Source organism: Coregonus lavaretus, assembly GCF_964263955.1.
Source record: "Coregonus lavaretus genome assembly, chromosome: 37".
Taxonomy (NCBI): domain Eukaryota; kingdom Metazoa; phylum Chordata; class Actinopteri; order Salmoniformes; family Salmonidae; genus Coregonus; species Coregonus lavaretus.
Genome location: NC_140024.1, coordinates 15,358,416 through 15,420,361, shown reverse-complemented (window position 1 = coordinate 15,420,361; position 61,946 = coordinate 15,358,416). Strand labels below are relative to the sequence as shown.

The 61,946-nt window shown below is 44.0% G+C and overlaps 5 protein-coding genes across 5 annotated transcripts in view; 1 reads left to right on the top strand and 4 right to left on the bottom strand.

Annotated features, from left to right (window-relative positions):
• The first annotated feature begins 7,841 nt into the window (after positions 1 to 7,841).
• Positions 7,842 to 12,179, top strand: LOC311111131 (lysosomal protective protein-like). The gene is made up of 11 exons (XM_084153819.1): positions 7,842 to 8,165; positions 8,853 to 8,964; positions 9,109 to 9,246; positions 9,472 to 9,630; positions 9,950 to 10,041; positions 10,202 to 10,286; positions 10,411 to 10,560; positions 10,744 to 10,898; positions 11,025 to 11,187; positions 11,314 to 11,403; positions 11,548 to 12,179. Exons 1-11 carry the CDS (start codon positions 7,990 to 7,992, stop codon positions 11,629 to 11,631), a joined length of 1,404 nt encoding a protein of 467 aa, XP_084009945.1. The 5' UTR covers positions 7,842 to 7,989; the 3' UTR covers positions 11,632 to 12,179.
• A 1,225-nt stretch (positions 12,180 to 13,404) lies between these two features.
• On the bottom strand, positions 13,405 to 21,967 carry LOC311111238 (sodium-coupled neutral amino acid transporter 7-like). Its single transcript, XM_084153952.1, has 12 exons — positions 21,884 to 21,967; positions 17,359 to 17,862; positions 17,165 to 17,218; positions 16,919 to 17,063; positions 16,090 to 16,234; positions 15,819 to 15,917; positions 15,570 to 15,627; positions 15,341 to 15,455; positions 15,068 to 15,215; positions 14,779 to 14,978; positions 14,650 to 14,701; positions 13,405 to 14,551 (listed from the first exon to the last, which is right to left on the bottom strand). The coding sequence occupies exons 2-12, from the start codon at positions 17,611 to 17,613 to the stop codon at positions 14,434 to 14,436; spliced, it is 1,389 nt and encodes a 462-aa protein (XP_084010078.1). The 5' UTR covers positions 17,614 to 17,862; positions 21,884 to 21,967; the 3' UTR covers positions 13,405 to 14,433.
• A 1,962-nt stretch (positions 21,968 to 23,929) lies between these two features.
• LOC311111786 (aspartate aminotransferase, mitochondrial-like) lies at positions 23,930 to 30,531 on the bottom strand. Its single transcript, XM_084154617.1, has 10 exons — positions 30,400 to 30,531; positions 27,281 to 27,437; positions 26,490 to 26,618; positions 26,333 to 26,392; positions 25,924 to 26,085; positions 25,627 to 25,731; positions 25,242 to 25,392; positions 24,955 to 25,120; positions 24,605 to 24,755; positions 23,930 to 24,442 (listed from the first exon to the last, which is right to left on the bottom strand). Exons 1-10 carry the CDS (start codon positions 30,480 to 30,482, stop codon positions 24,320 to 24,322), a joined length of 1,287 nt encoding a protein of 428 aa, XP_084010743.1. The 5' UTR covers positions 30,483 to 30,531; the 3' UTR covers positions 23,930 to 24,319.
• A 12,292-nt stretch (positions 30,532 to 42,823) lies between these two features.
• Positions 42,824 to 55,860, bottom strand: LOC311111359 (calretinin-like; the record flags this gene model as incomplete). Its single annotated transcript, XM_084154077.1, has 11 exons — positions 42,824 to 42,940; positions 45,022 to 45,093; positions 46,721 to 46,774; positions 47,358 to 47,397; positions 47,501 to 47,556; positions 47,655 to 47,732; positions 47,907 to 47,963; positions 48,811 to 48,891; positions 49,108 to 49,197; positions 49,476 to 49,552; positions 55,767 to 55,860. 11 exons carry the CDS (start codon positions 55,858 to 55,860, stop codon positions 42,824 to 42,826), a joined length of 816 nt encoding a protein of 271 aa, XP_084010203.1.
• A 3,601-nt stretch (positions 55,861 to 59,461) lies between these two features.
• Positions 59,462 to 61,946, bottom strand: part of LOC311111358 (purine nucleoside phosphorylase-like) — a gene marked incomplete at both ends in the record, with an annotated part of 8,532 nt that continues 6,047 nt past the window's right edge. Inside the window, 2 exons of the mRNA XM_084154076.1 lie at positions 59,462 to 59,658; positions 60,891 to 61,081. Coding sequence (XP_084010202.1) covers positions 59,462 to 59,658; positions 60,891 to 61,081 — 388 coding nt within the window. The remainder of the gene's footprint in view (positions 59,659 to 60,890; positions 61,082 to 61,946) is intronic.

Genomic DNA, 61,946 nt, shown 5'->3' with positions numbered 1-61,946 from the left:
TACAAGTAAGTACCCCTCAAGATACACTTAATTTGAACTGGCTAAATCCTGTGTAACACCTACTAATTACATTGTATTTAGGGAAACATGATGTACTATGCTTGAAATAGTGTGTTTATCCTCAGCTGGGATGACCAAGTTAACCCAGATGGTACACTTTATTTTGGTGGCAAGTGCTAGCAATAACATTGAGTGGAGATTTATTTTCAACAGTGCACATTCATGGGTAAGTATACTGAACAAAAACATAAACACAACATGTAACAATTTCAAAGATTTTACTGAGTTACAGTTCATAGAAGGAAATCAGTCAATTGAAATAAATTCATTAGGCCCTAATCTATGGATTTCACATGACTGGGCAGGGATGCAGCCACTTGGCAGCCAGGCCCACCCACTGGGGAGCCAGGCCCAGCCAATCAGAATGAGTTTTTCCCCACAATAGGGCTTTATTACAGACAGAAATACTCCTCAGCACCACCCCCCTCAGACGAGGTGAAGAAGCCGTGTGTGGAGGTCCTGGGCTGGCGTGGTTACATGTGGTCTGCGGTTGTAAAACTGGTTGAACATACTGCCCAACTCTCTAAAACGCAGTTGAAGGCAGCTTATGGTAGAGAAATTAACATTCAATTCTCTGGCAACAGCTCTGGTGGACATTTCTGCAGTCAGCATGCCAATCCCTCAAAACCTGAGACATCTGTGGCATTGTGTTGCGTGACAAAACTGCACATTTTAAAGTGTCCTTTATTGTCCCTAGCACAAGGTGCACCTGTGTAATGATCATTCTGTTTAATCAGCTTCTTGATATGGATTATCTTGGCTAATGAGAAATTATCACTAACAGGGATGTAAACAAATGTGTGCACAACATTTGAGAGAAATACGCTTTTTTGTGTGTATGGAACATTTCTGGATTATTTTTTTTCAGCTCATGAAACATGGGACCAACACTTTACATGTTGTGTTTATATATTTGTTCAGTGTAATTAGAGCCTATTGAACATAATCTCTCGGACACCCAGCGCATCCACGAGGGGTCACAACCTTTGTGACAGATGAAGCAGATGAAGCTGAGAAAAAACAAAACACTAAGTTTGTGAATTTAGTGGAAACCTGCCTATTTGTAACAAGCATTGTAACAAGCATTCATTGTTACACCTTTGAAATTACAGACCGCAATTACTACCAGTTGTTATTAAACTAACTATTGGTTGTTACAGTTAACTACAATACTTGTTACAGTGTAATTACACATGTAATTACACTGTAATAAGGACCCCTTAAAATGAAGTGTTACTGATTTAACCACAAAGACCAGGGAGGTTTTCCAATGGTTTGCAAAGAAGGGTACCTTTTCAGATTCAGATTCAGAAAACTTTAATGTCCTCAGAGAGGCAATTCATTTTGCAGCAGTCATAAAACACATCACATATTATTATTTTTTATAGTGAAGGACGTTTACAAGCAAGTATAGGCTGGGTAAGTGCAATTTCATAATAAAAATGTCAAAATGGGCTACATGTTAAAGTGCAAGTGCTAAAGTGCAATTAGTCCAACATTTTGTTAAATTACAGAATTGCACTCGGAATAAAAGAGTACTTGGCACTATTTTTTTTACCTTAGGTAGTCTGTACCTGCGGCCAGAGGGAAGGAGCTGGAATTCGGGGTGGAGTGGGAAGAGTCAACCGCTATTTTATTCGCCTTCTGGAGGTAGAAAGATGACAGTTCTTGCTGTTGCTGCCCCATGATTTTTCTGCAAATCCTGACTATCTTGGCCAATCTATTTTTCTGTGCAACCTTGATATTCCCAACCCAGCAGGTCAAGCAGTAGGACAGAATGCTCTCAATTAATGATTTATAAAAGAGAACCATGATGGTTAGTTCAACATTTAAAAAGTGCAGTTTCCGGGCCTCCCGAGTGTTGCAGTGATCTAAGGCACTGCATCGCTAGAGATCCTGGTTCGAGTCCAGGCTCTGTCGCAGGTGGCACCCTGGAAACTGGCTCCGGCAGCTGTCTGTATACAATATGTATAGTACCGGTGAAAGAACACTGCCCTGTGGGGTTCCCACTGAAGCAGTGCGCACCTCAGAGAGTGCCAACTCGTACCTGCTGAGACCTATCAGTTAGGAAGTTGGTGATCCCCATGTGATAAGCATAGCATCAAGTCCGAAATCTCCTCTCAGTTTGTCCGCGAGGGTAAACGGATTGGTTGTGTTAAATGCAGTGGAGAAATCTGCGAACATGATACGCACATGGGTTTTGCTGCCCTCCAAATACATGTACACCAGATTTAAGAGTGAGAGGATGGCATCATCTGTTCCTCTCTCCGACCGGTATGCAAACTGGAGGGGGTCAAGGAGGTGTTGGTGGATGGGTAAAGAAAAAAGCAGACATTGAATATCCCTTTGAGCATGGTGCAGTTATTAATTACACTTTGGATGGTGTATGAATACACCCAGTCACTACAAAGATTCCCAACTCAGTTGCTGGAGAGGAAGGTAACTGCTCAGGGATTTCACCATGAGGCCAATGGTGATTTTAAAACAGTTACAGAGTTTAATGGCTGTGATAGGAGAAAACTGATGGATCAACAACATTGTAGTTGCTCCACAATACTAACATAAATAACAGAGTGAAAATAAGGCCGTATCCGGCACGCCGAAGCACTTCAATCCGGCCCGCGAGACATTTTTTAAAATGTATTAAATATTATTATATTTCGGTTACGATTTTTGCCCTAAAATTACTCATTCCATGATATACAAACAACCTATAGATGGCGCTGTAGCCTGGCAGCGCGCTCTGTATTTGGGCCTACAGTCAGATTCAGAATGTGCTCAGTCATCATAGGCACGTCATTGCTTGATGACTTTTGACGTGAAAATGAGTGCTACAAAAATGAGAAAAATGGACTCTGAATGTCGTGTGTTAAAAGAAGAATGGACAGCAAAATAATTGTTTACTAATATTGCTCTGATATGCTTTCTCTCCTCTCTCTCCAGATAAAATCTTGCGACTTGTGACTGCCGGCCGCCCAACAACCTGCCCGCTTGAACCTATCCCCTCCTCTCTTCTCCAGACCATCTCCGGTGACCTTCTCCCTTACCTCACCTCGCTTATCAACTCATCCTTGACCGCTGGCTATGTCCCTTCCGTCTTCAAGAGAGCGAGAGTTGCACCCCTTCTCAAAAAACCGACACTCGATCCCTCTGATGTCAACAACTACAGACCAGTATCCCTTCTTTCTTTTCTCTCCAAAACTATTGAGCGTGCCGTCTTTAGCCAACTCTCTTGCTATCTCTCTCAGAACGACCTTCTTGATCCAAACCAGTCAGGTTTCAAGACTGGTCATTCAACTGAGACTGCTCTTCTATGTGTCACGGACGCTCTCCGCACTGCTAAAGCTAACTCTCTCTCCTCTGCTCTTGTCCTTCTAGACCTGTCTGCTGCCTTTGATACTGTGAACCATCAGATCCTCCTCTCCACCCTCTCCGAGCTGGGCATCTCCGGCGCGGCTCACTCTTGGTTTGCGTCCTACCTGACCGGTCGCTCCTACCAAGTGGCGTGGCTAGAAGCTGTCTCCGCACCACGTGCTCTCACCACTGGTGTCCCCCAGGGCTCAGTTCTAGGCCCTCTCCTATTCTCGCTATACACCAAGTCACTTTGCTCTGTCATATCCTCACATGGCCTCTCCTATCATTGCTACGCAGACGACACACAACTAATCTTCTCCTTTCCCCCTTCTGATAAACAGGTGGCGAATCGCATCTCTGCATGTCTGGCAGACATATCAGTATGGATGACGGATCACCACCTCAAGCTGAACCTTGGCAAGACGGAGCTGCTCTTCCTCCCGGGGAAGGACTGCCCGTTCCATGATCTCGCCATCACAGTTGACAACTCCATTGTGTCCTCCTCCCAGAGTGCGAAGAGCCTTGGTGTGACCCTGGACAACACCCTGTCGTTCTCCGCTAACATCAAGGCGGTGACCCGATCCTGTAGGTTCATGCTCTACAACATTCGGAGAGTACGACCCTGCCTTACACAGGAAGCGGCACAGGTCCTAATCCAGGCACTTGTCATCTCCCATCTGGATTACTGCAACTCGCTGTTGGCTGGACTCCCTGCCTGTGCCATTAAACCCCTACAACTCATCCAGAATGCCGCAGCCTGTCTGGTGTTCAACCTTCCCAAGTTCTCTCACGTCACCCCGCTCCTCCGCACACTCCACTGGCTTCCAGTTGAAGCTCGCATCTGCTACAAGACCATGGTGCTTGCCTACGGAGCTGTGAGGGGAACGGCACCTCCGTACCTTCAGGCTCTGATCAGTCCCTACACCCAAACGAGGGCATTGCGTTCATCCACCTCTGGCCTGCTGGCTCCACTACCTCTGCGGAAGCACAGTTCCCGCTCAGCCCAGTCAAAACTGTTCGCTGCTCTGGCACCCCAATGGTGGAACAAGCTCCCTCACAACGCCAGGACAGCGGAGTCACTCACCACCTTCCGGAGACATTTGAAACCCCACCTCTTTAAGGAATACCTGGGATAGGATAAAGTAATCCTTCTACCCCATCCCCCCCCCCCCCCCCCCAAAAAAAATCCCACTGGCTATAAGGTGAATGCACCAATTTGTAAGTCGCTCTGGATAAGAGCGTCTGCTAAATGACGTAAATGTAAATGTAAGAAATTGTTGCTGTTTTTAAGGAATATAATCTCAATCCAAATTTTTCAAGCAAGCATGCTAAAAGTGTGTTAACGCTGGAAAATGTCAAAGTGGTTGTAAAACTTGTCAACTTTATACGGGCAAGGGGGCTTAACCATTGTCAGTTAATTCAGCTGCTCAATGACACAGAGGCAGAGCACCAGGACTTGTTGTACCATTCAAATGTTGTACATCAAAGATGACACCAGACTTTGATGCCCTTGCCAAGAGAGGTGACCAGACCCATTGTTCACATTAAGACTCGAATAACCGTGACTGGAGTAGGCAAGGATTATGCTTTTTCATAGTGATGGTTATGCAAGAATGTATATACTGTATTCTAGTCATGGCTCATCCTATATATCTACTGCTGTACACATATTTTCTATTCATATACTGTCCATATTGTCTATACACACTATATATATATATATATATATATATATATATATATATATATATATATATATATATATATATATATATTCTGGACTGTGATATTGCTCTTTCTGATATTTCTTAATTTCTTGTTTTTATTATTACTTTTTTGGTTATTGTATTATTTCTATATATTACTGCACTGTTGAAGCTAGAAACATTACCCTTTCGCTGCACCTGCGATAACATCTGCAAATCTATGTACACGACCAATAAACTTTTATTTGATTTTGCCTTCTATGGAGTTTCCTAGCCACTGTTCTTCTGCATCTGTACTGCTTGCTCTGTGGGGTTTTAGGCTGGGTTTCTGTAAAGCAATTTGTGACAACTGTTGCTGTAAAAAAGCTGGTCTGAGGATGGAGTTGTCCCAGATTTCAGCCTCTTCTTTGGCAGGACAGTTTCAAAAGCCCTACCGCTTTGCAGTGCGCCTGACGAGCAGCGAGTGAGGGTGAACTACCCACAGTCTCCACATGGGAGCACTAGTTCTGCCAGAGATAGGGAGATCTTACTCTGTTATTCATTCACCTTCAGCGGTTACTAGTTCATACAAAATAAAACTAGAGCAGTAATTTAACAATGTTTCGCCCAATATTTAATGCCTTATCATCTGTGTTAGCTTCTGTAAGGATCAGATATGGGAATGATCATTCAACAAGTAGATGATTCAGTATGCTTTACCATGTATTTTGTAATACATTCCATTGTTAAAACCATTCGATTGGTGTTTCTATTACAGATAAATCATTCTATATTCTTTCAAAGTGTTTGTAAGGAAAATAACAATTGTTAAAAAAGTGATTTTGATTCACATTTTTGACTGTTGATTTTATTTCCTCCGATCCCCCTGCATCTATAACTCTTGTTTGAGGACAGGTGTCTCCGCCCCAGACAAAAAAAGTATATAAATCTTTATATGAGCTTACTCAAAAGTCTTGCAGACTGACGTTCAGTGTAGAGATAGGGTGCACACGCAAAAGTTTGTTCTTTACATTTATTCAATTCAATATATTTCTGGCCTGTTTAACAAATAGAGACACATCAGACAGACACAGGTGGAATTGAAACATTTAAGAGAATGGATTGAAAGGCAATTTAACAAGAAACTCATAAACTCATAAACATCTCCACTCATAAAACGTTATATGTGTCCTTATCAGAGAAGAGTGACTTGTCCTCCGATATAAGCAGCAGTAATCATGTCTGGATCTTTTCTGGATTTCAGTCTCAGCCAGCAAGAAACGCTAGCCACATGGTGTAATGAAAGCTGGAGGAGGCCCTGTCTAAGCAGCTGGCTAGGAGGCCTCAGATGGCTTGTCCTCTTCTGACTGTGATGATTTTACTATTATTAAAGGGTGTGTAGAAAAGGACTGTGAAATCTTGGTGGCAAAGACATACCCCTTTACACCTTTTCCCTTTGTATCAATGAGACACTGATTGGAGTCACCTGAGAGGGAAAAGAGAGAGACGCAGGGCACTATTCAATTACATATAAGTACATGATCTGTGTTACTATTCTGTCAGATACTGATACATACACACATACTCAAACATGGACACAGTAACACAGGGGGGAAGATGGTGGGATGGGGGTTAGTAGGGGTCACTGTGTCTCAGTTCTCCGCAGGCTACAGAACAAGCAGAGCCTGGGAGAGAGAGAGAGATTCTGTAGCACTACAGCGTAACCCCAGTTGTCACACACAGACCCAGGGGCTTAATAATAGTGCACACGCACACTTTAATAACACCAGAAAACACACACTGAGGTATAACATTCAATAGTCAATGGACCATATTTAAACTTGTTCAATTTAGGTCTTAGGCTATGTATTGTTAGTGCTTGACTTGGACTGAAATAGGTGCTGGTAATCATTTTGGGTGCCGGTACTGTTTATATTTAGGTGCAAGAGCTCCACAATACTTTTAAGAATAATATTCTATAAGAGGTGCAGGAGCTCAAGCAGTAGAACATTTGAGGTTCCAGTACTCAGCTCCGGTGAGCTCCTGTCTAAGTCAAGCACTGTGTATTGTCTAACTGTTGATGTAAAAGGTATAACATGCAATAGTCAATGTATAACATGCAATAATCAATGGACCATATTTAAACTTGGTCCATTGACTATTGCATGTTGCCCTAGGCCTAGGCTATGTATTGTCTAACTCTTGATAGCTTACCATGCAAACATATGCATAATGTATATGCATAGCATCACTTTAATCATGCATTTTCCAGGGGTATTTTTCCAGAGACCCTTATAAAAACGCATGACTGATACTCACTTGTCTTGTTTGTTTTTACTCTTTTACTGGCCTATTGAAAACGATCAGGTCGACTACAGGCTACCATTTTCTCTGACACTCATCCACCAATGCACATTGCCACCTAATTATACCACCCTCACATTCTTCATTGTCATGTTACATCAAACGTTGATATGTTAAATGTTACGCCATGATGGAACAATGTTGGCAAATGTAGCCAATTCTTGGTAGGCCTAGTTGTCATATTTTTCAGAGCTCGCCATAGTTGTTTTGCTGCCCGCTGCCATTTCGACTGATTAACATATTGAGTAATTAAAACATCGAAATGCCCGTCCTTGATATAACTGAGACACCGGCAGACGGCAGTCATTATTAAAGCAAAAATGTAGCCAATCAAATGAAACGCAATCGGGTGATGAATTTGAAAACAAAAGATCGATCACGTGACCAGAGGTACAGCTAGTAGTCATATGACCTGTAGTGCTTCTATATACAGGCCATAGACACAGCAATTGTTACGCACACAGGACTTCGACACAAGCGTTTGAGGCGAACATCGTTGGTGCATTAGGCTGGTTTCGTCCTCGACATGACTAGCATGTCTTTTGTTAGTTTGGTGGTGTGTTTCCTTGCTGTTTCGTGTCTTACATGGGCAGACTACGCCCCTGACGAGGTAACCGAACTACCGGGAATGTCGTTTAAACCAAACTACCGGCAATGGTCGGGCTATTTGAAAGCCAGCCCTGGAAAGTTTCTCCATTACTGGTGAGTATCAGTAATGCCATACTAACTAACAACTTATAGTGTTTGTTCTGGTTGGGGATGCTTTCAGAAACTCCAGCTCGTGCACAACATCAGTTTGCTACAATATGTATCAGTGGGAATCGGTTTATTCCAAATGTGTGAAATAATAAATTAATCAACGCATGGCATAAATAACCGTATTATCTTTTTAAAAAGTCATCAAATAAACTTACAAGAGTGACTATTGCTCAATAGTAAATTAATACATACAGTAGTTATTACAGAGACAACTGAAGATTGTTTAACAAAATACAACTTCAAATAGAAAGTCAGACAGGCAGAAGTGGAAACACTTCTGAAGCTGGACTAGATTATTGTTTATACTTTCTCTTTTACTACTTCCTCCAGCATCGGTAAAGCATGGTGTTGTAGCTTGTACTTTCATTGAGACGTTTAAGAGCTAGAACACCCTTTGCCATAAGCTATGAGAAGTTAATGAATGACAAAATAACACATGACAAACTTTTATTCTAGTGTTCTACAGGCCACACACATACTGTACACACACGTCCACGTAAGCACACATTAAAGTAATCAGCAGACACTGTTGTACCTGGGGTCTAGAATTAAGTGCGGAGTGCACCAAGTGTGTCTTCGGGTGCTCCCTATCTCCCGTTAACCTGGCCCTCTACCTCCCTGCTCCCCCAGGTTTGTGACCTCACAGAGGGACCCACTGAAGGACCCTGTTGTGCTGTGGCTGAACGGAGGGCCAGGCTGCAGCTCGCTGGACGGCTTTCTGTCAGAGAATGGCCCCTTCCATGTGAGTTCTCCCACACCTTACCTTTTCAGCATGAGCTTAGCAGGACCTGTGATTTCAGTTTGTGCCTGTGTGTCCCAGTGTAATCTTATTGTATGCAGCAATTCTGAGTCACACAGAATAACAACATAATTTTGTCTCCCTCAGGTGAATGATGATGGGGCCACTCTGTATGAGAATAAGTTCAGCTGGAACAGGATCGCCAACGTTCTATACCTAGAGTCCCCTGCAGGTGTGGGATACTCCTACTCTGACAACCAAAAGTACAAAACTGATGACGACCAGGTGAGCTCATCAAGGTCTCATTCGGGAGAGTGAAATGCATTGAATAAATCGGACATGATTATATACCTCTTGTCATAGAAATACAGTGTGTATAACAGACATGCCTATCTGAACTTTCCAGTGTTGTGCTCCACTGACAGTGGCTCAGAAATAAATAATGCAGTTCACGCTTCCTAATTGAATACTAAAGTAATAGTAACTGATTTATCTCCCCCTTACTATTAGGTGGCTGATGACAACTACCTAGCTCTGCAGAGTTTCTTTGCCAAGTTTCCAAACTTCACACAGAATGAGTTCTTCATCATCGGTGAGAGTTATGGTGGGATCTATGCCCCGACACTCAGCCAGCGTGTAGCCACAGGGACCGCAAAGATTAACTTCAAGGTGAGTTGATTCACACACCGACTTAATTGTTTTGAGTGGATTCCCCTCTTACACTCTAAAAAATAAATGCATTGTTGGTTAAGGGCTGTAAGTAAGCATTTCACGGTAATGTCTACACCTGTTGTATTCGGCGCATGTGGCAAATCAAATTTGATTTGATTTGAAAATCAGAAGACTGAGCATAAAAGTTGAAAGCAATGTGATGGAATTCTATCCAATCACCTGTCAATGATTATGAAGAAAAGGAGGCAAGGAGAGGATGCCATGAATCTAATATGTATCTGCCAGTTATAAAGAACTCATTTAATGTGTTTGTCAGGGCTTTGCAGTGGGTAATGGCCTCAGTAGCTTTGCCCTGAATGACCAGTCTCTGATCTACTTTGGTTACTACCATGGCCTCTTTGGAGAACAGTAAGAAACACACAACACATTCACTCATGTGGGACTGTGTTGCTATGTTTACATTACTAGAGATAATTCCTTTCAAAAGCCCCACAACATATGTATAGGCTTGTCTGATGCTTCTGTTACAAGACATTGCAATGTGTTTAAGTAAACTATCCTCTTGCAGACTGTGGACAGATCTGAACACAAACTGCTGCGATAAGGGAACCTGTAACTTCTTCAACAACAGCAAGGAGGCCTGCAAGACACTGGTACACATGGACACACTTTTACAAACAGATAAGAAGTATTATACATCAAATACAGAAATTGGGCTACTATTACATGCGCAGGTTTAACATAGAAATGTGTACTTGTCCTTTCTTGCTCTCTCAGTTGAGCCAGGCCTTTAGTATTGTGTATGATTCTGGGCTGAATGAGTATGCACTTTACCTGGACTGTGAGGGTGGCGTTAGGGCCAGAGCCTATGAGAGGAGCATGAGCCACCTCTTCAGGAACTACAGGAAGCACTGGGACACCTTCCAGGTAAGTGCGCCCCCCCCCCCCCCCCCCCCCCCCATGGAGGAATACAGTGTTCAAGTCCATCCTGGCATTAGATATTGATAGTCTTGTGTTCAGAAGGGTTGTTCCAGTTATTCTCTAATTATGTTTGAAGTGGTTATGATGGAAGATATTGGTGTGTTATGTAAGTACTTTGTGTCGCTGTAGCTGCTGAAGGTGCCGTCCATCGCTGGCCAAACTCCTTCGGTGGGTGAGGTCCCTCCTTGCATTAACAGCACAGCTCAGATGAACTGGCTCAACCGGGGTGATGTGAGGAAAGCCCTACACATCCCTGATACACTTCCGCCCTGGGACATCTGCAGGTATATTACACAAGTACCCACACATCCCTAACACTCAGGAAGTCTAAATTCAGCAAAGGAACACCTAAAACCTGACAACAGTAAACTACCTACAAAATGACATCTTTACCATAACTCTCTATGTAGTGACGTGGTGGGAGGACAGTACACCAACATCTACCCGACAGTGAAGGATGTGTATCTGAAGCTGCTGTCTCTGGGGGTGCGGGCGCTGGTCTATAACGGAGACACTGACATGGCCTGCAACTTCCTGGGAGACAAGTGGTTTGTGGAGCAGCTCAACCAGAAGGTAAGGCTCTTGAAGACTGGTATTTGGGTCATGTGGCATAGAGATTTGTATGCTGGGTTGCAGGGTATTTGACATGTTTGTAACTCACAGGGCATGCATTGTGAAGACTTTTTCTTTCATTTCCAGACAACCACCAAGTACCAGAGCTGGATATCTGATGACCAGATTGCCGGCTTCTACGAGCAGTATGGAAACATCACCTTCCTGACTGTGAAGGTAAGCACTACTTAGTTAGCATATTGGCATTGATTCACTGTCTTCAGACTCATTAACACACCACAGACACATTGTATATGTTCATAAAGATTAGTGGATGCAACAGGGGAGGCTGCTGCGTTCTAATCCCATCCTCTGTTTCAGGGCGCTGGTCACATGGTGCCGCAGTGGGCTCCAGGCCCCGCCTTAGACATGTTCCAGTCCTTCCTGTCCAACAAACCCTACTGAGCATTCTCCTGGGGCTGCTTCCAGTGTCAGTAATGGAACTTATTAGTTGGTCAGGATGATGGCCCATTTTTCTCAGGGAGGGTTGGGTGGAAAAGGGGATCTGTTCAATGTTTTTGTATTGTTATCAAATGACATGTTTCTGTTGCACTCCAAGTAAGCTCAGTAGATCAAAGCAAGTGCACACACTTATCAGTGTTGGGGACTAAGCCATTTCTTAATTTCAGTAAATGTATCATTTTACTTTTCTTGAAGCAAACTACATATTAATAGCCTTACAGAAATGTTTTGATGTGATCCACCTCAATCTTCCTTTAGTGATGCTGTGCAATCACTCTGGTTGGCTTTAACTGATTAGCAGCTTATTAGTCTCATCAGAACTGTCATTTGCCTTTTGTGAATTTCCTCATGCAGTTTTTTAAATCAGGGGTTTTCAGTTGTCACTACTTGGGGGAGCTGAAATGCTGTGGAACTCAAATAGCCAAAAGGCCAATCAGCACTTTAAAATAATCTAACATTCTTTGTCTTTCAAATAAATGCTTTTTATGAAACCATTTGTATCTCATTTAATTTTAAGAGCATTTTTTAAAACATGGTTAATTAACAGAACGTGTAAACACATCCAAGTAATCTTAAGTGACTTGTTAAGTTGCGTCAAATCTGGTATAGGAACAAAAAGAGGTCAATACACGTCTTCTAAAATAGACTAGTATTTTAATTAATGCAAACACTTGAATTGGTAAATATGATGTTCGTATATATGGGCCCACTGGAAAAACCACGCAGGGCAGTCAGAGAACTGAGCCATTGTTATAAGTTCTTCTTTAAATACTCTGACAGAGATAGTTCCTGCTCCAAGCAGGCCTATCAGAGTAGAGACTGAGCGTGGTTTAGACTTACTCAGCCTATCGTTGGCGCACAGGCTGGTCCCAGACCCTTGGCGCTTCACTGTTGCCAGGCATTAGTTATCTCCACAACTTGTCTCGAGTCAGCAACCTCAGACAGTCTGTTTCTCTCCACTGTAGCAGAACACATGTCCTTGAGCGGTTTAACAAAGAGGCAGTGTGTATGTGAGTCACAAGTCTTATCTCATCCTACCCCCTAACGGTTCCCCACATTAATCACAGCTTGTTATATTAAACAATCTATATCAGTACAGTACAAACCTATTATGTTTAATCATTAATGCTTTCTTATTTCCAGGGATGGTGATTGAGCACCAAAAATCCCATTCTCAGCCACCATCCAGAAGATGCAGTACACAACAGGCCAGTCAGTCAGCAAATTTAATTGGACAGGCGTTTTCAAACGGGTACTGCAGGGGTCCGCAATTACTTTTTTTGGGAGGAAAAATATTGGTATTTTAAATAGATGTAATACTGTTTGAGAACTAACAATCAAATAAAAGATAGACAGGGTTTAAAAAAAGGCATTCGGGGCACATACCCATTGATTTGTTTGAGCAGAGGAACAAAGCATTAGTCATGGCAAAATTGTCTCGGCTCCATGTCACTGTAGAATTGCTGGAAATTGGCTAGAAAAATGCTAAATTTTCTCCCAGCTCAATTGATTTTTTTTTATTTTTTAATTGCTGATTTTTTTCACAGCAACATTCTCTACACCACCAATATACCTTTCTAGCTAATAGACTGGTCAAACTGTCTACCAAATCTATTCATTTTTAAATGATTATTTTTACTTGCCATAATCATTCACCTGATAAGACTAGATGTTTTACTAACACGAGGGTTTAGGACAAAACTATGACAATCTGAATTCAATGACAAAACCATCATGTTTATTAAAATGTAGATTGATAACAGGAGAAGTCAGGATTACGACTGCTTATTGTTCAACCAGATGACTAAATTGGTTCAGTTCAGAAAAAAACGATTTCCCTTGGCTCCAATTATGGAATACAAATCATAAAACAATAAAAAGTAAATGCATTTCAAGCATTTCCAATCTCATTCAAGTAATTCTAAAACAGTCATTTCTGCCCTGAGGAACAATCCCTTTGAACATGATAGCTTTTTGTCCCTTAAAGCTAGGCCCAATACAATCGTTTAACTTCAGGAATCAGCTTAAGACCCCAGACTTCTGAAATCTCAAAGGCATTCAAAATCGCTTAAAATTATAATACACTTGCCACATTACAGGTTTAAGAACTACAATTTCAGGATACGTCTTCAAACCACTTGATCATTGGAATTGTAAAAGTAATACAAAAATGGATGGAAATGTTTGGCCACATTCTTAAAACAGTATGTTCATTACTCCTCAGTAACAACACCTATCAGAGAGAGGTACCCAGGGGGAGAGGTACCCTCTCCCACTGCCCAGTTTCTTGAGGGATGGGATGCCACCTGTAGTGCAGTTGTGCATGCTGGGCCAGCAGGGAAAAGCATAGGGAGGGGCTGAGAATGTCAAGACGGATTTGGTACTGCTGCCCACAATGGGGCAAAACACAGGACTATTCCCACAATATAATTAAATAAAAACAGCAACATAAAATTGGCATAATCTTTTCAAAAGACAAGATAGGTCCCTTGTCAGTGGTTGCTCTCAGGACTCTCATCCAATCCTAGAGCATCGCTCCATGGGTGACGAGTGCTATGGAGCGGTTTCATCGTCAGGGAGACAACGAGACGTGCGGCATGCAGGAGAGGTCACAGGAGGGAGTGTGTTTGCATGTGTGTTGGATCCTCCACATCCTGATATAAGTCAATAAAGTTCAGAATAGCAGCATAGACCTGCATCCTCCTCCTCCTCCTCATCCAGCAAAGAGTCTTGCTGGTCAGAATTCTATTGGCTGTCCGGATAGTGGATGATGTCTTGATAGATGGCATTGGCGGTGGTCTGGCCAAAGATGAAAGCGCCGATGGTTACCATGATGACACCGTAGACCACCATCCCATGCCAGCTATGGAGAGAGGAGATCAGCGTTCACTAACAGTCACATCAGGAGATTTCTTCATTTACATTTCTTCAATTATGTACAGGTAGTGAGTCTCGTCTTACCTAGCAGATCGGACCTCTGTTTCTGAGAGCTTTGCCTGAATCAGACACAGACCTGCAGGGGAGAGCAGACAGGCATTATGCTTATTGCTGATATAAACACATTGTAAAACACACACACACTGGTCATACCTGGGAAGACAAAGATGAAGCAGGCTGCCAGTCCTCCGATGAGGGAGATGACTCGGCCAATGTCGGGGATGAAGAGCGCAAGGACGAGTGTGATCGTGAACCACACAAGCGTCTGCAACACCCTGCGTCTCCGCTCACGCCTCACACACAACTCCACCTGCTCGCCGCGGAAACGGAGCCATAGCCCCTCAAGCACCGCCCTGAAGAAACAAGTTACACAACAATGTAGCATTGAAATGGCATGGGTGGCACACTTTGTGCTTTGTAGGGTAAGGTTAAAGTGTCTCACCGGCCACAGAAGTGTAGAATGGGATAGGAGGTGATAACACAGATTACGATGAAGGCTCTTGCGATTGCCATGGCGATGTCATTAGGAGGATATGACATCAGCACATCCTGACTGACGTTAGACCCAAATGACAGAAAGCCACAGACACCTGAGACAGGGAGTATGCACCATTAACACATCAACAAATCACACAAGAAATGAGCCATGCCATACAACAAAACCCAATGCATTCAGAACTGACTGTAGACCCACACACTTGACGAACACACACACCTGTGCCAGTGTAGACGAAGAGGCAGATGATCATGCCGACGGTGACCACACCTCCCCAGGGCTTGATCTCACTCCTTCTCATGCTATTAAACACTGGCACACTGCTCACATGACACTGAGAGATAGAGAAAGTGAGAGAGATTGTGTGAGGATATTAGTAATTTCAAGCATTTTTCAATCAAGTAATAGAAATAGCCATATGCACACACTCACAAACACAGACAGATACCTGGAAGCCAAAGCAAATGGTGGGCATGGCGTTCAACACTGCACTCCAGGAGGACGGGCTGTAACAGACATACTGGCTGATCAACACAAACAAAGCATGATGGGAACTGTAGTTTGATGTAGACTGTGCTTTAATGAAAGGCGAGTGGGCTGAAATGCAGTTTCTGAACTCTATGTCCCGTCTGGCACCATGGGTGTAGGGAACGGGTCTGAATGAGTGGGAATTGTATATGTAGTTCAGTTAGCTTACCTGGTTGGAATGTAGCCGGGGGTCATCTCTTTATCAGGCCAGATGTATTTCAGGATTACCACAATGGTGACATACCAGGTGCCAACAACACTCAGGGCACTAAAAACAGGAGAACAGCACTATCACAGACTGACCTGTATTCATACAGCCTACTGATAATAAGCAGGCTTCAAATTCTAATTCAATCATCAGTTGTAGACTAAAGGGTGGTGTGGAAAAGTGTACTTGGTAAATTTGTAAACGTGTATTTGTTGGATGCAGCAAGGCATACCTGGCGTATTTCTGGAAGCCAATCTCTTTGGGGATGGAGAGAGGCAGAATGACCAGGATGGCAGTCACACAAATGGTGAACTTACGGTCAATGTACCAGTGACCACCGACCACACCATCTGGCAAATGAGCTATTGCAGCTATCACTACAGAAAGAGAGAGATAGTGAGTAGAGGAAGTGAGAGAGATAGAGGAAAGGCAGAAGAGCAAACAGAACATTCCATTGACTAACGTCTTATTTAAAGTAGAATTGTTGTAGTGCAGGCTATCTGATAGCAGGGTCATAGTCCATCTGAGGCTGACCTAAGGTGGCTTTCCAACCGGTCAGCACTTAAAGCCTTAATGGCCATTTCATTATGACGGCACATCTAAACAGCTGAGCTAGAGAGGATCTCATTCCAAACTCCCTTGGTTCTTATCCACAGTGATAATAACCCTTTCTGATTACACTAATACAACACATCAACAAACACACAGATAGTGTGATGGTGCAACAGATGAAGTTAACCTTTTTTGAAGGTACAAAGGAAATGGAAAACAACTGGTGAAAAAGGCTAGCCAATGCTACAATCTGCAACTTTGAGTGAAATGACCTTCTGTTTCGTCAACTGTGTGTGTGTGTGTGTGTGTGTGTGTCATTCTGTTACCAAACTTTGCATCTGCACTGCTCTTCAAGTAAATGCATCCATAAGTGTCCAGATATCTGTGTCCTTTTGAATTGTTTGAATTCTTCGACTGTAATTCGATTTGTGGATTCAAATAAAGTACTTAAAAATGTGTGTGTGTGTGTGTGTACACATGTTCATGATCTATGTGTGAGAAACACTCACAGCGGTCCAGCTGGTCTCCAATGACAATAAAGAAGGCAATGCAGGTGCCAAAGGTGTAGACGGCAATGGCCACCTCACAGATTACCCCTGTGACCTTCCCACACGATGCCCGCACCACCTCCTGATAGGTGCCCTCATTACTGACCTAGGCAAAGAGCACAGGGTCACTAGGAAGAGTACTGCTGGATAAGAATGTCTTAAATTGTCAATTGTGTGTTCGTAAGGGGGGGGGGGTAACTTACTAACCTGGGAGCAGTATGCCAGGATCACCAGACCGCTGATTATGAAAATCAGCATGGCCTACAACACACAAAAACAGGACGTTTTATCAAATACATCCCTGTATAATATATATATGCAGTATTTCTCACTTCTGCTCCTGGAGTGCCACAGTGTGCAGGCTTCGGTCTCAAAAGTGTGTGTGTGTCTGTAGCACTCACCATCTGTAGCACCACCCCTGCAATCACGCCTCCAGCCATGTTGAAGGCGGCGGGAAAGTTGAGTAGTCCTGCCCCCAGCGCAGCATTCACCACAATGAAGACAGCGGCTGTGGCCGACACCCCTCCACTCCTCTCCCTGTCTGACACAGGGGGCCGAACGGACTCCACACTGGGGCTCTGCAGTAACCAAGCTCTCTCACCAGCATCTTCACTCCCAGCCTCGGCCCAGTCCCCCGCCTCACTGTTAATCGCCATGGGACACCACCCGGCTGGCACAACCCCAAAAACCCTACCTAAAACACCCCCAAATTCACCCTACTCTGTTGAACACAGACTTCAACACTAAAGAGCTGAGTTGAGGGTATTCATAGTTTGGGTTGAGGGGTCAGTCTGAAGGTTGAAGGTTTGTTGTGGCTCTTGTGACATTCAGGACACAGATGACTGCTTGTCAGTTTATCCTCAAAGTGGATGTAGTGTTACCCAGCAGTCAACCCTTTCTTCAATCTGCAACAAGACAAACACACATTACAGCGTTGGCCTTCTGGACACCTTATCTCAGCTCTCTCTAAGTGCTTACTACCTAGGTATGAAATTGTTATTTTCAAATACAATCTCTTTTTGGGCCTAGTTGTGGTCAATTTGCGGTGTTCAAAATTATTATAATTATGTTCCGGCCCCCCGAACATTCGCTCCGACAAAAATCGCCCCTCGGCTGAATCTAGTTGCCTAACCCTGCATTACAGCATCCCTCTGAAACACATTCTAAAGAGACATGTGGTCATTAGTTTTAGATAGGTCTGATCCCAAGAGATGTTCACTTCATATCCCTGAGAAGCATTAAAGAGTAGGATCACAGTACAGTGGACTTCAGTGATCAGGGTCACTGTTCTCATGATGACACGGTGTCTCACAGTAGATAACTGTTGTAAACCTCACTGTCAGGCGTGTGACCTACACACTAAACAGGCTAATTATTGTGCTTGTCAGAGGCTATGCATTTTTGTAGGCATTCAGGTAGGTAAGCTATGTCATGAACATGTTGATTGTAAGTCATAAATGATAATAGGCTATATTGAAATACAAGGTGGATAACAACTTAATATCACTTAATTTAGTCAAAGGGAAATAGACTACATACTTTTCTTACCTCAATTATTTTGTCGTCATTTTAGTAGTGTTCACAAGTTGCTAGGCAGAGGTGGTAAGACCATAAACATCTTACCTACGTACTAAAAGAGGTGGTAAGACCATAAACATCTTACCTACGTACTAAAAGAGGTGGTAAGACCATAAACATCTTACCTACGTACTAAAAGAGGTGGTAAGACCATAAACATCTTACCTACGTACTAAAAGAGGTGGTAAGACCATAAACATCTTACCTACGTACTAAAAGAGGTGGTAAGACCATAAACATCTTACCTACGTACTAAAAGAGGTGGTAAGACCATAAACATCTTACCTACGTACTAAAAGAGGTGGTAAGACCATAAACATCTTACCTACGTACTAAAAGAGGTGGTAAGACCATAAACATCTTACCTACGTACTATAGACCATAAACATCTTACCTACGTACTATAGACCATAAACATCTTACCTACGTACTAAAAGAGGTGGTAAGACCATAAACATCTTACCTACGTACTAAAAGAGGTGGTAAGACCATAAACATCTTACCTACGTACTAAAAGAGGTGGTAAGACCATAAACATCTTACCTACGTACTAAAAGAGGTGGTAAGACCATAAACATCTTACCTACGTACTATAGACCATAAACATCTTACCTACGTACTATAGACCATAAACATCTTACCTACGTACTAAAAGAGGTGGTAAGACCATAAACATCTTACCTACGTACTAAAAGAGGTGGTAAGACCATAAACATCTTACCTACGTACTAAAAGAGGTGGTAAGACCATAAACATCTTACCTACGTACTAAAAGAGGTGGTAAGACCATAAACATCTTACCTACGTACTAAAAGAGGTGGTAAGACCATAAACATCTTACCTACGTACTAAAAGAGGTGGTAAGACCATAAACATCTTACCTACGTACTAAAAGAGGTGGTAAGACCATAAACATCTTACCTACGTACTAAAAGAGGTGGTAAGACCATAAACATCTTACCTACGTACTAAAAGAGGTGGTAAGACCATAAACATCTTACCTACGTACTAAAAGAGGTGGTAAGACCATAAACATCTTACCTACGTACTAAAAGAGGTGGTAAGACCATAAACATCTTACCTACGTACTAAAAGAGGTGGTAAGACCATAAACATCTTACCTACGTACTAAAAGAGGTGGTAAGACCATAAACATCTTACCTACGTACTAAAAGAGGTGGTAAGACCATAAACATCTTACCTACGTACTAAAAGAGGTGGTAAGGCCATAAACATCTTACCTACGTACTAAAAGAGGTGGTAAGACCATAAACATCTTACCTACGTACTAAAAGAGGTGGTAAGACCATAAACATCTTACCTACGTACTAAAAGAGGTGGTAAGACCATAAACATCTTACCTACGTACTAAAAGAGGTGGTAAGACCATAAACATCTTACCTACGTACTAAAAGAGGTGGTAAGACCATAAACATCTTACCTACGTACTAAAAGAGGTGGTAAGACCATAAACATCTTACCTACGTACTAAAAGATGACAAGTGTCTGCAACTAGTCAGCCTCAACCCGCTTTAGATTTTTCTGGAAGTTGAGGTGATTTAATGTCTTGAACATTTTCAAAGCCCCTTAACGGAAAATATACCCCCAGCAGGACTTTCTTTCAGCCCTATTTTAAAAAGGGATACTTTACCTACATTTATTATGATTTTTTATCAAATCCTTAAAGGTGCAATATGCAGAAATCGCACCACCATTTTCTGGTTGCAAAAATTCTAATTGTTCACCTAATTTCAGTTTATATGACAAAACAAGCCCTCAGTGTAGAGAATCATTGTACCATCTAAACTGCTGTGAAATATATTTTAGGTTGTTTGAAGCTGGTGTACAAAACTGAAAGTAAAAGACGCAAAAACGATACTTAAGAACGGGAAGAATAGAAACCGCTCCTGTCTCAGCCTCCAGTATTTATGCTGCAGTAGTTTATGTGTCGGGGGGCTGGGGTTAGTTGGTTATACCTGGAGTACTTCTCCTGTCTTATCCAGTGTCCTGTGTGAATTTAAGTATGCTCTCTCTAATTCTCTCGTTCTCTCTTTCTCTCTGAGAACCTGAGCCCTAGGACCATACGTCAGGACTACCGGGCATGATGACACCTTGCTGTCCCCAGTCCGCCTGGCCTTGCTGCTATTCCAGTTTCAACTGTTCTGCCTGCGGTTACGAAACCCCTACCTGTCCCAGACCTGCTGTTTTCAACTCTTAATGATCGGCTATGAAAAGCCAACTGAGAGACCTGAGCCCTAGGACCATACGTCGGGACTACCGGCCGTGGTGACTCCTTGCTGTCCCCAGTCCGCCTGGCCTTGCTGCTATTCCAGTTTCAACTGTTCTGCCTGCGGTTATGGAACCCCTACCTGTCCCAGACCTGCTGTTTTCAACTCTTAATGATCGGCTATGAAAAGCCAACTGAGATTTATTCCTGATTATTATTTGACCATGCTTGTCACTTATGAACATTTTTGAACATCTTGGCATGGTTCTGTTATAATCTTCACCCGGCACAGCCAGAAGAGGACTGGCCACCCCTCATAGCCTGGTTCCTCTCTAGGTTTCTTCCTAGGTTTTCGCCTTTCTAGGGAGTTTTTCCTAGCCACCGTGCTTCTACACCTGCATTACTAGCTGTTTGGGGTTTTAGGCTGGGTTTCTGTACAGCACTTCGAGATATTAGCTGATGTAAGAAGGGCTATATAAAATAAAATTGATTGATTGATTGAAATATCGCACATATAACATATCCCGCTTCTAAGACTTGCTTTCAATGAGAATGACCGATCTATGACTCACATTTCTATGTGAATTTGGTCAGGTCACCCAAAAAGTTACATGTTACAGCTTTAATAATTTTAATCTCTCAATGTTAATCTCAAAGTACACCGATTGATGCATTTAGCTATTGAAATTACATTTCTTCTTCCAGGGGAGGATGCCCACGGACCCCCCTACTAGTGTTCCCCTTCTGGATTTGGGCTAAGCCCCCAATGTCCTCAAATCATAGAAACGCCACTGGAGCTACCTAAACAATAACAAAGCAAAGAAACATTCATAAAATACAGAAATTTGGTAGCTTTACTAATAGTCAACTTTGCATATAAAGCAGCTGAATCTTAGATTCAGATCTAGCTACAGGCCTAGAAAATCACAAATCACGACAATGATCCTGATTGGTGATGTTATTATAACAAAGTGGACACCGGCACCGCATCATCGTCAGCTGTTGCTAGCTGGCTGATAGTTTTCGAAAGCTGCTACCGACCTCCCTATCTACATATTCTTTAACCAGCTCAGTTAAAAATATGAAAATACATATAATATATTCAAATACTCGATAAATACCTCTCTATTGTCTCTCCGATGCTTGTGTTTTTCTGCAACAACCGCACGCGCAGTGAAATTCCTGCTGAACAAGCAAGGATGGCATGTGACTTGATTGGGATGTGATCATGTGACGATGTAAAATGACATCATTAAAAACGAAGTGCATGGTGGGAATTATAGTTTACTGCCACGAGAACAAAGCAAAATCATGCCAGAGGGTTTTCGCAGGGTAGATACTGCAGCACAGGAGGCTGCTAAGGGGAGGATGGCTCATAATAATGGCCTGAACAGAGCGAATAGAATGGCATCAAACATATGGAAACCATGTGTTTGATGTATTTGATACCATTCCACCTATTCCGCTCCAGCCATTGTCACGAGCCCGTCCTCCCCAATTAATGTGCCACCAACCTCCTGTGTACTGCAGATACATCTTCAAAAAATGAGAGTATTTTGTGTCTAAAAAAACAATGATTTAAGTAGTAAAATCATGTCCTACACTGTAGTCCAGTGGTTCCCAACCAGGGGTACTAGGACCCCTGGGGGTACTTGAGAAGATTCATGAGACCATAGGCCTACTGGTAAAATGCACATGAGGGGGTACTTCAGGGGTACTCTGGCCAGAGCAAAATTCAGTTGGTGGTACAGTAACTGAAAAAGGTTGGGAACCACTGCCGTAGTCCAACGGTATCAGTTCAGTTTCTTACATTTGGCTTGACAATATTCATTTCAGAAAGAACTACAAAATAAGCCCAGTTCTCATTTCAATGACAGATATTTTATTAATTGTTCAGAGAAAGACATGACTGATGCTCCATATAGTTCTTTTTTATTTTGCGCTAACCCTAACATTGTGAGAGAGCAGCTTATCCTTTATGAGTAGACAGCAGAAAGGTGCATTTCCCTGCACAATCTGTCTTGTTACAATCAGAAAGACACACACAGAGAAAATGTTTGAAGGCTGATCCATGGAGCAAAACACTGTCTGTACAACTTTTTATATGTATTAATAGAAGTTCTATAACCTCTTGGTTCTGAAACGGATGGGATAGGAGTCGCCCAATGATCTAAATAACACACTTGTGAAATGCCTTCTCTTGTGGAAATACAAGAGCACCGTCATAGGAGTCTATCCTTTTAAATCTGCAATTTGTAACTTTTTGGACAAAATTCACATAGAAATGTGAGTTATAGATCAGTCATTGTAAGTAAGTCTAAGAAGCAGTAGATCTGTTCTATGTGCGCTATGTCTATGCTTCTCATTTTAAAGTTTCATTTTTGCATTTTACTTTCGATTCTGTACACCAGCTTTAAACACAACATTTTTGGTTATTTAAGATATATTTCACAGCAGTTTAGATGGTACAAGGATTCTCTACACATTACTTGTTTTGTCACAAACTGAAATTAGGCGAACTATTAGAATTTTAGCAACCAGGAAATGGCGGAGCGATTTCGGTATATTGCACCTTTAAAACCTCATAAACCAAGTTCTTGGGAGGTGAGAGAGACATTCAGTGGGCATTTAAGACTGGCTGGCTGACTGACTGCTCCCTCATCAACACTTAGCAGAAATGCAGTAGACCCTGCTCTTAGTGCAAAAAGCACAAAACATGTACAGCAATTGTTATTTTTTTTTATTTATTTTTTTTACAAACAAATACTGAATATGGAAGACAAGATAATGCAAGTGGCAATGCAAGAGACAGAGGCTGAGTGAAAGGACTGATTGATCATACATTATTGTCCATTTCTAAAGCATATTAAAATATCAATGACCGTATCTCATCTAAAAGTAGTGCCAGACAATCTTACAACTAACTGCTATCTGGAAATGCTGAGTTTTCTGCTACTCTACTGGTGTTGAGGAAAAGTTGAACTTTCACATCCTACAGAAATATGCAATGACAGAGTTCACAATTCATACACACACACATGCAAAGAGACACAGACAAACACACACTACAGCACCCAAGTGTTGGTAAACTCATCTGTAGCCTGACAGCAATTTGGACCACAGCAGGCAGAGCAGGTTTAAAAAGAGAATATACATCTATGCTAATATGACATTATTAAGCCATTTATTCAGTTAATTCATATTAAACTTTGACATACAATAAATAAGCGTAGAAGAGAGACATCAGACATCAGCTCATTAGTGAAATGTAGGGCAGATCATTGGGCCATCACTAAACAACCTTTGACATGGTGGCCTCGTTGGAGAGGTCACAGGGAACTAACCGTTAAACAACATCCCTACCCCGAGGAGGGTTGAGGTCAAAGTTGAACTTGACGATGAACAATTGACAGTCTTAAAGAATGTCCAGCTCCTCTGTAAGGGCTGGGCGGGGAGTAAAATGACACCAAATGCTCTTTATTTAGGTTGTGACGTAGTTTTTTATTCGTTGTGTCCAGCGCCACCGTGCCCCACCGTTTCTCCCAGCATGCTCCTTTTTACTTAGTGACGGCGTGGATTCCGTGCGCCAGGTATCCCACGTTGCCGGAGGTGACGCCTGCCATGGAGATTCTACCATCCTTGGTCATGTACACTGAAAACTCCTTAGTCAGACGCTCAACCTGGGGGAGACACACAAACACCTGGCGTCAACACAATATATCATACTAGAACTGAATTCCAACTGATGAATATGACCAATAGGAATATAATAATGTTGTCTTATAAGGTTGTAAGGTACAGGTGTGGATATAACGAGTGGGTGTGGTCGTTTGTGTTTGTACCTGTTCAGGCTTGAGGCCTGTGAAGCAGAACATGCCGATTTGGTCGATGACGTGCTGCCAGTTGTGAGTGGAGCCCTCGCTCTTCAGGTTGGCCGCCAGCTGCTCCCTCATCTTGATGATGCGGTTGGCCATGCCGTGGACCTCCTCCAACCTGTGTAGAGAGAGAGGTTAATCAGGGGGGTTGATGAAGAAACAGAATGGAAGTTGTGTGTAGAGACAGGAGACCACTCCAAAAGAGAACTCGGATACCTTCCTAGGCAGTCAGCTAGATTATGAAATCACAGCATCAGCGAAATGGGCAAACAATACATGTTTTGGGGTGCTGTGTGTTTGTGTGTATGTACACTTACCATATTTTATAAAGGTCTGGTGTGTTGAGAATAGTGGCAGCGATTCTGGCTCCATTCATTGGAGGGTTGGAGTAGATTGGCCGGATCAGAATCTTCAGCTGAGACTCCACCCTCTTTGCTTCTTCTGCATCGTTACACACCACAGTGAATCCTCCCACTCGCTCACCTGTCAAAACACACACACACACACAGGTAAGATACCACACCGGTGGGAGAATCTTTTAACCATTCTCCTATTTCAATACCATAGTTTGTGAGTGAGATTTTGTCTGTATAATGAGACTGACCATAGAGGCCCATGTTCTTGGCGAAGGACTGAGACAGGACAATGTTGTGGCCCTGCTCGATGAAGTGACGAACAGCCCAGGCATCACGATCAATATCTCCACTGGCAAAGCCCTGGTAGGCCATGTCAAAGAACACCAACAGGTCCCTTTTCTGAAGGAGGAGGAGAGGCAGAACAGGGGAAGAGGTATTACTAGGACCATGTGTGTGTAAATAGTTATCTGGCACAGTAAAAAATGTCAGTCTTTACACAAAACACCAGTAGGCACTGGGCAGAAAAGTTATTCAGCGATAGAGATCCCAATAGTGACAGAGACTTTAGCCAGTTGGGGCCTTTACAGATAAATCACCATTGAGGTATTTCATTTCTATGGTAAGCACACTCACCTTCACCAGGTCAGAGATCTCCTTCCACTGCTCAGGCTTGGGGTCCACACCGGTGGGGTTATGGGCACAGGCATGCAGCATGATCACACTCTTCTCTGGCATTTTCTGTATCAGAGGGAAGACAGTGTTACCCAACATTCAAATCAGATTCTCATGATGAAAATAGACCACCACACCTTAACCTTATTAAGTCAACATTCAACAATATAAAAACAGATCTCAGAAGACTTGTTAATGGTCCTCCATGTCAGTGTGGAATCATACAACCGCACCTCCCCTTTCTCATCCGTCTCTCACCGAGATGTCGTCGAGCGCCCCGTTGAAGTCGAAGCCGCAGGTGGAGGGGTCGTAGTAGCGGTAGGCTTTCAGCTGCATGCCAGCATCTCTGAAGATGGGTGTGTGGTTCCCCCAGGAGGGCTTGGGCAGGTACACGTCACGGGACGCACTGTGGAAACGAGACTAGAGAAAAAAGAGAATGAGTTAACTGACTGACACCATACACACTCCGCAGCACTACCGGTATGAAGAAATTACTGTTTTATAGAACACAATCATTTGTAATGCACATATATTATAGAGTAGGCAGTCGTTTCAGGCATGTATAGGCTGGTGCACTGCTCGAGGTGGCTATGGGCCAAAACGGAACTGTGGTAGTGCAGCTGCATTCATTATCTTCCTACTGATCTGTTAAGACGTGGGTCTTTACCAAAAAGTTGGCTCCGATGCGCAGAGAGCCGGTTCCTGAGATGGTCTGGACAGTGATGTTCTGAAGAGAGGAGAGAGATGTTAATAGAATTTCTATCATTCACTTAACACACCTACAGCAAATGTGCTTCCAAACTACCACCCACGCATCCACTCACCCTGCCACTCTTGAGGACCTCGCTGTCAGCCCCCAGGGCTAACTGAGCACAGGACTTGGTGAAGTCCCCCAGACCACCGATGGCCAGATACTCCTTATCCAACTGCTTGGAAGCAATCAGAGCCTCTGCCTAGATGGTAGAGAAATAGTGAGTGTGAGGGGAAGTAGAAAGGTTTTTAATGATGACATTTTCTCGGCATCCACTTCTTGACTGATCCAAAGCCCTACAAAATAGCATAACACACCCAGCTGGGGTTTAGCAGGGCTGCATGAGCTGAGCTCAGAATGACTGTGCAGAAATACTGTAATGTCTAACACATGGGTCTGCTGGAGCCTGCCCCTCAAACGCACATACATAAAAGTATGCAAACACACATCCACACAGTAATAGAGGTTCCGTTAGGGTATACATTATACGAGCTAAGCTCAGGATGACAGTGCAGAAATGCACCAATCAGAAACACACAGGCCTGTAACTCCACAAAAGCCTGTATAGTGAGAATCAGCTCAATAACACATGAAAACCACCTTCATGCTCCTACGTGTTTGTGAACTGATTCGGTTCTTATATAAAAGGGCTAATAGCAGTGTGACAGGATTGGCCTCTCACCAACGCTGAGCTTGGGATTACAAAACAATAAGAGCCGCTGTAGCTACTCACCTTTCCTCTGAGGAGTGAGCCTCAATACAATATGAATGGCAAGGTGAAACTGAGGATAGTTATCTAGTCCGTGTCTATGTGTGTGAATTTCAAACTCTGGGCAGTTACACTGGTTGTCATGGTATTCCTACCTTGCGGACACAATCGAGCACAAAGGGTTTGCCCTGGTCGTCCCTGTAGGCCCCCACCCCCAGGTTCATCTTCTTCGGGCTGGTGTCCCTCTTGAAGGCCTCCGACACCCCCAGGATGGGGTCAGGAGGGCCCATCTGCACTCCACCCCACCATGAGCTGCAACACAGGGGAGGGGGAGAAACAAACAGAATCAGCTTCATTTAACATCATTTTGCACACTTGTGTTCTTATTTGCTTCACAGTGGACACCAATGGATTCTTTTATTTTTCTAATCACTCAGTGTAGGCTAGGCCTATATTTCTCCAAGAAACTGGACTAAAACTCAACTGTAAACAGAACCGTACTACACTCTGCTCTAGAACGGTTGCTCTCACCCAACCAGAGGAGAGTAGCACCACCCACCCACAGTAGACCAACACTCTGGACTATGACCTGGAGAATGCCTGGTCATCCCCCAGTCCCTACACAGCGACAGGCTACACACACACACACACACACACACATATTACAAAATCACCACTACACACAGCTGAAGTCTGTTGAGGTGAAGGGCCCAGGTTGGATGGCATTAAGGGGAGTGACTAAAAGGGAGGAGATGTGCTGCACTAAATACATGAACATCTCTCTCCATCGCCACTACACTACCAGAATGACAGTTCTAAAGGGCAGGGGGAGAGTGGTAGAAACAAAGGCAACGATTGGTTCTTTGAAATTCAGAACAAACTCATTCATCATATCTTTGGATCTGGTCATTACAGCCTGGTCTTTCTTTCACACTGACCCCAACAAGCTGATTATCCACCCAATACTTTGCCCTTCCCTTTCAACACACACACACAGTAACAAAGACACAGATTAACAGCTCATGCGAAAGTCCGGCACTGCAAACATATGCTCTCACACACACACACAACGCAAAAAACTATTCCCTCCCCCTGTATGGAATGTGTGTTATGGGGAGGAAAGAACAGATAATTAGCAGGGGCCCAGTTCAGGAGCTAATTGCATTACACACACACACCCCAAACACATACTGCTTCCACATGACCTTGCCCCTGACCTCTTACACATGCAGGGCCTCTAATCTTACATATTCCTCTCACTGCTGTACTGGGGGTTATAGGCCTGCTGAGGCTGAACTAGAGATAATTCAAAGGGCTGCAAAGTTTAGAACATAGCATGGAAAAGTTGACAACAACACTCCCAACAGAGAATCACATCTGTTTTAGACAGCCTACATTTCTATTGGAACCTTCTGTAACATTGCACTCTCTAAAACTGTTGTGTCTGATGCTACTCACCAGTGTGTACTGGTACAGTAGTCTGTCAAATGTAGTGGTGACCCACTATGACTTGAGCAGTGATCCTCTGCTGCTCATTGAGATTCAGGTTCAACGGTTGTGTTCAAACACCCTGGAACTCACAGCTATACTTAGAGCCGAAGGCTTCGCAAAGGGCAGCAACGCCAAAACTGCAACACGAGACTATAGACAAGAATGATGACATGACACCCACCTCGAGCCTTAGGGAACACACTGAACAGTCACCTGTCATAGAGCCTGTTTACATAGCATTATAGAACCTCTTGAAAATGTGAACGCTTTCCTATGAGCGTCCATTGTCCAATAACAAAAAGATCTCAGGTGACTAAAATGTAACACTCAGCCAGCCAGAAACATTGGGACTGCACATTAAAATCAGATCCTGAATCAGTAACACTGATAACAAATATGAATACTTTTTATCTGATTCTGACAAATCTGTTATCAGAGTAAGAAGAACCTGGGTATATTATCGGCCTACCTACTGGTTCATACTGCTACTACTAACGGTAGCTAACTCCGTTCCGTACATATGTGGGCAACCGCGGCTGCAATGAAAACTAATGGGACTGCAGCGACTGTGTTGGCATCAAAATCCGGGGTGTGAGCTAAATTTCGATTCAGAGTTCATTGACATGGTAATGTATCAGCAGTTTGTGCGAGCTACATACACTCAGAACCTTAGTACATTTTAACTTGTGAGATGTCGAGCAAACATAAATATGCTTGGTATACGCTTCATAGGCCCAGGGAGTACACTGAGTCCTATTTATGCCAGCGATGACAGCACCAATGCGGGCCATCCAATGTGGAGTCACAGACTTGGATTTAGCCTGCTAAAATAATAAAATGAACTTGAATACAGACCGAAATTATTTTTGCATGAGAATAATGTAACACTGGGCGCACGGTCTTCTAACAAAAACCAACAGTGATGCAGTGTATTTGCAGATGCTTTTCGAACACATTGTCTGTTTTCCAGAGATGTGGAGCGGTATCTTATAAGCGAACTGAGTTTGCCCTCCAAGAAAAAAGCGAAAGGACACCGGTTACTGTCGTCACATCTCAGTAGAAACCGGGGCATCTCTTGGCCAATCAGCGACCAGGGGCCTGTACACGATAACCAATGATCACGCTAGAATTTGGGAGCTACGGTATGCGAGGGAGAGAATTTGGGAGCTACGGTATGCGAGGGAGATCAAACAGAAAAAATACGTCGAATCTCAAAGGCTAAATGCCACTGCGACCCTAAAATATAAAAAATGCTTGAATAATTTACCTTTCATAGGAAGAACTGAATGATCACTATGATACGATGACAACATACTGATACACAGCCACTGAATACTGAATAATATTTTTACAGAGCCACCAAATAACAGTATCAGTATCCATGGCTGGAAAGTAACCTTGCCAAGTTCGATTGTAAGTGAACTGGTTGAGTCTTGAAGTCTACACGTATGACTTGACTAAAGCCAAAAATATGAACAGGCAATTTCAGTCACGACAGGTGGCGGATGGATGAATTCGAGTTTCAGTCTGTTAGCTAACTAGCTATCCAAATCAAATATAATTTAAATATTAGGTAGATAACTAGCTAAACTACAGTGAGAGAAGTAAGTGCATGACCACTTCTGACTCCGTTCAGTAAACTTGATGTTAGACCACTTGAGTCAGAGAGGGCATGGCTAGCTAGCTTGCTAACTAAGTGTTGCTAGCTATTAATTCAATGTCAAACTACCAAAGTAGCTACGTGTCAAACATGACAGTGCAGAGATTGCATGTCTGGTATTACCTGTTACGGGTAGACAAAACTCCCAAGGATGGTGAGAAAGTCCCAATACTGGAGATCACTTTGCTGGACTTCAACAGAGCCATGGTTGAGCAGGGGCGCAGAGTGACGGAAAAAGCCAAGAGTGAGGATATGAATGGGAGGGACAATAGGGGCAAGCAAGCTCGCAGGTCTTCTTCTTCTATGGTATTATGGCGGTCCGCAAACAAACGTTAGAGGTGCATGCCGCCGCCAACTGGACGAGGGTGAATAAATTCAATCGCCACGGCAGAAGAGTAGTGTGTTTGAAGTGGAGGGAGTACATGGCTTAGCATTTCTCTCAAAGAGGCAAAAAATAGATTTTGGCTTGAAAAAGTTGAATATTTTAAGAAGGAGTCGCAGAAGATCGGTTTGAATCTGTTTAAGCAAGCAATAACAAGGGAGAGGGTGTCGAGGAAGATTGGTGTCAAGTTCAAACAGAGTGAGCCAGACACCAGTTTGATCTCTGGAGGTGAAATGGTAGGGGTAGAAGGTCTTGTGAGGAGCTCGGAGCCCGAGCTTTGCATTGATGGACATAGTGGGATATTTGATGGACTGGGAGTGGGATTTTTGAAGAGGGTGGAACCAGGCCTTTTGGCTGATTCATGGGTTTAAGGTTGGGAGGAAAGATGGTGGTTGCTGATGAGTCGGTAAAGGTAACCCGAAGTTGACTTTTTATGTTTTTTTGTGTTTCTTCAGATCAGAGGGAGCAGGCACTCCGTGCGAGCCAACTTGGGTAAATATCTGTTTCTTGCTTTGCTCTTAGGAACAGGGCACCATTGAAAGGAGTGATTTCTGGGGTGGCGTTAAGTGTGGAGGTGGAGCAATTGAAGTTGAAGATTACTGGTGTTTGTGACGCCCACCGTTTGGTGTGACAAAGACCCGGTGGTAAGCGTGGTGAAACAGAGGAGTCACTGTCAACCTTTTGAGTCAGAGTCTTTACGCAAAAAGGTCAGGATATATCAGTTATCTTGTTAGAGCGTTTGTGCAGAAACCACTGCACTGTTTCAGGTGCACCATTTACGGTCATAATAATAATATAATAATAAGCCATTTAGCAGACGCTTTTTATCCAAAGCGACTTACAGTCATGCGTGCATACATTTTTGTGTATGGGTGGTCCCGGGGATCGAACCCACTACCGTTACAAGCGCCGTGCTCTACCAGCTGAGCTACAGAGGACCACGGTCATGTCGCAGCAGTGTGTAGAAGGTAGAGTCCAAGATGTGGGAAGTGTGCAGGAGGGCATGGGATAGAGGATTGTGTCGTTTCGGTAGATAAAGTTGTGTGTGTCAACTGTAGGGGTGCTGGGGATCAGAAGTGTCCAGTTCAAGAGAGGCAGGTTGAGGTGGCTAGAGTCAGAGTAGTGCAGAAGGTGTCTTATGATGAGGCAGTGAAGAAAATAGAGGAGGATGGGTCAAGACTGAGGGATTCTGAGAGGATCCCTGTGAATTGTAGATCTGTGCCAGCACAGAGGAATAGACCAGTGAGTGATACAGTGAGTGACCCGTAGCACTGACGTCTGTAGCCATGAAGTGCTTTGAAAGGCTGGTCATGGCTCACATCAACACCATTATCCCAGAAACCCTAGACCCACTCCAATTTCCATACCGCTCCAACAGATCCACAGATGATGCAATCTCTATTGCACTCCACACTGCCCTTTCCCACCTGGACAAGAGGAACACCTACGTGAGAATGCTATTCATTGACTACAGCTCAGCGTTCAAGACCAAAGTACCCTCAAAGCTCATCACTAAGCTAAGGATCCTGGGACTAAACACCTCCCTCTGCAACTGGATCCTGGACTTCCTGACGGGCCGCCCCCAGGTGGTAAGGGTAGGTAACGACACATCTGCCACGCTGATCCTCAACACGGGGGCCCCTCAGGGGTGCGTGCTCAGTCCCCTCCTGTACTCCCTGTTCACCCATGACTGCATGGCCAGGCACAACTCCAACACCATCATTCAGTTTGCCGACGACACAACAGTGGTAGGCCTGATCACCGACAACGATGAGACAGCCTATAGGGAGGAGGTCAGAGACCTGGCCGTGTGTTGCCAGGATAACAACCTCTCCCTCAACGTGACCAAGACAAAGGAGATGATTGTGGACTACAGGAAAAAAAGGGGACTGAGCACGCCCCCATTCTCATTGACAGGGCTGTAGTGGAACAGGTTGAGAGCTTCAAGTTCTTTGGTGTCCACATCACCAACAAACTATCATGGTCCAAACACACCAAGACAGTCGTGAAGAGGGCACGACAAAGGCTATTCCCCCTCAGGAGACTGAAAAGATTTGGCATGGGTCCTCAGATCCTCAAAATGTCCTACAGCTGCACCATCGAGAGCATCCTGACTGGTTGCATCACCGCCTGGTATGGCAACTGCTCGGCCTCCGACCGCAAGGCACTACAGAGGGTAGTGCGTACGGCCCAGTACATCACTGGGGCCAAGCTTCCTGCCATCCAGGACCTCTATACCAGGCGGTGTCAGAGGAAGGCCCTCAAAATTGTCAAAGACTCCAGCCACCCTAGTCATAGACTCTTCTCTCTGTTACCACACGGCAAGCGGTACCGGAGCACCAAGTCTAGGTCCAAAAGGCTTCTCAACAGCTTCTACCCCCAAGCCATGAGACTCCTGAACAGCTAATCATGGCTACCCAGACTATTTGCACCCCCACCCCATCTTTTTACACTGCTGCTACTCTGTTAATTATTTATGCATAGTCACTTTAACTTTACCCACATGTACATATTACCTCAACTACCTCAACTAGCCGGTGCCCCCGCACATTGACTCTGCACCGGTACCCCCCTGTATATAGCCTCCCTACTGTTATTTTATTTTACTTATGCTCTTTTTTTCTCAATACTTTTTTGTTGTTGTTGTTTTATTTTACTTTTTTATTAAGAAATAAATGCATTGTTTGTTAATGGTTGTAAGTAATCATTTCACGGTAATGTCTACACCTGTTGTATTCGGCGCATGTGGCAAATAAAATTTTATTTTATTTTATTTGGAAAGTATTCAGACCCCTTGACTTTTTCCACATTTTGTCACCTTACAGACTTATTCTAAAATGGATTACATTGTTTTTTTCCCCCTCATCAATCTACACCCCATAATGACGAAACAAAAACAGGTTTATAAATAAATTTTAAATAAATAAAAACTGAAATATTACATTTACATAAGTATTCAGACCCTTTACTCAGAACCTTGTTGAAGCACCATTGGCAGCAATTACAGCCTAGAGTCTTCTTGGGTATGACGCTACAAGCTTGGCACACCTGTATTTGGGGAGTTTCTCCCATTCTTCTCTGCAGATCCTCTCAAGCTCTGTCAGGTTGGATGGGGAGCATCGCTGCACAGCTATTTTCAGGTCTTTCCAGAGATGTTAGATCGGGTTCAAGTCCGGGCCCTGGCTGGGCCACTAAAGGACATTCACAGAGACTTGTCCCGAAGCCACTCCTGCATTGTCTGGGCTGTGTGCTTAGGGTCGTTGTCCTGTTGGAAGGTGAACCTTAGCCCAAGTCTGAGGTCCTGAGTTCTCTGGAGCAGGATTTCATCAAGGATCTCTCTGTACTTTGCTCCGTTCATCTTTCCCTCGATCCTGACTAGTCTCTCAGTCCCTGCCACTGAAAAACATCCCCACAGCATGATGCTGCCACCACCATGCTTCACTGTAGGGATGATGCCAGGTTACTCCAGACGTGATGCTTGGCATTCAGGCCAAAGAGTTCAATCTTGGTTTCATCATACCAGATAATCTTGTTTCTAATGGCCTGAGAGTCCTTTAGGTGCCTTTTGGCAAACTCCAAGCAGGGTGTCATGTGCCTTTTACTGAGGAGTGGCTTCCGTCTGGCCACTCTACCATAAAGGCCTGATTGGTGGAGTGCTGCAGAAATGGTTGTCCTTCTGGAAGGTTCTCCCATATCCGCAGAGGAACTCTGGAGCGCTGTTAGACTGACCATCGAGTTCTTGGTCACCTATATAATAATAATAATATAATATGCCATTTAGCAGACGCTTTTATCCAAAGCGACTTACAGTCATGCGTGCATACATTTTTTTTTTTTTTTTGTGTATGGGTGGTCCCGGGGATCGAACCCACAACCTTGGCGTTACAAGCGCCGTGCTCTACCAGCTGAGCTACAGAGGACCACCACCTCCCTGACCAAGGCCCTTCTACCCCGATTGCTCAGTTTGGCCGGGAGTCTGGGTGGTTCCAAACTTCTTTCATGTAAGAATGATGGAGGCCACTGTGTTCTTGGGGACCTTCAATGCTGAAGATATTTTTTGCTACCCTTCCCCAGATCTGTGCCTCAACACAATCCTGTCTCGGAGCTCTACGGAATTTCCTTCAACCTCATGGCTTGGTTTTTGTCTGACATGCACTGTCAACTGTGGAACCTTATATAGACAGGTGTGTGCCTTTCCAAATCATGTCCAATCAATTTGATTTACCACAGGTGGACTCCAATCAAGCTGTAAAAACATCTCAAGGATGATCAATGGAAACAGGATGCACCTGAGCTCAATCGAGTCTCATAGCAAAGGGTCTGAATACTATTGTTTTTTATTTTCAATTAATTTAATCAATTTTAGAATAAGGCTGTAACGTAACAAAATGTGGGAAAAGGGAAGGGGTCTGAATACTTTCCGAATGCTGTATATGCTTCAGTAAGGTTGGCTTCTAAGCGTTCATAGCAATGTTATCAACTGTACTGCAGAAATGGTACGTAAATCACAGAAAGTAGATGTTGTGGTGGCAGCTGCAGAGAAGTACTTGGGGGTACGAGATTTTACTTCAGAAGAGTTACAGCGTGTGTTGGGTGGTAGTGTCCCCTCCTCTTAGGCCATTGGCCTGGGGTAGGATCAGATAGGGTTAAAGTAGTGGAATAAGGGGATGGGTTTTAATGGGTATAGGGTTAGTTGGTAGGGTAATTAAAATATATGCATTTTTTAAAAGAATTTAATTTTAAATTTTTCCCGGTTCCCCTTTCCCACTTTGTATCACAAAGTGTAATGGATCTATACTATAGTTCAGTTTGGGGCGGTAATGCAACATATTGGATGCCAACCGCCGTTAAACCTCACCGAAGAAGAATTCACAAAAGAAAAGTAAATTCCATTACGGGAAGGGAAAAAATTACATGAATCCACAAAAACTACAGACAATATATTTATCAACAAAAATCTTCCTACTTGTTCAGTCAATTGCAGGCTCTGGGGCCTGAGAGGCTGGGACCGCTCGAGACAGTAGGCGGACTCCATGTAGCTCTTCAGATGTGAAATCTTTTAATCCCAGATATCGTTCAGCTGAAGAAACAATAATGTAGATAATAATAATAATAATAAGCCATTTAGCAGACGCTTTTATCCAAAGCGACTTACAGTCATGCGTGCATACATTTTTGTGTATGGGTGGTCCCGGGGATCGAACCCACTACCTTGGCGTTACAAGCGCCGTGCTCTACCAGCTGAGCTACAGAGGACCACAATCTTTCTTGACTTGAGAAGTGCCGTTTATCACCATTGTTATAAAAGAGACAAAATCCACCTTCTTTACATTAATAATTTCTGGATCCTGTTGGATTTCAGGCTGCAGTGTAGGCCTACATGTATTCACTACCATGGGAAAGCGCTCATGTCAAATGAGATCTTGTACTTTGAGTGTGTGCAGTAATGTATATCACCACGTGGGGGTGCAATTGTTCTATAAGTGATAAACAGTTGCTCGCACAACCCTGCAGGGTCTGTGCAATCTGGGATCCTTGGGACATCCCTACCCTAAACCCTAACCTTAACCCCTATCCTTACCCTAACCTTAACCCCTATCCTTACCCTAACCTTAACCCCTATCCTTACCCTAACCTTAACCCCTATCCTTACCCTAACCTTAACCCCTATCCTAAACCCTAACCTTAACCCCTATCCTTACCCTAACCTTAACCCCTATCCTTACCCTAACCTTAACCCCTATCCTTACCCTAACCTTAACCCCTATCCTTACCCTAACCTTAACCCCTATCCTAAACCCTAACCTTAACCCCTATCCTTACCCTAACCTTAACCCCTATCCTTACCCTAACCTTAACCCCTATCCTTACCCTAACCTTAACCCCTATCCTTACCCTAACCTTAACCCCTATCCTAAACCCTAACCTTAACCCCTATCCTTACCCTAACCTTAACCCCTATCCTTACCCTAACCTTAACCCCTATCCTTACCCTAACCGTAACCCCTATCCTTAACCTTAACCCCTATCCTAAACCCTAACCTTAACCCCTATCCTTACCCTAACCTTAACCCCTATCCTTACCCTAACCTTAACCCCTATCCTTACCCTAACCTTAACCCCTATCCTTACCCTAACCATTTGACATTTTCAACTTCAGTGGGGTAGGAACATCCAAAGGATCTCGGTAGCACGGCCGTTCCTGCGGTGTATTTCATCTGCGCATTTGCTATCTCGAAAAGCGCAGACTCCCTCTTTGGCGTAAGTGAGAGAGAGAACACTAAACCACAGAGAGAGTTTTCAAATGTATATTCTCTTTGGCTAGAGTAGACTAAACATATTGGCTAAACCTCCAGAGTATGAGAGTATGCCTAACTGGAGCAGCCCTCACAGGGAGTAACCTCTGATCCATTCACTGTCCGATGTAAATGTCATTCATGCCATTGCTTCTTAGTAGATAGACTCTAGCCTATTTACTCAGTGTGTCTTCTGTAAGTCTCTGTGTACACAGTGACGGTTTCTGCATTTATTTTCTGCATGTTCTGATTCTACTTTCATCCTATTCCCCAAGGACCAGCTGAGGAACCTCCACAGACAGAACTTGGAAGTCCATGAAACATCCTCCTGCTGGCATATGACAACAGCTTCCACTGGCACAAGAATAGAGTGTGTGTGTGTGTGTGTACATGCATGTGGTCATGTGTACGTGCATGATTCATATTTAGGCACATTTGTACTATCCTGTTTACATTACATACGTCTCGGCTCAGACATGAGACGTATGTGTCAGGGACTCCAGACAATCACTGATTATAAAGGGAAAACCAGCCACATCGCCGACACCTTGCTCCCACACAAGCTAAACACCTTCTTCGCCCACTTCGAGGAAAACACAGTGCCGCCAACGCGGGTCACTGCCGCTCACAAGGACTGTGAGCTCTTTTTCTCCGTGGCCGAGGTGAGTAAGACATTAAAGCATGTTAACCCTCATAAGGCTGCCAGCCCAGACGGCATCCCTAGCCGCGTCCTCAGAGCATGTGCAGACCAGCTGGCTGGAGTGTTTACGGACATATTCAATCTCTCCCTATCCCAGTCTATTGTCCCCACTTGCTTCAATATGTCCACCATTGTTTCTGTGCCCAAGAAAGCGAAGGTAACTGAACTAAATGACTATCGCCCCGTAGCATTCACTTCTGTCATCATGAAGTGCTTTGAGAGGCTAGTTAAGGATCATATCACCTCCACTTTACCCGACACCCTAGACCCACTACAATTTGCATACCGCCCCAACAGATCCACGGATGACGCAATCGCCATCACACTGCACACTGCCTTATCCCATCTGGACAAGAGGAATACCTATTTGAGAATGCTGGTCATTGACTAAAGCTCAGCCTTCAACACCATAGTACCCTCCAAGCTCATCACTAAGCTGAGGCCCTGGGTCTGAACCCCGCCCTGTGCAGCTGTGTCCTGAACTTCCTGACGGGCCCACCCCAGGTGGTGAAGGTACGCAACAACACCTCCACTGATCCTCAACACAGGGGCCCCACAACGGTGGGTGCTCAGCCCCCTCCTGTACTCCCTGTTCACCCAGGAGGCTGAATAAATTTGGATTGACCCCTAAGACACTCACAAACTTCTACAGATGCACCATTGAGAGCATACTGACGGGCTGTATCACCACCTGGTGCGGCAACTGCACTGTCCGCAATCCCCGGGCTCTCCAGAGGGTGGTGTGGTCAGCTCAATGCATGGTGGTGTCACAGGAAGGCCAAGAAGGTTATCAAGGATCTCAGCAACCCAAGCAACTGCCTGTTCACCCCGTTACCATCTAGAAGGTGGAGAAAGTACAGGTACGTCAAAGCTGGGACCGAGAGACAGAAAAACAGCTTCTATATCCAGGCCATCAGACTGTTAAATAGTAACCACTAGCCGGCCTCTGCCCAGTACCCTGCCTTGAACTTTAGTCACTGTTACTAGCCGGCTACCACCGGGTACTCAACCCTGCACCTTACAGACTGCTGCCCTATGTACATAGACATGGAACACTGGTCACTTTAATAATGTTTACATACTGTTTTACCCACTTCTTATGTACAGTACATATTGTATTCTAGTCAAGCCTCATCCTATATAACTACTGCTGTACACACCTTTTCTATTCATATACTGTCCAAAATGTATACTGTATACACACCATCATATACATATATATTTATATTCCGGACTCTGGCATTGCTCGTTCTATTATTATTATTATTATTATATGTTTCTTAAAAACTTTATTTATGTTTTATTTGCATGTATTGTTAGGTATTACTGTACTGTTGGAGCTAGGAACATAAGCAATACAATACACCCCCAAAAACATCTGCAAAATATGTATACACAACCAGTACAATTTGATTTGATTTGATTTAAGCTAATTTTTGCGTACTGTATTTATGCATGTAACATCAAAGACTTAGAAGCATGTTGTGGCTGTGTATATTTGCTCTGGGATGAAAGACACAGTAGTTACAGGAATGGAGGTCTGCTGTAGCAGTTCCTCAGGGGAGAAGCTGATGACAGGACAGGATGGAGAGAGGGAGAAGGAAGAAGAATTGAAGAGGGAGGGACAGAGAGTGACAGAGAAAACAAAGGAGGAAATGAGAGGAAGAAACAAGAAATTAAGAGACAGAGGAGGAGGAGTGACAGAGACCTAGAGAGGGGTAGAAGAGAGAGAAGCAGGAGGAAATGATGAGAGAGAAGTGTTACTGACTGTAATGCTGAGTGACATTTGAAAGCCTCCCCTGAGGAGGGGGGCATACATGCACCTGGTTATGGGGTTTCCTTAAGCACCATGTCAAACAGGCTTCCATAAAACCTACTGTATGTGTGTGTGTGCACGTGTGTGTGTGTAGCTCTGCATGTGTGTGTAGCTGTGCATGTATATTTGGGGGGGGGGGTAAAGAGAAGGAGATATGAAGATGGAGAGATTGTGCATGTCACTGTCTCTCCCTCTATATGTGTCTTCATTCCTCTCTCTCTCTCTCTCTCTCTCTCTCTCTCTCTCTCTCTCTCTCTCTCTCTCTCTCTCTCTCTCTCTCTCTCTCTCTCTCTCTCTCTGTGATGATGACCCTTGCACTGTTTTGTAGAATATGAATAGCCTTCAGTAGTGAGATAACACAGTGCAGAATGAACTCTAGAGCTCTATAATAGAATGTGACACTCACTTATGGGGAGTTAAAGATGTATTTTATACTTAAAACATCTTTGAACTCCGTTGTTGATGGCTGAGTAAACACCAATGCAAAGCCAATTGATTGCAGGGAATGCAGCTGTCAAAAAGGGGAAAGGTAATTATAGGGGATGATAACAGATAATGTTTTGTCTATTAGGATTTCATGAAGCCCCCCCCCCCCCCCCCCCAGCCAACACACACACACACACACACACACACACACACACACACACACACACACACACACACACAGACAGACAAACAGTTCCCCATAGTTCCTCCACACCCACAGGTTAAGTGTTTCCCAGGAAGAGACTCAGACCAGTTTAATTGCACTGTAATAAGTTGCCGTGGAAATACGTTTCCGCGGAAATAAGGAGTTGTGGCATCGCAATTAACGCTCAAAGGACAGCCATATGCCATATTACTACTACTGGTACTGACAGTAGTGAAAAAGTATGTATCCGTCTGTGTGTTTGTGTGTGTACGTGTTAGTATCTTTGTCTCTCTTAGTCTCACTCATTTTCGGAAATTATGCCGCTTAATTTCTCTGCCGAATAAATGGATTAGAGACAGAAACAATGGAGAGGAAATCCAACAAGTGTTTTTTCTTTTGCCACCATTTCAGAAATCAGGGATTAGTGGCACATTGGGACTGTGCTGAGCAGGAGAGGCCGGTGTTCCAAAATCCATCAGGGATTTGCCTGCATCTGTTCCCTTCTCTGCTCCGGCCATGTCCATGACTCACCGAGAAAATTCCTGAAAAGCTTTACGACTGTTTGCCTTATCCAGTCACCGCAGAGCTGTCCAACAACACTTAGTGGTGTGTGTGTGTGTGTGTGTGTGTGTGTGTGTGTGCATGCATGCGTGGCTGTGTCTGTATCTGTACTGGACCAAAAACTCAGTATCAAAGGCAGCAGACTTTATAAGCCCAAACTCATTTCTAAATAGACCCCAAACTTTTCTACTTCATGTGCCTATAACTCTTAAATGTGTTTGTGCGCCGAGGCTGCAACCTTGCCTCATCCTCTGACTCAGCAGAAGCTGATTTGGTGTGTCTTAGAGAGAGGAGCATCTGATGTTTTCTGTTATTAACATCTGTTTGTTCCTAATATTTTTTCTAGGTGCATGCACCTCTCCGTGTGTGTGTGTGCACCTATCCCTTTTGTTTGAAGCAATAGCAAATCTACTCAGCGGAGAATAGCTAAATATGGACCCCAATCTTAGCAGCCTGTCTTTCTCCCCATCTCTCGCTTCCCTCTCTTCTCTTTTTGTTTCTGAGTGAGGGACCAGTGTGGGGGAGGGAATCAGAGCGGACTTAACTCTATTTCTCCTGTACTGTTGTCAGCAGTTGGCTGCTTGGGGATCAAAGCAGTGTGTGTGTGTGTACGTGCGTGTGTGGTTTGGTGTTTTTTTGTGCTTAAAAAAAACCTGAGTGAGTTTAATTAAAGATGAAAGTGCTGATGATTAATTGATGGAAGTCAGACTGTTCCATTTGGTACTGAACCAGGGGTGTCCAGACTTCTCCATACAGTGAAAAATGTGGACAGCTCCAAAAGCTTACCCACAAAATGAGATGTATTACCAAAAAAGCTGAAGGTTTTCACATAAAGTTTTTTGAACAATTGTGTAACAACGTAATGATTACTGTGTTGTGTGTTCTTTTAAACCTTTAAAGACCAAAAACAAGCCTGGTACATATTTGTCATTCTCTTTCAGGACTCTGAACATTCCCATCTATATATTACACAGGGAAATGTGTCCGCCAACTGGAGTGCCCTAAACTGCTCTGTTTGCTAATTTGGGATGACGGTGTGAGTAGTGAGGCTCAAAGGATCAGATGGAGCTGCTGAGGCAGAAAAACATCAGGAGTTTTTCTGGTAGTGATACAGTAAGTAAACAAACATATTGAGAATTTCAATTCATTTGTGATCTCAAAAGTTTGTTAGGCTGTAATGGTAGGACTAGTCTACTTGCAGGAGGTGCTGGAGAACGGCTGGTTTTTAACTCCACTCATATCCCTCCCCTCGGCCACTCACTCAGTGTGCCTAGTGTGCCATAGAGACAGATGAGTCTCTATGCGCAGGCTCCCTCTTCATCACACTGCCTTTCAGTGGGAGATTAGAACAGCGAGAGTGGAGTGCTCAGGGAGATAATGTGCCTGCTCCTAACATCGGTATTGGAACTGTTATCTTCACAGGAAACACATTATGCTGGCGAAGAAAAATAGCTCTCCCTTGCCTGGCCAAGGCAAAGTCTTCATAGAAACAGATTTAGCTAGGCGTTTATAGAGATTTATAGGCTGACATAGAAGTTTAGCAGACTGAGATCCCATTGTTTGGATAGAGACAGTTTGGCCCTGTGGTTGTGAGTAAGGCAAAGACATAAGTGATCATCAGCTATATTTATTGATGCTCTCAATAATTTCTCCATTAAAACAGTATGAGCCTAAACCCAATTCAAAAACAAGGCAACAGACTGAACCGAAGAGTGAGGGAGGGGGCATTGAGATTGGAGGTAAAGAGAAAAAGAGAGAGATAGAGAGATTGACAGACGAACTGTGAAAAAAACAGAGAGTAGGCTACGGGAGTACAGTACAAAGGACATTCAGGCAAAATGTATATGCATTCAAATAAATAGTTGTATCATATATTCCTGCTATTATTTCCATCATTAATGGTTAACTCACTATAGAATTGCATGTAAAGTAAAATAAATCATCATCAGGCAGCACCACGCTGTGATAAGGGGGGAGGGGAGGTGGGGCAATGTAAGGGGCAGGTAGTTAAACAGAGTGGGGCAGTTGGGCTGAGGGTCTTGCTTGTGCCTTCAAGTGGACTTTTACTCTTCAGAGATGGGAGTGGAGGAGGGGGCATACATGCACCTGCTTATGCCAGGATGGGGGCAGTGGGGGGTTGCCAGGGGTCAGAGGTGAAAGATCACAGTGTGGAGTCGCGGCAGAGGACGATCTCCAACTCGGTGCGGTAGAGCTTCCCCGCGTCGGACAGAGCCATTATGCTCTTCTTGTAGCCCACCAGACCGGTCGAGTCCAACTGCTACAGCAAACGGGGGGAGAAACAGACGTGCCTCAACCAATGATGTCATTAACTATGGTGTCTACCCTGTAAACAATAATGAGTCGTTAGGACGTCCCCAGGACTTCACGAAACGGTCGCCTGAAGTCGTCAGGACATTGTGTCATGGTCCCCTGGAGGTTTTGTCTAGTTCCCGGTTGGTCCCGGGGATGTCCCTGAGGACTTTTTTTAGGACTTTCTTGGGATGTTGGGTCATGGTCCCCTGAAGACCCCCTGAACGTTCTTGGGATGTTGTGTCATGGTCCTCTGGAGGTTTCTGTCTAGTTCCCGGTCGCAAAGAAACATCCCCCCCCCCCCACCCCAATAACAAAAAATCTATCCAGGGCACGCTTACCCTAGTTTCATTACACATCACCCGTTGTTACTGTTGCCAAGCCTATCAAGGCCCTGGTTGGTGAACCACTGATCCAGTCACAGCTGTTTGTATTTTGGCAATGCTAAGGGCACCCAAACACACATAGTGCTTTTAACATACAGTGTATTCAACTTACATATTTGACACCCTTTGACATAGATGATTACATTGTGTATGTTTATTCATACAGTAATTATTATTTAACATGTCCTCCTCTGGGATTTGAACTCACAGCCTCTTGGGTCACAGCATTCCAATCTTCCTGCTATGCCACCATGTCTGTATCAATGACTGATTTCACCTGTAGGCCTGTTCCTACACTTAGCAATTCAAAGTAAATCTCAGCTCTGTTAAAAATACACTGAAGAAAAACTATTATATTTATCGTAGTGATTCAGGAATAACATTAAAACAGAATAATATGCCCCACCAACATTACTGCAAACCCAAACTCAAATTGCTGAAATAAGTAAACGAAATCAATGAGAGAATAGTGAGATTAACTGATAACTACAATAGCAGTGCAGATGGCACTCTTTTGCTAAGTGCAGGGATGTATTATAGGTAATGAATGTGTAGGGGACTTTGTGGCACAGCAGAAAGATCAGCATAACCAAATCTAGAGGTTGTGAGTTCAAATCTCAGGTGGGGTCATATTGAAAAGTCAGTAGTGATCATGTCAAATGTAATAATATTTTCATTGATTAAAGATTTTTACACTATTTTAGCTGAACAGGGTACCACTTACCTTAAAACCCCCATATCATTTCATCACTTTACTTAAAATGGTTTGGGACACCTGGGACCATCCCATGACAAAAACCTCTAGGGGACCATGACACAAAGTCCCAAGATTGTTCAGGGGACCTCCAGGGGACCATGACACAACGTCCCAAGAACGTGCTAAAAACGTCCTTGGGGACATCCTCAGGACAAACGTGGAACTAGACAAAACCTGCAGGGAACCATGACACAATGTCCAAAGAAGGTTCAGGTGACCTTCAGGGGACCATGATACAATGTCCCAAGAACATCCTAAAAACATCCCAGGTCAAACCGGGAACTATAAAAAGGTCCCCCAGAGAATGTTGCCTTGGGACCATCATTCGACGTCCTAAGGACTAGTAAAATGAAAGTCCTGAGAACGTACTAAAAGGTCCTGACATGGTCCTCAGTGACATCCTGGGAACTTACAGGGAACTAGACAAAGATTCCCCAGAGAACGTTCCATTGGGACCATCACGCAACGTCCTAAGGACTAGTAAAAGGAAAGTCCTGAGAACGTCCTGAAAAGGTCCTGAAATGGTCCTTAGTGGCATCCTGGGAACGTTCAGGGAACTAGATAAAGGTCCCACAGAGAACGTTCCCTTGGGACCATCACGCAACATTCTTAGAACATTCTCAGAACGTCAGTGGGATAACTTTGCGCCGAAAGCTTTAAGGGACCTAATGGGAAAGTCACCAAATATCCTCAGGACGTCCCCTGTTTGCTAGGTGTGGCCCTAACGGTCAATGCAACACCACATCCTGATCCAACAACAACTCAGAAGACAATAACCTGTACAAGACCACAACGTTCTGCCAATCATTCTGATCTTGAAAACACTCCAGGTGCAGTATGAGATAATCAACCAATCAACTAATCAAAAGATGAGTCAGTAAATAAGTGAAGTCTCTTGTTCTTTACCATTTTGTTCTTGTCATGGAGGTCCTTTAGCAGTGCGTCCAGCTCCTGCTCATCGATGTAACCGTTCCCATCCTAGTTAAACAGTGAAAAACAGTGAAACAGCAGAAAGGGGCGGGGCATCTCATATCAAATTCTCATTAAAAGAACAATCAAACACTCCTCCCACTCAGAGTATACACAGGTTAGATCAATCATTCACAGACCAACTGCCAATTCAGATCAATACAAAAGCATTAGCATGAGACTCCTGTACTGTACACCTGTCTTTCCTACTGTACTGTTTTCTTTGTGGAAAGTTCAGTGGCGTGTATTCATGGTTACCAAGGGAAGCCAGGCTTCCCCAAAAAGTTGACCAAAAAGTTGTTTTATGAATTTCGTTCAATTCGCAAGAGGCTGAAATGAATGTATCTCACCGGAGAAAGCATCCGAGCGAACCAAACAGCTCCCCTCTGTCTCAGTATGTGTAGTGTATCTATCTGATGCTGTCTGGTCAGAAAGAGTATGACATTGTTGCCGCCGGTAGCATTGAATGCAAGGGAAGCCAGCGAGCATTTGGCCTCCCTTGATAAAACATTTATAAAATAATAGCCAATCATCTTTGAGCTAAACTGAGTGAGCTCATCTGTGAATGATCTTGGCGCACCAAAGAAAAGTATCAAGGGAAGCCAGTTTGGATTTTGCTTCAGACCAATCACATCCCAAGCCAAACGTCAATAAAAAAACTTGAATTGTTGCATCTCGTTGTGTTCGGCCCTTTCCTAAATTAGGGCTTTGGACTTGTGGTTTTACTTAACAACATGTTTTTTCTACTTGCACACACACACACATAAATCAGTACCATGGTTAGCCACATCATATTTAGCTTATGTTGATTGGACTAAATCGTTTTTGGTATCTTTTAGTTGTCACTGTATTTGACTAAGCATAGGTGATTAGATGATGTTGAAATGTTGAAGTTGAAATGTGGTCCTCTGTAGCTCAGCTGGTAGAGCACGGCGCTTGTAACGCCAAGGTAGTGGGTTCGATCCCCGGGACCACCCATACACAAAAAAAAATGTATGCACGCATGACTGTAAGTCGCTTTGGATGAAAGCGTCTGCTAAATGGCATATTATTATTATTATAAATGGTGTCGGAATAGTGGAGTCAGTTTCTGTTTTCTTTGTGACTTGCAGTAACTCTCTGTGGTTCTAAATCTATAGTTGTTTAGTAGTCTGAAAATGTCGGAAACATTACCTTGCTCGACCATGCTGCAGGTCATGTAACTATTACATGCAATAGGTTTCTGGACTTCACTGGACAGATGTTGCTCTCAGATTTTGTGACAAAAACAATGGTGTGGTTGAATTTATTCTGCCACTGTTTCTTCTTATTGTCTCGGCCTTAGGCCTCTATATCACAGTGTCAAGGCATATGATCTAGCAGGTTATAGAGCAAACAGCGCAATTATCACAAAACATAAGTTGTAATATGGCTTTTTTTTCTGGATTGGCTTCCCCAGTGATTTTACCCAAGCACCGCTACTGGGAAGGTTACCAAGGTAACACTAACAAAATAATTGATACAGACGCAGGTGTATCTTTGGAGTATTTACTTGTGCAAGTGAGCATTTGCATGGAGCTAGTAGCTTGTGTGACAGGGAAACAAGCAATCTCTCTCACACACCCTCCCTGCAAATATGTGTACTGTGCTCATTTACCTTGTCATAGAAGGTGAAGATTACATTGAACTGCTCTGCTGAAAGCTTGCATCCCTGGAGAGATAGGAAAGACAGGGAAGGGAAAGTATAATAAAAATATAATACATACTGAACATGATATATATATATATATATATATATATATATATATATATATATATACACTGAGTATACCAAACATTAGGAACACCTTCCTAATATTGAGTTGCAGCACCATGGGAATGCCTGCATCTGTTCCTCACAAACTGGAGTCTAACTGGTTTCATTAACGAGCCTGCAGAACTGACAGACAGGTGTGTGTGTGTGTGTGTATGTGTGTGTGTGAACGTGCGTGCTTGAGTGCGTGTGAAAGAGGGTTGCAATGACTTTTAAGGGTGTCGATAGTCTAGCCAGGTGCAGACTCAGTAAACGTCTCCCATGATAAACAGTATTATCCTCTTAAAGTGAATGCAATAAAGCTGAATTGTACCATCGGTTGGATCTGCCGACATACACATTGTATGACCTTTACCTTAGGGTTATAGTCAAGGCTGCTTTAATTCACATAGTGACCGACTCTTTCACAAATGAATACGTTGCCCCAATTCCTAAAGGAATTTGTGTGTGGGGTGGGGAGGGTGTGTGGGTGTGGTCTCACCTCGAACTTGAGCAAGAAATTTTCCTGAACCGGCAGCAGCCTTAAATGAGATGAAATAAAATCGTTCACATTCAGATTCTTTACTTCAAAATGGATTCAAGAGTAACACAGAGAGTCTCTCAGTGAACAAGACACACACTCACCTGGCCATTTCAGACAGGCCCAGTTTCCCATCACCGTTCAGATCAAACATCCTCAGCTGGAGAGAGCGATACAACAGTGAGTGGCATAATGTTACTACACTGTGTTAAACCTGTGTGTTTGTGTAAACGTGTACAGTACGTGTGTCACACTCACGATTGTCTGTGTGTACTCGTTGAGCTTCTTGTCATCGTAGTGTCTGTTGGCCTTCTTCAGAAGATCTGACAGGAAACCCTGAGGAAGACAGATCCTCGTTACCCCACTGGTACTGGCTCAATTAGCAACAATGACCCAAAATGAGAGTTTAATGATGAGTGCTCAGGGGTCCTCCTCTGACAACAACCACAAGTCCTTGGAAACTGACTAATGAAGGTTATGAATGTTTAAAAGTTTGGCACATTTGTTTACCTTCAGTTCATTGGCTTCGATGTATCCACTGCGATCAGTGTCATACCTTCGCCAAGCCTGTAGACAGAACATTTTTAACATTTCATCACAACACAGCACACACGCATTTAAACACAGTTTCGCCACTGTCTTTCTTTCACAAGCTCTCCATTTTCCAAACGACTCTACCCAACAGAGATAAAGAACTCTAAAACCTTAAAACCCTCTTTACTTTAACAACAAGCGGAAAGTTATAATGCTATAATCGGTAGAGAGAATGTAGCCAGACGGAAATAGAAGAGGATGAGAGTGAGAAAAGTATATCGTTTGTGTTTTAATCTACCAGCTGTCCCGTGTCTAGAGCGGAGCCTTTTCAAAGATAGATGTAAAAACCACATCATCCCCCCCACAGTCTCCTGCAGTGAGGCTGCAACCCATCCATAATGAATGGCAGTCTGAGAATAGCTCCTGTGTTCCCCTCCTCCCCCCTCCACTTTTAACATGGGGTAGCCAGCACACCGGACCACTGCAAAACTCCCTCCTTCTATCTATCCTCCCTTCTCCTTACTTTGTGTGTCTTCACCAGCAGAAAACAGTTAAAAAGAGCCCCCCTCCCTCTCTCTCTTTCTCTTTCTAGTTATTTCTAGATATAAAACGCTTTAGACAAGGAGATACCTGTTTCCCTGATATTTCTAAGCTCTCTTGGGATTGATTCTGTGTGTGTGGGTGGATGTGTTTTTGTCTTGGTTTTTGTGTATGGGACGAAGTGATCAGACTTAGCAATAAACCAAAAAGTTATCCTTATCGGAGAGCAATGATCGCAGGAGTCATCTTTAGTGATCGATATACTGTACAGTGCAGTGGGCTTATACACACACACACACACACACACACACACACACACACACATACAGACACAACTTACCGCCATGAATTCTGCACTGGATCCCACAAATGTTCTGAAACAAAGCAGGAAATTTTCCTCTGTGGGCAGAATCTGAGCTAACTGGAGAGAAAGAGGGAGAGAGAGAGAAAATATAGAGAGAGAGGATGAGTACACTTGGCTTCTAACTCAATATTAAAGTGTATTTCAACAACAACACTGTGTACAGAACAAAAAACATATAGTATATGCAGATATAGCATCAGAGGAAAACATCAAAAGTAACCAGACATTTCAATAGAGGAGTTTGAATGTGCTTGTGTACAGTATGAGTCGTACTTCTGACATCTCGATTCTTCCGTCTGCATTCTTGTCGAATTTAGCCATGAACTCCTTCATCTTTTCTCTAAACGCAGCATGTGTGGGATCCTGGAATAGACACACACACAGAATAAATCAAAAACTGATAAAACAGAGAATTCCTACCTAACAATTCCCTATGATAATATGTTGTTATAGACTATCATTCTCCAGTCTATCAGCCTATCTAGAAGCCTGAATACACTGTGGATGATGATAGTCAAGTAAAGTGGACCATTTGCTCATTTAAATACAATGTTTAATGTTGCCTCGACTAAGATGGAGTCAGTCACTCACTTTAAGGCAGGAAGGAATTATGTATTTTCGAAGTATTCAAACCCACTCACCACGCCCGCTCCTCTCCGCGCGGTCTCTAGCTCCCGGAAGAAGTTCTCCAGCTCCTTTCCCTCGATGTAGCCATTTCCTGTAGAACATACCCAAGGGTTTAAGGTCATTCCTGGATCAGTGAGATGGGGATTACATTGACCTTTGAACCTGTGGAAACCATAATGGAATCCTCTTAGTGATATGGCTCTTTCTCAATTCATCTTTCCTTGATTCCTTGCATTCTCTCTCCTCACCTCCTTCGCAAATCCCATTGGAGTAGAAAGTCAGGGGAGGGACCTTGGACCTTCTCCTCCAATACAGTTGAGAGGGGGTGAGGGGATAAGATACACGGTATCACCAAATGTGAATTGAGATAGAACCCTGGTATGTAGTGTGTTTCATTACTGTAAAAAAAAAACTGGGTTCAATATGGCTGCGTTAATTTAAGCCCTTCGCTCGACAAGGAGCTCAAAGAAAGTCCAGAACAACGAGTCCACAAGGAGTCCAGAGAGTCAAGTGTTGTATTGCACCACCATGACTGTTTGCATACTCTAAATTCTATGGAAACATGTTCACAAAAACACTCTCATTATCTACCCTAATGCTACAGTCACACGATATTGTCCATCTGGCCAACACGACTCCCACAGGAGTACAGTAGCATAACATTGAGTCACATATGTATATCCAACACACGCACACTGCTGAGCTCCCTGGTCCTTACTAGGATTAGTCTGATATCCCAGCAAAACCATCAGGCCCAGTATCTGATGGGGGGATGAGATAGAGGGAGGAGGAGAGAAAGGGAGGGTAGGTCGGAGGGAGGGATTTGAAAGGGCTTAATGTGACTTATTGTGTCACAGCACCATAGGAATAAAATGATAGCTGACCCCACAGGGAGGAAAATCATGGATGTGTGTGTGTGTGTGTGTGTGTGTGTGTGTGTGTGTGTGTGTGTGTGTGTGTGTGTGTGTGTGTGTGTGTGTGTGTGTGTGTGTGTGTGTGTGTGTGTGTGTGTGTGTGCGTGTGTGTGTGCGTGCGCGGTATGGGCAACCCACAGGCTGTAGATATTTAAGGCTGATTGAAAATATAACAAACTCCTAATTGTCTTTGCTGATCAGATCTCTAACGGTTTGTGCTCTGTGAGCTCCCCCATTGGTCTGTGCTCTGTGAGCTCCCCCATCGATCTGTGCTCTGTGAGCTCCCCCATCGGGGAGATGAGAGAAACTGCATTGACGTATAACAGTGTTTATGAACTCCAGTCCTCGAGTACCCCCAACAGTACATATTTTTGTTGTGGTCCCGGACAAGCACACCTGATTCTACTTGTCAACTAATCATCAAGCCCTTGACCAGTTGAATCAGTTGTTTTTGTCCGGGGCTACAACCAAAATATGTGCTGTTGGGGTACTGGAGGACTGGAGTTGGGAAAACACTGACCTATAAGACAAACGCCTGCCCTATTGCGTTGGGGGCTCTGCATTAGTCACATGATCGAAGCACTGCCCGAATCTGGAGTCCTCAGGCGGATCAGGATGGCATTTACGAATGGGAAGTGTGGAAATTCTCTGGTAATGCTGCCGGAGAATGATATTTAAAAACATAAATTGCCTGCAGCTCAGAGAGCATTAGCAACATAATATACAGTGGAATGGCTTTGTGCCTGGGGGGTTGACAGTGGGGGGTCAGGTAGATGCTTATTGGGGCATTAGATCTTCTGTAGCGACATTCACAAACATGACAGGCATGGGACTGGCTACGCATGATGTACAGCAAGTTTGCTGAGGACACCACAGTTGTAGGCCTGATAACCAACAATGACGAGTCTACCTATAGGGAAGAGGTAAGTGAACTGGCATTGTGGTGACATCATGACAACAACCTCTCCCTCAACGTCAGCAAAACAAAGGAGATGACTGTTGACTTCAGGAAGCAGAGGAGGGAACATGCCCCGATCCACATCAATGGGACTGTATTACAGAGAGTCACGAGTTTTAAATTCCTCGGCGTCCACATCACTGAGTACTCATCATGTAACAACAACACCACCACTCTTGTCAAGAGGGCGCAACAGCATCGCTACTTCCTAAGGCGGCTGAAGAAATTCGGCATGCCGCCCCGGGTCCTCTCCAAATACTCCCGCTGCACCATCGAGAGCTTCCTGACCGGTTGCATCACGGCCTGGTTTGAGAATTGCTCCGTCCACGACAGCAAGGCCCTCCAGCAGGTGGTGAAGACGGCCCAGTACAATCACTGGGACCATGCATCCACCCATCCAAATCAAATCAAATCAAATCAAATTGTATTGGCCACATGCGCCGGATACAACAGGTGCAGACATTACAGTGAAATGCTTACTTCCAGGACATCTACTTGAAACGGTGCCTGAGGAAGGCACACAGCATCATCAAGGACCCCACACAACCCAGCCAAGAGCTGTTCTCTCCCTTATCGTCAGGCAGACGGTATCAAAACATGAGGTCTAATACCAACAGGCTCACTTTATGTTCTTATTCTTATTGTTGTTGCATTGTTGAGAAGGAACCTGCAAGTAAGCATTTAATTGGACCATGTGTATCCCGTGTGACTAATACAACTTTAAACTTTAAACTTCATTTGCGTGTTGTGTTTGATAGGTAAATCACCATCTCTGCATTGGCTCGCTGGTGTTTGAGATGCAAGCAAATCACTGCAGAAACACAAAGCTTTGTGTATGTAAACAAATCAGCCCATCAGATGGAGGGACTGAGGGCTGTCTCCTCTCTATATCAACATGTCATCACTCCACTGAAGCACAACTAAACATATTCCTGTACTGTGTGGGAGGGAAGTGGGGGAGTGGGCTGGTTAAATGTGTAAAGAAGTTTCCCCAAAGACATGGATATTATGCTAGATATGTGCAGACCATCACAGATAATCCTAATTGCTCTTCCCAATGTGAGGATTTAGTGGGAATTATGCCCATGTCCTTACACAGGGCCGGCCTTGGGCTTAAGTGACATAGGTGGTCATCTATTTCCCCGTGCTAGGGGGCTCCCGACCCAAAAAGTAACTCAGTCTTACTGTTGAGAGTTAGAATAGTAGAATACACAAAGTGCAATTTCGAAATTTGGTTGTGCATCAGCAGTTTTCCTCTTGATATGTCAGTCACTGACAGCACTCAATTAATCTATGACAGCTAACATTAGATTGGTAAATTAGTCTACCCAGCTATCTAAACGTGTAGCAATCATGGCCGGATTACCGAAAGGGAACGAGGGGGCCCCATTGATTTTGTTAGCTACTCACACTCACGAGTAGAATTGCATGAAATTAGTTAGACATTTGCAAAAGTTTCTTTTTTGCCCCATGGCAAAATTTTCAATTGCAGAAAACTTGCTTTAAAACTGCAAAATTTTCTCTATGCCCCATGGCAAAATGTGTAGAATTGCAGGAAATTAACTTCAAAAGCGAGGTGGTGGGCCTCCCAACAAAATCTTGCCTAGGGCCCCCAAAAGGCTAGGCCCTGTTCATACATTTTCCAGTTATATTAGACATAGATCTTGTTTCCTTGCATGAAATAATATCTGGTGTGAAGAGTGGAATAATGCATGCGTTTCCCAAATACAGTGGCTTGCGAAAGTATTCACCCCCCTTGGCATTTTTCCTATTTTGTTGCCTTACAACCTGGAATTAAAATTGATTTTTTGGGGGTTTGTATCATTTGATTTACACAACATGCCTACCACTTTGAAGATGAAAAAAATATTTTCTTGTGAAACAAACATGATATAAGACCACAGATTCTCAATTGGATTGAGGTCTGGGCTTTGACTAGGCCATTCCAAGACATTTAAATGTTTCCCCTTAAACCACTCGAGTGTTGCTTTAGCAGTATGCTTAGGGTCATTGTCCTGCTGGAAGGTAAACCTCCATCCCAGTCTCAAATCTCTGGAAGACTGAAACAGGTTTCCCTCAAGAATTTCCCTGTATTTAGCGCCATCCATCATTCCATCAATTCTGACCAGTTTCCCAGTCCCTGCCGATGAAAAACATCCCCACAGCATGATGCTGCCACCACCATGCTTCACTGTGAGGATGGTGTTCTCTGGGTGATGAGAGGTGTTGGGTTTGCGCCAGACATAGCGTTTTCCTTGATGGCCAAAAAGCGCAATATTAGTCTTATCTGACCAGAGTACCTTCTTCCATATGTTTGGGGAGTCTCCCACATGCCTTTTGGCGAACACCAAACATGTTTGCTTATTTTTTTCTTTAAGCAATGGCTTTTTTCTGGCCACTCTTCCGTAAAGCCCAGCTCTGTGGAGTGTACGGCTTAAAGTGGTACAGACAGACCACCTCTGCCTCCCACAGATGGATCACTGGCCGCACGCGACATCCCTGAAAAGCCTTAAATGCATTCATTTATTCACAGCGCACGGTGAGACCTATTTTTACATTCCACAAACTATACTTTTTTGGTGGGATTAACACTCTGCTCTTTCATGTATTAACAAAGAACAATCTCTCATGTATTAATAAACAGCTCCCCAAAACAGACAGAGAGAAAGAGTGTGTGTGTGTGTGTGTGTGTGTGGGGGGGGGGGGGGGGGGGGGGGGGTGCGTGTGTGTGTGTGTGTAATTGGACTCATTCCTCATCCCTGGCTCTACTACTTCTAGGTCCATTCCAGCCCAGTGCACGCCAGGGACTTCAATTTTTTGGTGCCAATTATATTACTGGACTGGTAGCCAGCTATAACTCTCACCAGCGCGTGTATGCATGGCCGTAGAGGCCAGGGTTTAACGCATATGGCCGTTAGTAGACCCGGTGGGGGGATTTAACCTTGGCTGGGGCAGTGGAGCGCTTAAACGTTCGGAGAATCCCTGCGCTTGCTCAGGTGTGACTGTTTACACGCTCTAGGTGACAGGCTGCAGAGCTAAGAGTGAGCGCTATGGGGCGAAAACATGTCAAGCCTGCGCAATGTCACATACTTTTTTTACACATCTTTACACACTTCAACAGGCGCGTGTTTAGTAGAGCCCTTGGTAAGTCTGGATGGGCCTAGCCCAGCTTTTTGCTGCCAAGCATAACGTCTCCAACGGCCCTGAGGGACCACCATGGGATGGGGGGAGAAGGATTCAATATGCTTTGCGCAGTGCAAAAATGTATACATGGATGGATGGATTAAATAAAGAAAACGCAGTGCTATACCAAGCAATATATTTCGCTCTCATCCTTCTACCCCCAATGACTGTAAAGGCTATATGGCTATTCCCCATATTCATTCCGTCGCTCTCCTTTTCCCCATCACTACTACTCCCTCCTCTCTCCTCTCCCCCCACTTCCACTTTTCCCTCCTATTTGTCCTCTCTCCCCAGCTTCTTCACACACTGCTCCCCCTTCTCCTATTCCCCTTTTCCCCCTACTCTCTCTCCATCTCCACTCCTCCCCATTCCCCGACCGGACACGGCAAGCTGCCTGTCAATACACTAGCGCCTGGCAGAAGCCCCGCTGATGACATAGGCTACTGTAGATTCATTCATAGGAGACGGGCGGATCCGGTTGCCTCGTGGGGGTCGCTACAAGTCAGGCACATATATAATTCACAGCGATCAAACAGCGTTAAAAACAGCCACTCCGTAATGCACACACGTCACCACTCTATATAATAAATAATCTAGAAAGAACGCATGTTTAATCTCAAAGAATGTAGTGCTGTATTACACTTTCATGTTTTACGCACAGAAAATAGTGCCACAAATGTGGTCCAAAGCAGCGCTCTTATATTCTACATCTTGGCGCGGTTCTTACTGGTGCGTAATTGAGGAACTAAAATAAAATAATGATTAAAAAGCATGTTTATATGGGATTATATGTAGCCTACGTGTCGACTGAAATCTCATCTAATGTTCTTGTGGGGAAAATGCACTAACTGAACTATTTGAAAATGCTTTTCCACTTTGCTACTTCAAAATATACAACTTCAATATGCTAATTGTTATGTTAAAGTTCATAATCAAGTGTAAAGTTAAACATCTTTCCAGAGGTGCATGATCAAGGAACAGGGCACAGGGCACTCTCTGACTGACAATCACAGCCAAGATTCCCAAGACGCAGTCCAAATAACAACCCCAGATGCTCCTCTGTCCCGCAGTACAACACCCAGGACTTTCTGCCCTCGTCTATCACATCTGCTCACTTGCTCTGTCCCACCAAGCACTAGGCAATCAATTTAACAACTATTCAACCATTCTAAATTTACAAAGAGCCTACTCCTGTGATATGCCCATAGTCCAGTCCTGCCCAAATGTAACCCCCTGGCCTCAGTACTGACCGTCTGCGTCGAAATGTTTCCAGATGTCGAGAAACTGCGCCGCGGTGAGCTCTGCCAGGTGGAGATGAGGGGGCTGCTGTGCTTGAGTCGCCATCGTTCAGTCGCTGCTGCTTTTTTCCCTTTCCTTCTGGAGCGCGTGGAAATCCCGAGTTAACTTTGTCCCAGTCGTATCTAAGAGCCTCTCTAAACTGTCAGCCGCTGCTTTCAGCCGGGGCTTTTAAACCCCCCCGCGGCGCATGCACTTCTCACGCTGACAGAACGGGGGCGCAGCGGCCCTGAGCCTGCATGAACTCTGAGCCAAGGAGTGTGAGAGCCTGCAGGAGAAGTACGGGTCTCAGTCACTCATCTCAGAGGGATGAGAGATGCTCAATGGCACTGTTCATGCAGGCTCCTCGCTCTGGAGGCAGGACAACACGGGCAGTTCTCTGTGTTGATTGGAATTATGGAAATAGAATCATATAGAGAAAGGCTCCATATACTTGCTCTCATGAGCCGAAAGTGACATCAAAGCATTCCATCACATAGTCTGTTCCATCAAACAGGCCAACACCTCAGGAAGACAGGAGGAATCAACTAGGTGTGCGTGTGTGTGCGTGTATGTGCCAGTGCACATGCTCCTGTAACGAGTATGTTGGATATCAGAGTCACTCCAGCGTCTATCTCTCTGCTCTACCATATGCCTCACCATTGATCTTACTGTAGGTGTCAGGTATCACTTTGAACAAGAGACTGAACTATACCCTCTCTCACGCTCCTAATTGACTCCCGTCTTCTCCCCCCACCCATCCATGCACCCCTCTCTCACTGCCTCATCTCCCTCACAGTAAGCCCTTCTATAGGTTCTGTTTAGATGTACCTTTCTCCTCAGTCTCCTTGGCCATTCGACCCCATAGCTGGCACAAATCCTATCACCCAGTAGGACGACTATATTGTACTGCCACTAAAGTATGATAAAGCGTCTTTAGGCTCTGGTATGGGGGATATCCCACTCTTCCTTTATCTCTTTTCTTCTCACTTTTCTCCCATTCTTTCTATTTGGGGCTCCAGCAGCTTTGATAAGGCCAAACCAAGCATGTGTGTGTGTGTGTGTGTGTGTGTGAGAGAGAGAGAGAGAGAGAGAGAGAGAGAGAGTGAGTGAGTGAGTGAGTGAGTGAGTGAGAGAGAGAGAGAGAGAGAGAGAGAGAGAGAGAGAGAGAGTGAGTGAGTGAGTGAGTGAGTGAGTGAGTGTGAGTGAGTGAGTGAGTGAGTGAGTGAGTGAGTGAGTGAGTGAGTGAGTGAGTGAGTGAGTGAGTGAGTGAGTGAGTGAGTGAGTGAGTGAGTGAGTGAGTGAGTGAGTGAATGAGTGAGAGAGAGAGAGAGAGAGAGAGTGACTGAGTGAATGCTAGAGGTGAGTGAGTGAGTGAGTGAGTGAGAGAGAGAGAGAGAGAGAGAGAGAGAGAGAGAGAGAGAGAGAGAGAGAGAGAGAGAGAGAGAGAGAGAGAGAGAGAGAGAGAGAGAGAGAGAATGTGAAGGTGAAAGGGAAAGGGAGCGAGAGGAAGAGGGAGAGAGAAAATCATTTTATCTCTACCTAGCAGTGTTGTGTGTTGATTAGAGAGAAATGAAGTGAGCGATGGGGGTGGGGAATGAGTGTGTGTGTGTGTGTGTGCATGTACGTGTGTGTGTGTATGTTTAAGAACGATGGGGGTAGGCAGTGCTCTCCCTGGTGTAAAAATATAGTTTTTCCAAGCCAGGAGGATGAAGGGGATAAAGAAAGAGAGAGAGTGTGTGTGTGTGTGTGTGTGTGTGTGTGTGTGTGTGTGTGTGTGAGGACCCCTGTTGTGAAATCTATACTGTATGAATAATAATTACAGACAGTGCATTTATAGGAGTGTTTCCCTCTGCTCTGAGATGGGGAGAGAGGAGAGAGAGAGAGGTAGGGAGAGGAGAGAGAGAGGTAGGGAGAGGAGAGAGAGAGGTAGGGAGAGGAGAGAGAGAGGGGGGAGAGGAGAGAGTGAGGGGGGAGAGTAGAGAGAGGGGGGGAGAGGGAGCGATAGAGAGATTGGAAGACAGAGTAGGGTGTAGTAGAGTAACCACTGATCAGCTCTCACATGAATATGTCCATTAAATCCTTGCGCAAGGCTTACCTGAACACAAAAATTTCCCCACACATGCATGCATGCACGCACCCACTCACACACAAACAAAAATGTCCGCATGTATGCACCCACCCACACACACAGTGTCCCAAACACACATACTGTACAGTGACCCTCAGACCTACTCCCTTTAGTTAACCATCAATAACATGTTCAGGTAAGCCTTGCGCGAGGATTTAATGGACACATTCATGTGAGAGCTGATCATCAGAAAGGCCATTACATTTAAAAGAGGACATCTGCTGATTAGAAGGTGAGGGTATTATTTTAGCATGCCACTCGCACTGCACACCCCATGGATCATTTGAAAGTACTTGTTCAATCTGGGTAATGTCATAAAAAAAAAACGTAATCTGTATATGTAGCATTTAAATGTAAACTAGAGTGAGGATGAAATGGCTAGAATGTGATAGATATTAATAAAAGATAATGTGCACATTTTAACACAATAGGGGACATGGGGGGAGGGAGGGGGCATAAAGGAGATGGGCAGGTGTTTAAGAGGCTTTTCAGAACTTTTTTATTTAATTTCTAAAATTGATTTAAAAAACAACTCCATAGCTGGGGTAGAGCTATGTGGGATGAGAGTATGCATGACGTGTGTGTGTGTGTGTTTCCATTAGGCATTTGTGTGTTCAGGGAGTTCATCCTAAACCAAGAGGGTCATTTTGCTTACTGTAGACCCCAGTCATCCCCTCTATGCAACTGCAATACTCTCCTTTTCTCCCTTCATCATTTCTCTCTAGTCCCTCTCTCCATTTAGTTATTGATCCATGTTATTGATGATTATTTGATTAGTTTCACCACAACATCTCCTGCTTGGATCAATGAGACTTACTCTAACATCTCCCCTTTCCCGCTCTTCCTCTCTTCCCTCTCTTTCGATGTAGCATGATCAGAGAAGCAATATTGGTTTAACTTGCCAAAGCATTTGATGAATAGATTGATGAATGTAAAGGCAGTTGAACATAGAGGCAGACACGCATGATCGGAATGGTGCCTTTTATTTCACAAGAGTGTTTCAGAAGAGATGCAGGGCTATAAGCAAGCCAACAACAGCAAGTAAGCAGAAAGAGACACTGTTTGTTCCTAGAATAATACAAACTTTTATTAAAAAAAAAAAATCAATAGATTAAAACTGTCCATACTGTCAGCACTATAACAGATATTAGAATATATTCATTTATTTTTACAAAGATAGTTACAAAAATGACTTTGGACTGAATGGAATATCAGTGTTAGCTTTTTCAAGAAAATAAGATGTTACTTAAGAAAGAATAATCAGTTGTGGACAACAACAAGGTGGAGTTGAGATTTCCTAGTCCTCTCTCTCGCAGGCACATATGAATAACTCAGTCACATCTGCACATACCAACATGCCTCTCTGGAGAAGTAAACCCTGAGTTTCTCACATAGAGTGATGTGTGTAAAGTAGTGCTGTAAACATCTAAACTCACAAATACTGATTCCAATACAGTGTGTGGAATCAGATACACTCGTACCTCTGATTCAAGCTGCCCTTAGTTTTTATTGAACATCACTATCAGATAGTGTGTGTCTCTATATTCGGGCCAGGAGGTTGATGATGAGTTTCTGCAGGTCCTGTGTGCGTCGCTGGGTGATTTCCAGCACCTCCTCATGGTTGACGCGGTCCTGGCTGCCATACTCTGACACCACGCGGTTGGTGATGAGAGACAGGCCGAACACACGCAGACCACTGTGACGAGCCACTATCACTTCTGGCACTGTACTCATACCTGAGTGAGAGGGAGCGAGAGACAGGGAGCAAGACAGAGATAAAAGGGAGAGGTCAGAGGGAGGCAGAGGGAGGGAGAGAAAGTGATACAGGAGGGTGTGGGTGTGTGACAACAGGGGATAAAGAGGGGAAAGGAAAGATAGGGGGAGGGGTAGACCTAGAAAATGAGTAATGTCAAAGGATCAAATGTACAGCTTCCTCCCTGTCAACCTGTTACCCTCTAACGGACACCACTCAGGGTTCAGATCAATTGAACTGTGACCCCTGAAGCTGACCCCATTGGCATAGATATCCCACTGGGCACAGACGTCAATTCAACATCTATTCCACGTTGGAAAACAACCTTGATTCAACCAGTGTGTGCCCAGTGGGATGGCACCTGATGTTGTGTGTTTGAGAGAGAGGAGCACCTGAGGTTTTCTGTTATTAACATCTGCTTGTTTGTTCCTAATTTTGTTTCTAGCTGCATGCACCTCTCCCCGTGTGTGTGTGTATGTGTGCGTCTGTGTTTTATTGATGGTGTCATTGGTTAGATAGTATTACAAATTCCCTGTCAGTGACTGGTATTAGCACCTCACAACCCAGAGCTGCACAATCCACTCCCCATCCCCCACGACCGGAGCCTGAGAGTATAGGGGGCACCATAAACCTGCCTCTCAAACTCTCCCTGACGTGTGAGATGTGCCCTGATAGGTTGCTAGGGAGGTTAGTAGGGGGCCGGACATCTGCCCATCCTCTTGACTATACAGGTCACACAATACTGTGAGTCTGAATGACGTAAAATGACGTAAAAGTCTCCCTCAAAAGTGACAGACATCTCTGTCTCTGCCCATCAACAATTGGACTCAATAATATCTCTGAACTTGTGGGATGGTGTGCGTGCCCAAAATCCACTACCATTCCGCTACCTCTCCCACATTTCATCCCAATGTACATTCCCATGTGCATCCCCATATGTATCTTCCTCAGTGTGTTTAAATAAAGTTTGTGTGTGTTAATTCTTGGGATGCTTTATTCCCCTCTAACCGGGGGGCGGTTAGTGAGTCACAAACCATTAAAATACGTAGAGCCAGGTCGCTCTCTTTCAGATAGAGTGTTCTTGGGGAGAGCCTTCTCCATTTCCTCAGTCAGAAGACAGTATACACATCCAAGGCCTGATGTGCTCCCTCAAGGGACAAGTTGCCCTTTGGCACAGATCTGAAACCTGACCATAAATCAGTGTCTTGTACTCACCCACAGCGTCTGCCCCCAGACTCAGCAGTATCTTGCTCTCTGCCACTGTCTCGAAGGCGGGGCCGCCCACATTGCAGTACACCCCCTGTTGGAGGAAAGAGGAACAGCCCTGCTCCTCCGCTACCTCTCGAGCCAAACGGCCCAGGTCTGCATCATACGCATCCGACATGCAGGGGAACCGCACACCAAACCTACACACACGCACACACACAGAACAGTAGAGTTAACACACACACTGAACCCTCTCAAACATACACCCCAAAACCTCACATGCCAAAGTGTACTTTTTTAGTCGGAAGTTTACATACACTTAGGTTGGAGTCATTAAAACTAGTTTTTCAACCACTCCACAAATTTCTTTTTAACAAACTATAGTTTTGGCAAGTCAGTTAGGACATCTACTTTGTGCATGACACAAGTAATTTTTTCAACAATTGTTTACAGACAGATTATTTCACTTATAATTCACTGTATCACAATTCCAGTGGGTCAGAGGTTTACATACACTAAGTTGACTGTGCCTTTAAACAGTTTGGAAAATTCCAGAAATGATGTCATGGCTTTAGAAGCTTCTGATAGGCTAATTGACATCATTTGAGTCAATTGGAGGTGTACCTGTGGATGTATTTCAAGGCCTACAGTCAAACTCAGTGCCTCTTTGCTTGATATCATGGGAAAATCAAAAGAAATCAGCCAAGACCTCAGAAAAAAATGTGTAGACCTCCACAAGTCTGGTTCATCCTTGGGAGCAATTTCCAAACGCCTGAAAGTACCACGTTCATCTGTACAAACAATAGTACGCAAGTATAAACACTATGGGACCACGCAGCTGTCATTCCGCTCAGGAAGGAGACGCGTTCTGTTTCCTAGAGATTAACGTACTTTGGTGCGAAAAGTGCAAATCAATCCCAGAACAACAGCAAAGGACCTTGTGAAGATGCTGGAGGAAACAGGTACAAAAGTATCTATATCCACAGTAAAATGAGTCCTATATTGACATAACCTGAAAGGCCGCTCAGCAAGGAAGAAGCCACTGCTCCAAAACCGCAATAAAAA

What these genes read in the sequence shown, in the direction of transcription:
- LOC311111131 (XM_084153819.1), top strand. Translation starts at nt 7,990, where the DNA reads ATGACTAGCATGTCTTTTGTTAGTTTGGTGGTGTGTTTCCTTGCTGTT. An exon ending in CAGAGAATGGCCCCTTCCAT is followed by an intron (nt 8,965 to 9,108) that starts GTGAGTTCTCCC and finishes TGTCTCCCTCAG; the next exon opens with GTGAATGATGATGGGGCCAC. An exon ending in TGGAGCAGCTCAACCAGAAG is followed by an intron (nt 11,188 to 11,313) that starts GTAAGGCTCTTG and finishes TTTCATTTCCAG; the next exon opens with ACAACCACCAAGTACCAGAG.
- LOC311111786 (XM_084154617.1), bottom strand. Translation starts at nt 30,482, where the DNA reads ATGGCTCTGTTGAAGTCCAGCAAAGTGATCTCCAGTATTGGGACTTTC. An exon ending in GCATCGGAGCCAACTTTTTG is followed by an intron (nt 26,086 to 26,332) that starts GTAAAGACCCAC and finishes TTTTTTCTCTAG; the next exon opens with TCTCGTTTCCACAGTGCGTC. An exon ending in GGGCGCTCGACGACATCTCG is followed by an intron (nt 25,732 to 25,923) that starts GTGAGAGACGGA and finishes CCTCTGATACAG; the next exon opens with AAAATGCCAGAGAAGAGTGT.
- LOC311111238 (XM_084153952.1), bottom strand. Translation starts at nt 17,613, where the DNA reads ATGGCGATTAACAGTGAGGCGGGGGACTGGGCCGAGGCTGGGAGTGAA. An exon ending in TCCTGGCATACTGCTCCCAG is followed by an intron (nt 17,064 to 17,164) that starts GTTAGTAAGTTA and finishes CTCTTTGCCTAG; the next exon opens with GTCAGTAATGAGGGCACCTA. An exon ending in GGCTTCCAGAAATACGCCAG is followed by an intron (nt 15,918 to 16,089) that starts GTATGCCTTGCT and finishes TCCTGTTTTTAG; the next exon opens with TGCCCTGAGTGTTGTTGGCA.